Consider the following 60593-nt stretch of genomic DNA (forward strand, 5'->3'; position numbering starts at 1 on the left):
TCCATCCATCCATCCATCCATCTTTTTGATTGCTAGAAATAAAGCAATTTCCATCTGATTGTTTGCAGCTAGAAATAACAGTGAAAGAAGTTGCAACATTGAAAAAAGGTAACGGGGTCACTGCATCGATCTGCAATTCTTGTACTTTAAAGTAAGAAACACTTAAAATGAGCTTCTTTAGAGTAATCATCCCTCTAATGGGTAACTTAGAATAATAGTATAATAAATCATTGGATAAACCTCTTTTACTATTCTTCCCACCAACAATAAATCTAACACTCATTCAATAAGGCAGCACTTTTAATTCTTGTTTTATCACCTTTAAAAAATATAGAATTCATCTCTGTTTTCAGTCACTTTTTCTGTTCTACTGTGTTTTGTCCCGTGTCCTAATAATTTGTTGTATGGCCTCATATGATGACAATAAAGTTTCTCATCATTAACACAGCGGCCTAAAAGTAGGTTTTCAATTTTAATTTCTTTCATAAATTAGTCTATTTAATGAATCAATACAACATTTCTTGTAATTGTTCTTGTCTGGATGTTTAGTCACGTGCTGTGGGTTTTTGGCTAGTCAGCGCCCGTAGAGAGTTGCAGAGAGGAACGGTCACATCTTCAGGGAAGCTGTCTTGCACTTCCTCCAGCTCCTCTGGGGGGACCCCGAGGCGTTCCCAGGCCAGCCGACAGACATAGTCTCTCCAGTGTGTCCTGGGTCTTCCCCTTAATAACTACTTTTCATCTATTAAACTTTAAACAGGCTTGGTCTGTGTGTGATTTATGAATACATTACAATATTAATAGTCATATATAATCTTTGTCAACACATATTTAAATGAGTTTTCCTCATCTGAGCTGCAATCTGACTCAAAACTATGGCTGGATTGCTCGCCATTTTTTTTGCACCAGTAATGTACGATTGGGGGTGTGAGGGGACTTAAGTTAGCAGGAGAGCATGTAAACAGAGAGCTCTCAGCAACAGGGAGGGGAAGAGGCGCGGGGTTTCTCTGTGGCAACAGTCAGAGATGAATTTGTTTGAACTCTTGCCACTCTGCTGAAACTATGTCCTTGAAAACGATACAGATTTTTTAAAAATTTTGGGTAAAAATAGCATCTTCATAATGAAAGGACCACTAGGAACGCCTCCACAATACATAGATCAAAAGATGATCAGAGTAGAGCTTTAAAAGTAAAACAAGAAATATGAAACGCATTACAATTCTGAAACATTTAACATTGTGGGGGAAGGGATTATTATGAATCACAATAAGAAGGTATTTGTAATGTATTACACCTTGAAGGTAACTTGTAGTGTCTCCTCTCTCTTTCCCCTGGCTGTATTCAGTGATAACAGGCCAAACCACCTTTATGTAACCGGGGACGACTAAATGGACCAGCAGGAGGAAAACCAGCAAACCCAGAGAGGAAATGAAGGATGTGGTGTGGAGAGCAAACAGAGGAGAGCTCTCCCTTTGTGTGGCTTCTTTTTTACAGCTTCCTCCCATCTCAGCCACATAGCGTACCACATCTCATCTGCTGAAAAACACACAGTCTTAAAACAGGGTGAGAGCACGCCAGAACATTTTAAAGTGGCAAAAGCAATATGACGCAGTCATAAACTTTGCCAGAGAACCAGAGCCAGTTTACAGCAAAATGAAGGAAATCTACTGTAAACCACTACATCAAAATTAGTCACGGATCAATGTTTGTCCCTGATAGGTTTAACCACAGATGCTGGAAAGTTAGGATACCAATAAAAAAATGCATTTTACACAAATTATGACAAAGTTTGGGCAACGTTTTCACTCTACATTCATTAGACACTAAATCAAAACAGACAGAATAACATGTGACCCGAGTTAAACTGAACATATCACAGAAATATGCAGATATGTCGTAAAATTTGGAGAAAAGAAAATGGAGAAAAAATTAAGGAAATTTATGGCCTTTCTCTTTCTGGCAAATTTATGTTTACACAAAGTACGAGCAGCCTGCAAAACAGGCCTCCTAGAAATAAGTCAAACGTTTATAAAATAAAAATGAAAAAGTCTTTAAATGAGCTAGAAAAATCTGCCAAATTGGTTAATAAAATGGTCTTACCCATTAAGAAAAAAAAAACTAGTCACTAAGACGTGTTTTTCTTAACTAAAATTAGTTTGCTACTGAAAAACCTTCTCTATAAAATCTTTTTTGCAAGATAGAAAAAAAAGACTTTTTTTTTAACAAGATTCTTGTTACTTTTTTTAAGAGTCAGTATTTGACTAGCATGTTACAAGACTTCAGTTCCAAAGCCAGCATTGCTGATGCCATGGGTTTCATAGATGCACTAATTTTAGGCAACTTTCATTTTTTGGCAGCGCCTATAGATGCTTAAAGTTCTATAAAGCTTGTGCAGGAACAACTGGTCCCCACCAAGCAACTTCTAGTTCAGGGAAAGACAGTGCAACCCCCCATTCTGCAGCCATGTACCTGAATTTATCCTACTGATCATAACAAAACAAAAAAACAAAAAAATAAAGAAAGATGCCATGATGAACAAGCCACAGTCTAGCTGTTTTAATACCTGAGCTCAGCTTCAGAAGCTCCCATCTTATTGTTCTCAAATTCATAAAGTGCTTCAACTCTTTCAGATCATAGATTGTGAATAAACAATTACCTGATGTCACTAAAAAGGTCATTTTAAATCTTAGAAATACAGACTATATCCTCTGAATTTGTGCATCGTTTATTAACATAAAGTATAATGTAGTGCATTTCAGGCAATTTGTGCAGCTTGGTGTGGCTAATAAAGAAAGGCGCTTTAAAAGACTGAAAGAGACATTGTTAATAGTAAGGAAGCAGATACACAAAAAAACAACAGCTACCTGTCTGTACAGCTGGATGTAATTTAGTGATGACCAGAGATAAGACTAAAAACATGTTGGTAATAAATATGCACACACGCAGGCGCACAATAACACTAAGCAGAGCAGACATCCTGGTTAACCCACTGACCCTGGCTAAAGACCACCCATGACCTCATCTAGACTGACACACAAACTACATGGCTTGACTGTTCACCCAACTGTGCTTCACTTTTGACATGAACTTTACGCAGGCGTGGTCGTCCTTAAGTGAAAGGGTCGGGTGGTGTATCGCTTTCACTCCTCTGTTGTTCTCTGGAGGCTCGCAGATTCTGGAGGATCTGAGACTGATGGAGGAGACACTCCTTCATCCTGTCCTCAGTCAGGGTGAGACGCTCCTCCAGTACAGAAACGGTCTGTGCACAGAGAAGCAAACTCATCATAGTCATGTCATGGTTTAGGTTTCTTTGCCTTAGTTTTTTGCTTCCATTATGTTACCGTCATGATTTGAGTTCTGCTTCCTGTTTTATTTTGAAAGGTTTCCTGTTTTGTCATGCTTTTGAGTTTTACTACCCTGGTCCCAGTGCATAGAACACAAGGTGCTTGACACATAAGATATTTAAGGTCATAGGTTAAAACAATACAAAGTCATAAAAACACAATAGACTAAAAGCAAAACAATCAAAAAATAAACATTAAAAGGACGGAAACTCTGTGGTTAGTTGAGAATGGGCCATTTACATACATCTTCCGAGTAACACTTTATATTAAGATTCCTAAACGAGCTTTGTTAACGCATTAACAAGCATTATAATAGAATTTTTAGGGTGTTAGTAAGACATTTATTAGTACAATAGGTCTATTAAGGTTGTTTATAAATCTTATTAAGCTTATTAGCCCTGACAAATTTGTTAGGCATCTATAATGCCAATAAATGTATCATTAGCATCTTAAAAACATCCTAATAATAATGCTAGTAAATGTGTTAACTAAGTAATTTAATAAACCTTATTAGACTTATTGTACTAATAAATGTCTTACTAACACCCTAAAAATTCTATTACAATGCTTGTTAATGCGTTAACAAAGCTTGTTAAGGAATCTTATTATAAAGTGTTACCATCTTCCGAAACTATGTTACTGATAATGTGACTGTATGCTTTGAGTTGTATTTCTGAACTGACCAGCCACTCCAGTCTAATGTCAACAATAAGAACATAGCTATAGTTAAAGCTATTATCAATTTCATTTTAATGACGCCAATAGCATAAATGAATGACAAACAGTTGTAGTGAAGTATTTGGCTTCATTTTATTGTGATAGGAGATTACTTCACTGTAATCTAATAGCAATGATAACAAATAAGCTCTATATGTTATGCTGAATTGCTGGTTTATAACATCAAAACTCTTTTTTTCAATAAGGTGCATATCTTTTATACACATGATTTTACCAGGATCAATCCTCCTGACAGTTTAAACCGTCATTGAAATCTGAAATGGGGAATACTGTCACTCTATTGTTTTCTGTGATAACTGACCTGTGTGAGAATATCCAACTGTCGAACAATGTGCTGCAAGGTAGAGTCCAGACTCGATGCATGACTGGAGAAAACTTCCAGAGGGTGTGTCAGAACTGTCTCCTCTTCCTCCCTCCTTCCTTTTCCTGTACTGAAAGCCCCCGTCTGGTTCCCAGCAGCTGAACTGACCCAACTTCCACTTTTGTCGCCTTTTTGTGTCTCCACTCTGGAAGTGTCGACATGACGAGCCTGGAAATCACTTGACTGATAAGTGCTTGAGGAGGTGTGTGGAGGCTTCCAGCGTGTAAGACTGTTCATTACCTGGAAATGACAGCAGAAAACAGAGAATATTAAATACAGAAAATACTTCTTTTAAGCAGACCGTCTTACTTAGGTATGCTCTTGTTTTACCCCTGATAAATGCTTCATACTCCATAAGAAACCTATGTAAGAAACCTACTATGTAGTGAAAGTAACATTTATTATTATTATCAGGAAATGCTACTGGGGAAAAAAAGAAAAAGATTAGAGAATTGGCTCAAAATACAGCAAGAAACCGCTTTTCTGAAAGATGTTAAATTAGTCTGTAAGGATATCCTTGAGCTTCTCAGCACAGCTCTTTAAGACAGAGTGAGCTTTATGTTGGCTGGAGACAGACACGACTCAAAGGAAGAACTACTTTCTGTGCTAGTGTCTTATTCAGTGCCTCAAAGCGCCAAAAGAAAACAATGAGTTAGTTTAGTCGTGAAATATCATTTTTTAGGTTTGTTGAACAGTCTTGTAGTTACAAAAAGTTACAAAAGGTCCTGATATGTTCTTGCTGTTTAGATACATTTCTGAACAGATTCCACAGAACAGGTTGGCTTTGACCGTTTCTAGGTCTAGAGTTGCACTACACCTGAAGGATTTGTTCCAAGGAGCTTCCAGACCTCATGTTGTTGGTGATGGTTTTGGTGCAAATCACATTTTGGGATGTATGTAATGACTGTTTCTGAAAAAAGTAACAGCAGCCTGTCAGAAAATGTCCCAGTTGTTCATATTAGTATTAGTATATCAGGAAAGGGTCTGCTACATTAAACTCATTGTCATTGTCTCGGCAGAATTTATCCACGATGTAAATGGGGGAAAAAAGGACGGATAAGAAAGTCAGGCAGTAGTTTGTATATATATCCCAAGAAACGATATTTTGCAACTACTAATTTTCTGCACTGCCTCACCTGAAAAGAATTTGCGTCCCACATGCTTTTTATGTCTTTTAGTCATCTCTCTAAATGAAAAAAGGGTTTACATTGGAAAAAAAAACAGCATAGATTTTCTATGTCTCCATCATCCATGCATGTGGCTCCTGTTCTCTATACTTCTTCTAGCAGATGGTTTGGGGGTGGAATCTGTCACTGCAGATCCTTCGTTACAGGACTAAAGCCAGTTTTACCTTTGTGCAACCCACATGTCAGGTTTAGCATATACTGCGCGATTACAAATTTTGAGGCAATAAAAACGTGTTAGGTACATAATCTTGTTTTGATATTGAGGCCTGATGTCACGCGACCCTGCGGTTATAAGCTAATCCCTGTGGGACCCATTGCGAAAGATGAGGAAACACATTGTTATTTCTTTCATTGATTCAATAGAGCCCCTTTTGTATTTTTTTGAGTCTGTATGTGAAACAATAGTAGTGTGTGATGGGAAAGGTGCAAGTGGGCTAAGAGACTACAAGAAACAGAAGGGCAAAATGAACGAGGACTTAATCTGAGAAATGGAAGTTGAAGAAAGACAAGGGGGGAGTCACACATTCCTGCCTTAATGCGTGGAGCAATCGATTCTAGCTCACTTCCTGCAGACAACCCAAACTTCAAAGAGTGAAGATGAAGGAAGGAGTGCAAGACAGATGGAAAGAGTTGAAGTCTGTGTGTGTAAAAAAGAGGAGGTGGCTGGCGGAGCACACAATTATGTCCTGGGCCGAGGTGAACAAAGCTGTTAGTGTGTGGTTGGAAAACTGCCTCTGCTATCTGTGTCGGTTTCTTCCTCTTTTCCTTTCGGAGCCTTTCATGGCCGTCCTACCCCATTCCTCACCTCCTCTACCACATCTGGCCAACATCTGTTCTGCTCATTTACACGCAACAGATCCAGACCTCCAACCCTCTGTGTGCCCTCCCACTGCCAGGAAGTTTGGCTGTAATCAAACATTTAATAGGCAAGGCTCCCCAGCTGGCCAGCATGTCAATCAGTATGTGCCAACATGTAGACACACCGGAACACTTACAATAATGCAGACAAATAATAGCATTAAAGAAAATACCTTCTTAACCGTATTAAAATATCACATGCAAGATTAAACATTTCCAAAAAATGAATAAATCGTGAATACCCGGTAGATGCACAACTAACAGAATCATGATCCAAGCTCAGACTATATAAAAAGGTATTCCCCTAAACCAATAGAGCTAAAGCCTGACTTTTGAACAAAGCACACCTAGTTAGGACATTTAAGGAGACAAAATAATAGCTGCAAGGCTTTGTGAAAGCTAGTGGGTTTGCTGCAATAGTGGTCATTTGTTGCAGGAATGTGGGGACATTGTTCTGCTTGCTCTTGAAACAGTTTGTGGTTTAGGGGTTTGGTGGTGCAGGGCACAACACAGACTACACACTGAAAAAAAAGTGAACTGGCTGTAACAGTCTGCTACCAAAGCTTTAAAGTGTGGATGCCATGCTTTGAACAACTTTGTCAAATAAAAAAGCCCTTTAAACGCTGATTCTATTGATACCAATAGTTCGCGTCGAAAAAAATCCGAAGCATATGAATAATAGACATCTTTCGAAGGAATCAGAGATTTGGATCTGCCGCTAGAGCGCAGGCTGGAAGTGAACCCGATATGACCTGTGACGTCATGAAAGGCGTTGATTTTCGCAGTTCCGCTTCGGACAGCATGTAAACAAAACAGGTAGTCTTCGTTTCTCTCGTGTTTAAATCTGTTAATCATCAACATGCCAAGTCGTTGTGTGGCAGCTGGATGTAGCAATACATCTACTGAAAGTGTATCTGTGTATAAAATTCCCAAACAAGAAACGCTGCTGAAAAGGGGAAAGTTCAAGAAGGTGGACGGCGAAGGATTTTTCCCTCCAGATCTGCAGGAGAGAAGTCTGCGTTTTCGAAGGGACAAAAACCGGGACACAAATGAAGAATTTTGAACGGAGAGTTGGGAGGAGGATCTTGGCTTCTGAGTCGAGGAAAGGCGGGTGAGCTGGAAGCGAGCGAGCCGTTTTCTGGGTCGGAGAGGACGGCGCTGGAGTCGGGAGCGGAGGCTGCTAAGCTAGTGTGCATCACGATGGATCACATTGAGGCGAAGTAGTCGTGTTTTCTGTTGTCCTTGGATCCAACTGGAGTATTTCAACGCACTCAATGTTTTGCAAGAGAAGCAACAGGCCTGCAACGTTTTTTTTCTTTTGCTTTTGAGGTGCCGGTACCGTGAGTAAACTGAACTTTGTGTGTGTGTGTGTGAGCGCGTGCGCACGAGAAAAGGTTTCAAACGGGTTCAAACGGGTAAAACTGTTAATGTTCCACAGTTGTTAATGGTATACAGTGACTTTGTTAACTAAAGAGTAGTACCATCTGGGAAACTTTTATTTTGTGACATTTATTTTGTAAATTGGGTTGAAAACCAGTGTTTACCTTTGTTTAGATTAGGCCAAAAGGGGACATTTTGAGTATATTTTAGGGTAAGTGGAGTAATTTAATTTTATACATTTTTTAGACTTACTGGAGTCTAGCCGAATCTTCATGCTGGCTATCGTCATGATCGGCATGATCACTAGACCTACTACTTTCTGCTATATCCTCCTCACTTTCGCAAAAGGGTTCGAATCGATACGGTTGCAAAAGTGACTCATCATCATGATAATCTCCGCAACTTTCCTCTTCATCTTTCTGTTCATCTGATGATAAATCGCTAATAGAGACGGTAGCATCACTCTGTGCTTCGCTATCGGTGCTAGCCATGTTATCTTCCTTGTCTTCCTTTCGTTACGTCACAAACAGGGCGGCGCGAATTCGGCGGAATGCGTGAAGCCGGCGGCCGTCCTCGTTGTTTATATTGCGTTTTTCGCTATTTATTCTTTTTCGAAAAATATTAAAAACAATCGCAACATGAAATAGAAACTATTTACTATATTTTGGCTTATTAAAATAGGCCATGTCACCCACACTTTAATATCCCCAAAAAGTCAGGAATCCCCTGATATACACTCACTGGTGTTAGTCACACTTGCGCCACTTCTCGTTATCGCAAATGTCCAATCAGCCAATCTCATGGCAGCAACTCAGTCCATTTAGGAATGTAGACATGGTAGTAATAGTAATAAACGAGACTACAGGCACTTTGTCATCTTTCCGTTAGCCGTGAGCCTGACACCCATGAAGAACACGGGGCAGGAGGCTCCGCCTTTGTTTATACAGACACGTAACGTTGCGCTGCACAAACAAAACATGTAGTGATATTCATGGAAATCTAACAGTGCACGTTCATGTTTGGTGTTACTTAGTGAAGGAGAACAGTAATAAAAGGTTTCCCACATAAACCCCTTGAAGTCTGAACACAGGACTAGCAAAGTAAATTATCAGCAAAGATGAATGTTTTTTAATGTGTTTATTATAGTATCATCACACACCGTATGCAGAACTTTCCATAAAAAAATAAAATAAATAAAAATACTTCAAAAAAAAAGTGTGGTGATGCTGTTATCCCATCCCTGTTGTCCCATGATGCTTATATTACATGATGCTTGACATATATTCTGCATTATTATAATGGTCTGTGGGAACAACTGTCACAATAAATCCATATTTGGATTAAAGACTCCTGGCTTTTGTCTGCTGAATGCAAAATTTTTTTTATTTATTGAAGTCAGTCTAGCTCTTCTTTGCGAAATGAAACTTCACAAATATGCTTTTTGTCAACTTTGCTAACTTGGAGGTTCCAGTACAGCGGTTGGTGCAGCCGCCTAAAGAAAGTCGTGGATGGATTTTCAACACATGACAGAGCCACTTGACATGAATCAGAAATAACTCGGATGGTAGAGAATCCATCAGTTTTCTAAAAAAAAAAATTGCTTCAGAATCAGATTTTGAATTAAACTGAAAAAATGTAGGTTGTGTTCTTTTTTTTCTCTGCAGCTGTCCCAAGGACCAGTATTGGTGACCCATATCATTAAACAGACGTCCTCTCCATCCAGATTACTTATTTATAATTGTGCATAATAAACAAACAAAGGCATTTACAGGACTTACACTTAAACTAACCAACTCCCCTTTTCCATTGTTGTCACTGCATTAGGCTGTAAAAGGCAACCAAACACAAGCAACAAGATAAAAACTGTCCTGATATCAGAGGTACTGCTTTACACTGACTATAGGAAATTACTATATAGGGAGTGTAACTCCAATCAAGGAAATGTCATTCTTTCTATTCAGAATTGTTTTTAAATGCATTTTATTTTGCGATTATGCTAAATCATTGATCTGTGCCTTCTCACATTCTGCAGCAATTCAAACTCCATGAGTCCAGGACATAAGGTGAAAGGTGGTTTCAATAAATGCTAATCAGTGATTATCTGTTGATGAAATTAACTAAGGCACTTGAATTAATTTTAAGGCAATTTTTGACAATCTTAATATTTAATAGTTTCATTGTGTATGAACTATACACAAAAGAGATAATATGTTTATTTGTGATTATGAGTAAGAATTGGATTTAGTAGTGTATGTAGAAGTATGGGTATTTTCCAATCAATTTTATGGCCAACTTTGTTTGATATATCTTTGTATAGATACACATTTCTGTTGTTTGTCTTGCTTTGTGTAGTTTTTTTTTTTGGCTTTGATTTCTTCTAATTATTAAACCATTTCCAAATCCAGAATAATAGGTTTGTAACGAGTACTCGGATATTCGTGAGCCTTTCCCGAAAATATGAGAGCAAATATTTGTGATGTCGGAGATCGCTGATTCATGATGTTTATAAATCTAATGGAGTGTAGTGAAAATACACTTCAGGCTATGTAAATATCGCTCGAAAATAGAGAATAATATTAGATTTTGAATACCTAAACCTAAAGTCCATCCATACTTAAACTAAGCTAAACCGCATGTACTACTGTGACTGGAAGTAAATAAACCTTCAAATGGTAAATGGTCCATACTTGTGTAGCCCTTTTCTACCTTCCTCACAGGCACAAAGTGCTTTATAGTCACATTCCCACTCACACATTCACACGCTGATGGAGGCTCCGCTGCCAAACATTGAAGCCAAACCTTCTTCAGAGACAAAGTGGGGTTCAGTGTCTTGCCCAAGGACATTTCAATATATGAGAGGGCAAGGCAGGAATCGAACCTGCAATCGATTGGCGAGGTTCAATCTCTGCCCCCCTTCCTTCAGAAATTCGTGCAGCATCTTCCTCAGATGCAAAAGTCTCAAACAAGCGTCTTGAGTTGTCTGAGCTTTCGTGATGAACCGGAGGAGTCACATGACAGATTAAAAAAAACTGCAAATACTTCAAACCGCGAAGAATGAATCGGGATGAAGCGGGGAAACCTTGTATTTCAGATGTCTTTAATTTCTTTTATCTAAAACATGATGATAAAACTGGTGATCAATATATAAATCAGAATCAACAGATCCTAAAAAAAAAAAACTCCATTTTGTGTGATCTTGTAAAGTAGATCACAGATTTTTGAAACAAAAACATCAAACCTTGAAGTATCAGCCTTAGTTTTACAATCTCCTCTGTCAGGAAAACTCAGAGACTGTGACCCTTTCATAAAACGCAGTTTGATCTCATGTGAAGGGTCTTTCTGATGAAGTACTTTCCCCCGCTGCCTCTGTGGAGTCCCTCTGGGCACAAACACATCTTTAAATAAATGGAGCCCTGAAGTTCTTCAATGAATTTCCGTCTTAATTGGAACTGCAAATATTACGTGCCCACTGAACCGTATAACTGGTCCTGGTACCCCAACAGAAGTGTTCAGAAAATGTGACCAATAAATAAGTGTCAATAAAAATGTTATCTGGTCTTTTACTTTGAATGCTTACTCCATTGAAGAGCCATTTTGCCATAATCCATAGATGGTTAGTCATTGTAAAGCTCCATTTGTTTGCCTTCTTTATGTGCAGACATAGGTGCCTGCATTCAGTAAGTAGTAAAGTCCATCAGCTTTGCAGCTCATGAAATTTTGCTTCTATATTCCCTTTTTTGTTGTTAATTAAACAAAAAGTTCTTCTTTTCCCCAATTTAATTTTAAAATGATAGTCAGACATAATTTTTTATTGAAATGTACACACTAGTTGAATTTTTGGGAAGTGCTGGCTGGTTAATAGATATCCAACACGGGGCAGGATATTTTCCTTAAGTGTGGGTGGTTACCATGCGGATGTCCCAAGCAGACAGATAGCGGATAACAAAGGAGGGTGAGACCTCGAGTGGATGCATTCACTTCCTCAAAGCCTCATGAGCATTTCCTCCTCTTCCTGCCTGTCTTCCTGCTCTAACAATTTTAAGTCATTTTCCACTGACAGGAATAACTTTGGATTGAAATGCTATCACTGATGTTGCTGTGATATTTCTTTTGGCATATCAGCAAATATATAAATATGAATGTGAACGATTTCTTTGCCTTATTTGGTGGAAAACTGGAAGCTTTGTAAACAATTAGCGATGAATGATGAAAGTGACTTTTTTGTTGTGGTATTTTAGTAGAACAGACGGGAAATAGAAGCTTTAGATCTGCTGCCAGTTCTACCTGACTTCTGACTTCCACTCAAAAGCTTTCACAGAATAGATTAATGTTGTTTGACACGCAGCTTTTTAGCAAAGGTACTTTATGTAGGAGTAGCAAAAGATGTTTGATGATTTTCACAGTATGCTATAAAAAAATTTAACACCACTGGTGAACAATATTCAAAAAACAAGTCTTTCAACAATATATAAAAAAAACTATTTTTAAAAAGCTTGTGTGTGGTATCAACTACAGAAGATTTGCATTTTCTCTAAAATGTTTGCTGTTTTGCACAGTTGCACCAAAAGAGTTGCCGTTTGGCACAAAGCTGCTTCTCTCGTTTTACAATCTGTGGGCTCACATTTATTGAGTAAACAGTTGAAGAGTTATGGTAGTTCAAGAGGCTTGTGGTATTTTGGGTTGCTGGGGACAGTTCCAGAATTACTGCACAACATTTTAAGGTTGTAAATAGTTAGGTGAACCTGTCGAGTGAAAATCTAAGGCACTTTTTCTTTTTCTAAGAGCATGCTACGGGCACCAGGTTGTAGCGAAAACAACACATTAGGGTGACGTAAGTGAGACGCAGGGAAGTCGCAGAAATTTTTCATTATTTCACTCACCGAAACCCTGCAATCTGTGGAAGGAGAAGAAGAGTGCAGTTCAAGAGATAAGTGGACGCACCCTGGACGCCTCTTGAGGACCTGGTGCACACTTCCCGTTTGCAGTCTGAAAATGTACAATCAGGGCATAGTTTGTTTGTGCATCCTGTGGGCACTTGCATGTCACGTGCATACTTTGTGTGGTATTTGAATGCTGTCAGTAAGGGGCCAGTACTCCCATTTCACTAATGTCTAGCGTCTGACACTTTAAGACAGCATCACCAGTACACCATAAGTGCTACAAACGTACGATATCCTTACAAATCCTTCACGATACTCTTACAACACACACAACAATGGTACGTTCCATTTTTATGATGTCTCTTTTGGTGGCTGCACAAGCCTCAAGGGAAACAGAAAACACACCTTCGCTCCCTTTACGATACGGCAGGTCCTGTCTACGACCCTCCACGGGCCAACCCCATCGGGGGTCAACATGGATGCATGTGACTAAGCCATGACCAAGTTTGGAAGATGGATCTTTGCAAAAGATCTTTTTAAAGCCCCATTGGAAGTTTAGCATCGAACAGGAACAAAAAGGCTCCTGTGAGAACGTCCACTTATTTGCCTGCATAACGCTAAAATTGAACTGACCTGTCCAAGTTAAAAGGGCTACTTGCTGTAACATAAAAGTAGCAGTAAGTCTATTCTTAAAACCTGATTCACGGTGTAGGTGGGTAATGGAAAAAAGCAACAGTGGTATCAGCAGGGTTACAGGTTACTACTCATGCTAAAAGTGGATAAAAACATGCAGCTAAAAGGCTGCTAAGTGTTAATTATATTTAATGGGATGTTGCAATGTAGGTGTTGAATCAGAATTAAGTAGAATGAAAAATATGTTTTTTTTAATCAAGTGGCACTGCCAGCAGCTCAACATGATTTCTATTGCCAACCCCCTTTGATCTAAAAATAAAAAAAATTCATCCACACTCATTAAAAAAAGAATGGGTTAGTCAAGTACAAGTCCTGTTTTGGTTAAAATGCACTACTTATAACTACATATGCTGTTTCAAAATAACTGACCTTTGTCTGTAATAGAAAAGGGTTTAAACAAATATGTAGTCAGTGCAGCTGACTGGGGGAAAAAGAAAATTTCTTCCTGACAAACAGAATAGTTTTTACGGTGTTTTAGAGTGTGAGCATAGATGGATAAATAGTCCTGTTGTGGATGGCACACAATTCATTCTTCTTTAGGGAAGACATGATAAACAAAGACAACTGGATGGATCATAACATTTTGTGTATTTACTGCCCAAAGTTACAGATGAAGTCCAATGATCACATAAAAACAGCCTGGATAAGGTTGTCTGCAGCCAAATCTACTACATTCGAAGGGAAAAGCAGATTGAATGCTTTAATGCTAGGAGGCAAAAAAATCGAACTTGTTGAACTACATTCATTCATCTTCTAATCCGTTTGTTCCCTTTCGAGGTCACGGGGTTCTGGAGCCTATCCCGGCCACTTCAGGGCGAAGGCAGGGGACATCCTGGACAGGTCGCCAGTCTGTCGCAGTGCTGAGCTACAACTAGACCAATTACCAATGTGGTTATGTGTGTACATTGATGTACGTAAGGTCTTCTTCCTCTTTCGGCTTTTCCCATCAGGGGTCGCCACAGCGAACAAGTCGCATGGTAAACTTGGCAATGTTTTTACGCCGGATGCCCTTCCTGACGCAACCTTCTCAAAGCCACCGGGCTTGGTACTGGCACAGAGGTAGAGAAAGGAACAGGGAGCAGCCCGGATCCGAACCCTGGTTTCACGGACGGAAGGCGCCGCAAACCAGCACAAGCTAAACCGGCTCCCCTACATTGATGTACGTAAGGTAAATATGCCAAATGTCAGTAAAGCAGTCATACAGGGGCAGGAAGCCATTAACATAGTATTATCAGACCAGGAAATGAAATACTACCTCTGGAAGGTTATGTTCAAGGCCTCCCCCTAATGGTTGCTAATTGATTATCATGGCTTTCCACGGCTAATGTCTTTTGCGTTCGTTCTCCAATAGAACATCAGGTATTTTAGGTCTTATTTACTGGCAGAGAAGATCTCATTGAAGAATGAAATGCAATTTTATGCATAATTGCCAATGAAAATAAAAAAAATGACAAAGCTAAATTAATCTGTCAAAGACTGAGCTAGCAATGCAGTTGTATACAATAATATAGGTAATAAAAAGGGATTTGAAAAAAAAAACACATTTATAAAACACTACAATGAAATAGATGTTAAAAAATCATCAAAATAAGAAGAATATAATAATTATTTTATTCATAATAATAGAAGAAAATGTCAATTCTGGGGTCAAATAGAAAACTACACATTTCATGAATTGACATTTTAGAAATTTATTTTCAGAGTGACCAATGACATTGCCTCAAAAAGTTTTTGATTAAGTTTAATTGTATTTCATCTGGTCATTGGTCAAATTTGAAGAGTGCATTAACAAATCTGTCTAACCCAAATTTTCCATCCTAATTTTTTTTATAATTAACACCTTTTTCCACAAAATTAGTTTTTTGACTTATCTATAAGGCTTTCTTAAACTGTCAACTTTTCCTATTCTTTGTTATAATAAAAATAGTGTCCTTAAATTGAGCTTTTGATATGAAATATAGCTTCTTTTCGTACAAAGAAGAAGTCTAAGAACCTCTTAGACTTTCACTCATTCCTTCTTAGATTTGTATTCATTTCCTTTCCCACCAAATTCTCAAATTGAGCCCATTCTCTTCACAGCAAGGAAGTGAATGAGCGTCATTGTGGCTTTGTATTAGATTAGCCCAATTTAAAGCCCCTTAGAAAGATTTAGCCACATTATTCACATTTTAATAAACATTCCCACCAACACATAGGCATGCTGAGTAAATTCAAAATCCACAGCAATGAAATGAGAAAGTAAGAAGCTTAAACCAAGAAAAATCCACGACTAGATGGCTTACTAATTGCACCCGTTGTGCACACACAATGAGAGCGCTGAAACTGAGAAAACATCCAGGTTTGACATCTGTTTGGACCACTTAAGAAGAACATTTCGCTAAGTTACCTGCTGGGCCCCACACTCAACATTCAAAACTTTTGATCGACAGATTCACTCGAGCTTGCTTCCAACAAGCTCACTGGTGACTGACCAGAGGGGTTGTCATAGAAACGTTGACTCAGACCAACTCGAACAAATCACTGCGGACTGATGACTTCTGGTTCCAACATAAATTAAAAAATATGCCATGTATTGACCGTTAACTGTTGCACCCTATAATGCGGAAAATATGGTACAACACGGTTTATTAATGTGATTCCAATACTTAAAAGGAAAAACGTGTCGCATCACTCACAGACTATTTCAGTTTCGTACAAAGGACAATCTCTTTTGACATTGTTTTTTTACATTTTTACATAAGAAAAAACATTTAAATTTTCATCCAAGCAGGTTCTTCACTATTAGCTATTACTCATCTAAAACACTGAAGCATATTGTCTTACATGCTCTGGATTTGATTTTAGTGTAATGTGCCAATATTTCAATTTGCAGAAAGTTTAACTTAAGAAAATATTCTTTGTTTACAATTTTGTGCTATCTTTAGTACTGCTTTGTGCTTGTTCCCGAAGGTGGGTTTCTCAGTTTGGAACCAAGCACTCAAGGGTAAAATGAAAAATTTCTGTTGCTCTGGTAAAAAAAAAAAAATTCTAAAAATTCTTAAGATTTTCCAACTAAAAGTTGGATATGAAAGAAAGAAATTAATGAATAAAAGCAATCATTCATCAAGTTAGTTTTCCATGCTAATATAGATGGATGCATCAAGAAGTGTGTTGCCTCTAATTATCACCAGAATCCACTTAGCTAAAATGGCTGTAAATTAAATGAACAAACAGTGCAAATGAACATTATTTTTATGTAATTAGGCTAAAACATACACATTTACTCCCGAGCTAAATATGAACTCAACACCATCCTGAGAAATACTGATAGCACGGAGCTAAGGACCTGAAAGTTAGACCACCTGGTTATGGTAACGAACTTCTGAAAGTAGAAGCATCAAGTGCATCTATCACAGCCATCAATAAGCACCACTGTAAGGAATAAAGGATAAACTGTAAGGGTTAAGTACTTACAGAATCAAAATATTGGGACTTTACTTATTTGTGCATACTGGAGGGGTAGCATTAGCATCGTTTAGCTGCCCCCTGGAAAAGCACTACAGATATCTTAAAAATGTGGAGAGCAATTTCAAAAACTAAACCACTTGAAAGATGAAGCCAGGAGATATTAAGCCAAAAAAGTCCAGTTTACTTATATTTCCTGCTGGAATCAATGTTTGCTTAACTGCTGAACTCTATACCTGTTGGGTCAGTACAGCAACATACCGCATATTAGAACCTGTTTTTTTACAGTCAAGCTACACTACCAAAGAATGGAAGGCCACTGTGAGATCTTTAACATTTGAATTGCTGTTTATGCAACGCATCGCGTTGAAAATGAGCTTGAGTTTATACAACCTTAACATATTCTCATATTTCTGTCTGAGATGAAGTTCTGAGGAAAAACACGGATGACACAAAGTCTAGTCAAACAGAATCATCATTTGTGTGAAAGATAAACGTATGCTGGTAAACGACAAAGAATTCCTAAAAATTTTATAACACTCACACAATAGTGCATTATGTCAGTGGCAATGGACTTAATAAAGCAAAGTATGAGTCTACACTACGCAAAACACATGACACATTCTCACTTTGAAAACACAGTAGAGTTTCACAACACACAGGATGCAAAACGTTAACACAAAGAGACAAAATGCAAACTCTGTTCCAACACGGCACTCACCATAAACGCACAACTTGTCAAAGCGGTAGACACTTGCCTCAAGATCCGGACCTGCACTAAGACCCGAACCCTCACCTAGACCCAGACCTGCACCAAAACACAGGGCCACACCAAGACTAAGAACTGTACCAAGACCTGGACCGGCACCAAGATCAGAACCTGTACCAAAAACCAGACCTACACCACGATTGAAACCTGCACCAATAGCTAGACCACATACCTGTACTCACCAAGACCAGAACCTGTACCAAAAACAACACCCGCACTAAGACTGGAACCTGTACCAAGACCATGACCAGCACCAAAACCCAAACCTGCACCAAGAACCAGATCTGCACCAAGACCTAGACCCACACCAAGACCGGAACCCACACCAAGACTAAGAACTGCACCAATGCCTGGACCCACACAATGATCCACAAAATCACCAAGACCAGAACCCATATAAAGAGCCAGACCTGCACCAAGAACCAGAACCTTTCCTAGACATATCCATGCAAAGACCCAGACCCCTACCAAGACCCAGATCCACGCCAAAACCCAAACCCATACCAAGATCCAGACCATGACAAAGAGTAAGACACACAAAGACCCAGGTTTATTTATTTTTTTTCTTTATGATTTACACCTTTTAAGGTTGGGGCAGAATGATGTTTTTTTTGCTAGCTACTCATAATGCATTGTGTTGAAATCCTGTATTTCAGTTTGTTTGCTTCCACTCTGTGGTCTTCATTGAACGTCCATGGGAGCATTTATACTCAAGTGAAGTGCTCCAGTCTACTTAGAGGAGAGTTCAGGTGAGCATTCCACATTTCCCAAATATAATCATGAAAAAGACTTCTGTAGTGAATCAAACCTGCATTTGTTAATGCACCCTAAACTGCTACATTTTTTCCTATACCAAACTTTTACATTAAAGCTGGTGCTCAAATTCAGGTGCTTCATCCTAGATTACCCTGGTGTACAAGAATAAAGCAAAAGAGAACATTCAAACTATCATTTAACGTTGTAAGCCTCTTCCTCTCTTTGACATGCCATGTTTTCGTAAATTGAACTATCTTTGAAATGTTACTGTTTTTTTAATTATTTATTTTTACCACTTAATACAAATTGCTTTAACTGAATCTCACCTATGTCCCAGTGAACACCAAAGCTTAGGGCTTTGAGTGAAACAAACTAATCACATACAAGCAATGACACCACCTTGTAGAGTTATAAATAAAATAAAAAAGATCAAGTTATACAAAGTGTAGGAGTAGCATTGGCCAAGTTGTGGCAGTGCCACATAAAATAAGGATTGTCATTTTCTGTTGGGATAATAGACAGTAAATGCATTCCATTCTAAAGCCACCAGTATTAATGGCCCAGTATTTCATTTTCTTTATCATGTGAGCACACTATGGTTTGCTTTTTATGTATTTGTGTTTTGACTGTTTATGTTGTAAATGAGTGTTTTTGGAACTACAAATGTGGCGGCCAAGAGACTTCCTCCCGGTGACTTCCTGTCTCTCAGGTGTGTGGCTGATTCCAGGTAATTAGAGCAGAAGGAGGGAATGAAAACCAAGAGGAGAAGGAAGGAGAAACAAACTGGCTGGGGTGACGCTTGACTGCCGCATGAAGGATGGATTAAAGCAATGGGTGGTTCTATGGGTAAAAAGCTGAGGAAAGGAATACACCGGAACTTTCTGCCACCCTTCCTAAGGTCTTCCTTCACCGGAAAGTCTCACGATTTCCATCACAGCTGATCCGGTAAGAAGCCGCTAACCATCAGAACGCGGACGGAGCGTCACAGGCCCAATCATCTTTGAGACTGCTTTGTCCAGAGGGACAAAAAACGCCAAAGAAACTTTAAAGTACTGTTTAAATTTGAAAAGGACTGGGTGTATTTGGGTGGTGGTTTCAACTAATGGTAAGGTTTTTTTGTATATATGTATATTTCAAAATAACAACGTACCTGGGAAACATCATTGTGTCTTGATGGAGTTGTTTGCTGTAAATAGAAGAAAAAGAAACAAACAATTACAGTTAAGTAAGAAAGTAGAACCCTGATTAATTTTTGTAAATACTCTCATTTAATGCTGAACAAAGTTTCTTCAAATCAAATCAAACTCTATTTATATAGCCCTTTTCCTATGAAGGCATGACACAAAGTCCTTTACATTAAAACAAAACAAAATAAATAATATAGAAATGAGCACGAAATTAAAAGAGCCCTCTTCCCATGCCATATTCAGGTTTATTTTAAGTCAATAAAACCAGAAAGTTGAACAACTCATGAAGCCAACAAAATACTTCAGTTACTCTGTTCACTGTGTAGTGGGTTTGTTCACAACACTTCATTGTTTTAATTATTTAGAAAATCTATGTAATTCTACATTTATTATAGATACTCTTATTGGGGAAAAAAATGGACAAATATCAAATTGCATTATAAATCCTTAAACTTATATTTTCTAGGTGGCATTTGTGTAAATTGCTCACCACTAGGTGGTGGAGCTGTGGATCCAACAATCCTGGATGAGATGCTCAACGTTTGATGAGCTGAGTGATGCTGTGGGACCAAGGTAGTCAGTTCCTACCAAGAAGCGCTTTGTCATCACTATCTACAAACTGGCCACCTGTGGTCACGTGACTCATTTCATTCAACATTGTAAAGTTTCCATTACAGTTTTGTGAAATATGTCCATTTTAATACGCCTCAAAAACCACCACCTCAAAGCGCAAACTTTTTTTTTAAATTAAATGTGAGTTTTTTTCAAAATTGTTGTGTTTCTGTTAGGTTAATTTAATATCGCAAATCCAATTTGCCCAATCTCCGTGTCCCTATAACCAAGGTGTAACAACAAGACCAATGATTGGCCGCAAAGGTAAGTGCATTACGCGAAGCAGCCAGCTTAATATGATATTTTTCAGATTTTCATCGAGACAATAACAGATCGACCATTCTTGCTTTTATTTTTACCCCTATTGAATGCTCACAGAGACACGGAAGTAGCGGCAGGAAGCGGCTTTTGCAGCAAGATGACGGAGGGCGTACCAGATGTGAATGAACGTGAGGGAACGGGATAGTATTTCGAGGGAACGGAATAGTATTTCGAGGGAACGCAATAGTATCTTGTGGGAACGGAATAGTATCTTGTGGGAACGGAATAGTATTTCGTACGAACGAGATATTAATCTGAGGGAACAAGATATATTTTAATATCTTAATGTCAGGACAAGGGCTCCGTAGCCTTGTAATTCATGTTGTACATATTTTTTGTATTGAGAAAGCCTCAACATTTGCGTAAAAGAAAAAAAAAACCTCAAAGTGACGGCAGAGACACTATACACATCTTTTAGAACAAGAGGAAACATTTGAACAGTCCAGCCATTCTTGTGAATGTCATTAGATTACCTCCACAAAGGTCAGAGGTTAAGGTAAAACAAGCCACAGCTTTAAAAAAGAAGAATGAGCAGTTTTAAGTGCTTCCTCGTCAGCATTTCCAACAGGAACCCCATTGTGCTGCAATAGGAGGTAGAAACAGGTGACAAAAGGACATCACCAAATTTGCAAGTGTGAAGATCAGCAGATGCAGTTAAAGAAAAATGCGACAAATAAAGGTAATTGCAAAAGCCTTTTGCTGTGAAAAGATTGCATAATATATCCAAGAACAACATAGCACGTCATCCACCTTCAGCTAGTTACAAAGATTTGCCTGTTCAAAAGCCAGAGCTAATTGTGCTGCATAAACACAAAACTTTCAAGCAGAACACCCATTTTTTGTGTGCCACCATTGAGAGTAACACCAAAAAGCAAAAGCAGTGGGTTCATAGCCAAAAACGTCAGTTTTCAGCCTTATCAGATTAACATTCAGAGTTCAGCATTGTGCTACGTACCCAAACACAGCTTTACATACTGAGCAACAGAGAACCTCAGAATATGTATGTTTACAAATCTAAGAAAATATGTGGCACAATAACAACTTAAAATACAATAATTCGACTTTAATTCACGTGAATTCTATTAAACTCAGATATCCCTCGTTTATGAGTCGCTAATTTCCGTCACATGAACCATTCCCAACAGAGATCCTGTTTTGTGTCACAAGATTTTGTTCTCAATGAGAGCCGCAGATGTCAGATGTGCCCAGGCCTTTGAAGTGCTGCAGCAAATTCATTGAATCTGCATTGGGACTGTCTAAGAATAACTAGCAAAATGGGTGACTTCCTTTTATTTAACTCCCTTGAGTATTACAGGCAGTCACGTGCCAGCACAAAAGGTGGAATATTGAAGTAGTCAGTAAGAGTGATATTTTAAGCTGGCATTTCCTGCAATTCAGCATTAGTTAGTATTTTCAGTTTTTGTTTTCAGGCAAGGTTGATGATTTTATGAAAGAATTAGAAAATTTAGAGAAACTCACAAAGATGTGGGGTTTTTTTGTATATGGAATTTATTGTTTTTCTTTTTTTTGTGTGTGTGTGTCTACCTTGGCTCAGTAAACTTGTGAACAAACTTCATATCCACTGCTAGAAAATTCTGGTTTGTCAGAATTCTCTCCGAAGCAAAATGATGAAGTGGAACCTTTAAAAGAGATTTTAACATGAAAAAATGAAAAATGTCCAACAGCGTCATGAAAAAAAAAACATACAAAAAAGTGATTTGTTGTATTTATGTGACCATCCAGTGTGCCAGAAAGTTCTAAGAATGTTCCCTTTGGATGTGGAAAAACAACAGTGGGCTGAACTTCAGGAAACTAAAATGTGAATGGATTTGACATTCATTCTAGTTTACTTGTTTGTTTGGACACATATTTAATAGGGCTGGGTTGATAATTGATCTGAATCGATCCAAGCTTAATAAATCAATAATCGATCCATAAAAGTAGAGATTGATCTTTTATGTCTTCCTGATCTAACAGCAGCAAAGCCAAAGTCTGCTAGCTTGATGTTAAATTATAATGGTATTTCCCATAGGATGGCTAACGCTAATTCTGGTTCAACCTAAACATACACTGCTGACTACCGTAAACGAACAGCTTTATATCATCACTGGCATTAGTTTTCCAAGCTCTTTTTAGGAAACATATTCTTTAAAGTAACCATTTGTGGTCTAAAGCACCATTTTTTGCTGAATCTTCTGGAATGAAGTGTAATGCTATAACACCAGCTCCACCTAGTGGCCAAACGGAAACGCCCTCCAGGAGGGGGAGAACAGAATGATCTGCACATTGTTGTTGGAGCTTCTACTTTTTACAATTTTACAGTATGTGAACTGTATCAGATAATGGAAATACCTTTAAAAAAAATATAGATTGTTGTTGTATTTATACACAAATATATCTAAATGTGTACACTGTGTAAATTTAAAATCGAACTGAATCGAGTGGATCGTAACAAAGAAAATTGTAAATCGAATCGATCTGGGCTCTGGTGAATCGAATTGAATCAAATCTGGAAGTTATTGGTGATACATTTAATTTACACTTGATTATCTTGCAAGATATACAGCGAATCTAGAAAACCTCACCTGCACTGTATCATTACACAGTTCTTAACTTCTTATCAGTTCTTTATATTGTAGTAATTTTGAACGATAATGATAATTTGGGTAATGAAAATAAAAAAATTAAAAGCTTTGTAAAGAAAAACAGGAGTAAATGATTGTCTACCCCCACTAACTTTCAAAGAATTATTGAAACTCATTTTGACAAACTTAGTATTTAATATTCTCATGTGTCATATCCTGTATGCACAAGAGTTAATATATTTCCGTTTATGATTAAGATTAACAATTGAATTATTTACAAGTGTATAGAAATGTATATGTATTTACCAATCAATATCACGACTAATTATCCTAAGGTTGTTCCATTTGTTTATAGATGTATTTTTCTCCTGTTTAGTTGGCTTAGTTTTATTTTTGCTTGATTGCTTGAAATAAACCATTTCCAAATCCAGATCCAAAACAAATTTTGATTATGAATCATATCTGCAACCACAAATTATGATCTAAATCAAATAAAATGGTTGTTAAAATGAATTGTCATACCCCTGCAACAAAGACCAGCGACTTCAGGTTGTCCAAACTAAGTAAAACTTGGTTGCTCACCATGCCCAAGCTGTCATCTTATTTATGTTCCCTTCAGTGCTGTGTTTTGATTTCTTTTACTCATTTATAAGTTTAGTAAATTTACACTTGATTATAATTATCTAAAATATGTAATTAAGAATCATTTCCAAAATAAGAAGGAGCAAATAAAATAGTGATTTATGAAGAGAGCACCATTTAGAAACCAGCCAGTTGTCACACCGTCCATTCACAAGTTGTACTGTTTTCTGAATGACAGCAGAAGGATTTTCTATAACATGCCACATAAACCTTTTATCAACACAATTTAGATTTTTTTTTGTCATAGATTTCAGACAAAAAAAAATTGGGGATTATCCAACATGTAAACATCTTAAAAAAAAAAGATGGCAGGGTAGCAATGGCGAGGATAAACAACACGTGTAAGACTGAGGCTAAAGCAGAATGTCATTTCATTCATTAAAAACAAAACCATTTACGACTATTAAAGCCCACCCAATGTAAGAAGATTGCCAAAACCGGTGGTTGTACATGGAAAGATTAAACTGAATCACATTGCCACAGTCAGCTGCTAATAAGCTTTAGCACTAAGGCTAATACCAAAAGGACTGCTAAGAATCTGTGGGAAACTCCTTCGATAACAATGCCATTGGTCATTGCCAATAGGCCCATTGTATGACGATTCCAGCTCTCAAGAGTGCTAATCAAACCCAAACCTGTTCCCAGACATACCAGACTCAAAGCCACAATAAAACGCTTAATCACCTTTATCCACCTTACTTTTGAACCTTGAAGAACAATCAATATTCCATCAAAACCTAATTGTGCTAACAATCGAACAACACACGGCCTGCCACGGGAATAACATTCATGCACGACCTCAGGCATAAAAGTCATCATGGGCCAGATTCATACCCAAATGAAAACAAAACTTCAGACTAACAGGTATTAACGCATTTCCCAAAAGAGACAAATAATCTGATATAAGCTGCCAAATGTCTTCACAATTGTTTTAGAAAGCAAAACGCAGGACCAAATAGTGATCAAGGCGAATTAAAATGACACGTTCAGTCTGTGCTCTTCATCAATGTTGTGAGAGATGTTTGCGAATATCTTTAGGATGTTTAACAGCAGCTGTTGTGTTGTTGTGGCACACTTGATATGAGTTGTTCATCCATAGTCATGATGCTAAACACATTTTAACAAGGTTGGATTTATGCTTTTGATTCAAATAATGATCTGAACATAATGATCTGCACATTGTTGTTGGAGCTTCTACTTTTTGTGAACTGTATCCGATTAATGTGAATATCTTCAAAACAAATATAGATTATTATGGAATTTCTATATAAATATGTCTAAATGTGGAAACTGTGTGAATTTAAAATCGAACTGAATCGAGTGGATCGTAAGAATAAAAAAATTGTGAATCGAGTCGATCTAGGCTCTGGTGAATCGAATTGAACCGATTCTGAAAATTATTGGTGATACTCAGCCCTAACAAATGAGGTTGGGTTCATGCTTTTTATTCCTTCATTCATTTTCTAACCCTACTTAATCCCTTTTCGGATCACAGGGTTGCTAGAGCCAGACCGGGTTAACCCTGGACAGCCTGGTTAATATTAATGTAATTTAATTTATGTCAGAAAGCATTTGTAAGTCATTGAATGTGCTTTGTACAGATCACACAAACTCACAAATGAATGCAAAAATAAGAGAGAATGCCTTCTGGTTCATGATCTTCCATACAATCTAAATGTATAAGATTTTTTTTACAGAGTATTGTAATGTGTAGGAAACATTTGCTACATCTGCATCCTATGTGAGGATAATTGAGCTAAATGTGCACAGGAGGTGAGTGCATCAGATTGTGAAGAGGTATTTAAAGGCTCAGTTTGCAGCAAACAGAATGATCACTATGCTTGGAAGGTTGGGGTTCAAGTTGGACCTGGTTTCATACTGGATGACTGGTTCTGGAAGAGACAGAAACCTGGATTTCTTAGCCATTAAGACAAAAGCTTGTCCTAAAAGCTTGTTTACAAGTTCTTGTCTCTCTGAGTCCTAAAGAGGACATTGCATTCAAATAAGAGTTTATTGAAAGGCTGCAAGGTTTCATCCAGGACACCCTAGAAGAAAATTGGTAACTGTGCCAAAGATCGGCAATGTCTAATCTAGCGTCAAACTCAAAATTCCCTTAGAATAAATCATTAACGAAAAAGAACAGTCGATTCTTTGCCGTTAGTGCTGATTTATTCATCTGAATAGGATGAATAAAAACACATTGGGAACTGTTTAGGGAAAAATGAATAGCTTGTTTTTCTGCAAACCTAAATGAGACGTACAGAAATAAACCCGGCCAGCAGCACAACCATGAGCTGTCTGATCTGCCTACGCAGATCAACAGGCCACATCCTTTCTGCCTCCACTGAGGGAGAAAATAGCATCAGCCAGCGAAGCTGCCAGACGTTAAGGTAACCTGTTATTTTCACATGAAGTGCATTCACACTGATTCGGTATCAGTCCCTTCACAACAATCATCCAGTTTCATTAGAGAATGTTTTTCTTTGACCGTATTCAGACATGTTCTCTGTCTTTACAAATTACTTTTTAACCAGTTGTATTAACATCTGTGACGGTATGAGTTTATTGCAGTGCAAACATGGTGTTTATTACAAGACAAAAGAAACTTTCATAGAAAATTCAGATATTAGAGGATTTACTTGTCCAAAAGTCTTAAACAATAAAAGCTACATTGACCAGATATGATTTGAAATGACATTAAAACTAACAATGAGGACTTTCCTTTCTATGTTCTTGGCAAAATACCTCCCAGTTTCCAGATTTAAAAAGATTGACGTTCTTGAACGTCAAATAAGGTCCCTTCTATAGGAAATGGGCTTTCTGATGATTGAAAATGGTCCAGAGACTGTGGAGAGGTTGGAAAAGCAATGATTGCAGAAAAAACTCTAAAATTATTGGTGAATAAAGTTGGCCCTGGAGAGCGTCCTAATGGATCATCAAAACTCTAAATACAGAAGTTCTCCCGTGAGGAACAGCTGTCTGCACATTGTATTTAACTATGCTATCCTTCAACACATTATTTTGTCTAGGAAGACCAAATTGAGTATACAGGGGTCCCTAGTTTATTGTTCCCTTTATTGTTTATTGGTAAGATTTATTTTGTTTTGGTAAGCTGAAGGAACTCTGTACAGGATACATGGCACGAAGGAGACTGGTGGACAGTCAATATGCCCAAGACACAGTACACTATAAAAAAGAGTAGCTTACAAAATTGCACTGAACAAAATGTGAGATACAGCAAGACCACGAAAGATAAATGGCGATATAGTGAAGGAACACCTAATAACATTTTTGAATCAGAAGAATAACAATGAATGTTGGGTGTAAATCCTCATCCTCACACTATTGAGTAGTAAGATTAAAAGCAGAAAAGAATAAATTCTTAGCTCAATTACATATTTTATTTCATTGAAAGAAAAATCTTCTATTGTAATAGAAGATCTCTACCAAACCACCAATTCGCACAGGTGGTTTGGTAGAGACTTTTACACCGGATGCCCTTCCTGGCACAACCCTGTTTTTTATCCGGGCTGGGGACTGGCACAGGGGGAATCAGACTTGGGCCCCCTTGTGGCTATATAGTTATAACTGAGCCATCCAGCTCCTTCTTAACTAAATACAATAAAAATATATACACTCAAAAAATTGAACTATGGCTGTTTACTTTTAATTACTGAGCATTTTGTTATGTTTCAGTTAACTCTTGATTTTTCACATACTTTTAAAATGCCTGCGTAAATATTACTTTATACATTTAGTATTTTGCATTACTCAACTTTTTAGGCAAGGGATTACGCAACACTCTTGAGTAGAATACTATAATATAAGACAAATAAGTATGAGAGGGATAACATAACATAAGCTTCAGACAAAAAAATAGAAATGACTTTGCTCTCTGAAGCCCACAAGCATCACTTCCCTATTTAGGACACAACTCCTGTCTGTGTTTGTGCACAGGTGTGTGATTGAAGACTGTGTGAAAGACATAAGATAAAGGAGGAAAAGCCAGTCAGACCATAGGTGAAACAGTTCTGGGGAGGAGATAAAGGATGGATAGGATTCTGCCACTAGAGCTGGAAATGCAGCTTGCCTTTCTTTAGCACATGAGGCTAAAGTTTTTTTTTTTGCAAGCACTTGAACAATAAGTCACTGAGGCGAGTCTCTAAGCCAAACATGGCGAGTGTCTTGAGATGACCTTCCTCTATGTTGATGTTATGCTGCTGACAGTTTTGCAGCAGACCAAGGCCATCCATTCTAACTGATTATGGTTGTTTTTGCTCACAAACAGGAGTAACAGCAGTGTCTTTCTTTCCCAGTTTATAATATTTGTATGCAGTCTCTACTCAGCTGCACATCCGTTTTCCATAGCAGCAGTTTTAAGTTGCTTGCCTCCGGACGAATACAGAAGGAGAAGACGTTGTAGAGAAACTGAAGACAGTTGGACTTGGCTGGGAGTGTTGTTGCAGGAACACATTTGTGAGTAGGAAACTGGGGGGTGGGGTGGGGGTGGGGGGGGTAGACTCAGGCCTGAGATCAATCCCCCTTCCAGTTGTTATTGTCCCACTGTCCGTAACACTTTCCCACTGGGATTTTTCATCCCGTCAGTTCAAAGTGTCATGCTTTTATTTAACTTTTTTTTTTTGAAGAGTTCACAATATATGGTACAAAATTCACATGCTAAAATATTTTATTGGGCATATGTGAACAACGTCATAAATAATAAGCATTAAAAAGGAGGAAAGTGCAAATGGGGAAAGTGTATACATTAAGGTGTCATTTATATAATTTTTCTTTATTAGTTTATCCCTTGTGCTATCTTAGATGACCCCCCCCCCCCCCTTCCATTGACGTGTTCTCCCTACCATGACAAAGGTGGATAAAGGTGGAAAGATTTCATGTAATCCATGGACACCAGTGAAGATCACAAATCATTGAAGAAAAAAGGTTCAGAGCACTGTCTAGTGGGTCTAGATGACCCAACTCCCAACGTTAAAGTGCCTAGGATAGCACAAGGGTTAAGAATAGTTGCCAAATCTTGCTAAACAGTGCTTGGCTGGCATCCAACCATTGATTGACTGTCTATGCATCCAACCTCCCAGCAGGCCATTATTGCAGGTGCCCAGAATGCTGAGACTAGGATCATCAGTGTTATTTTACTCCTCTTCAATCTGGAAAACAGCACCAAAACCCTTTCTTGACCTGCTTGCCTTGTATAACAGACCACAATGAGTTTTACCACAACGACCACCAGAAATGTACAGAAATTCAAACTGAACGCCCATGTGCATATGCCCCAAAAACACTCACAGGTCCTCCACAGAAGGAGACCTCATCTGCTCAACCTGGTCTCACTGCAGCTGTCCTTAAAGACACGCAAGATGCTCTAAAACATCAACCTTTGTGCAAAGCAAAGCTTCTGGAACATTGACTGTATAGGAAAACTGGACTGAGGGATTCCTCCTCCCTTCCTGTTCTAAACAGGAAGTACCTGCTGGCTCCAAGAAGCCAAACTCCCATAGACTTCTATAGAAAATTAAACAGCTGTTACTCAGTCATGCTATTGGTCAGAGGAACCATTCTTGCTCCGATACCTTTTCTAAATGTTCCGACTTGCATCAGTCACTGCTTATTGGGATCATCTGGTTCCAACATGGCGGCGTCCACGTCGCAAAAAAAAAAAAAAAGATAACTTAATTGACTAAATTCTGTTGGACCCAGAAGTAAGCCATTTTCTATTACATCACAGTCAGCACAGACTATGGTCCGGCAGGCAATTTTATGAAATAAAGAATTAAATAAAAAAGCACAGTCAAACAAAAATAGTTTGAAAAACGAGAGGATAAAACGGGAAGAAAAAAAACATTTTAAAAAGTGTAAAAAACATGACACCATAGAAAGTTAAATATAACGTTTTTTTTTTCCAGTAAAATGTCTTCAGCTTTAACATTACTTCTATTTGATTTGAAGTAGAGATCATGGTTGAAAGTACATTTCTCATTTTTTATGTTCTCTACACTTGTGTTTCTGCAGAAAGGAACAATCGTTAGGAAGTAAACAAAACTTTCCCATCTGCTGCTTTTCACAGGAATAAATACATTAGCAACTTCCTAATACACTGTACTCAACAGTTCCTGTGCTTCCTCAAAGCTGAATCATGCGAAAATGTGAAGAAAAGAAAAAACTGACTGACTGTAAATGAGCCGCTTCAGGGAAAGTCGGGGGATTTTTTGTGATGGTAAAATGCACACTAAAGTAATTTATCACATTGAAAAAAAGACACAAAAACACACTTTTAAAGAACACAGATGGCAAGAGGAACATCCTGATCCCACATCCACACCTCAGGCCTTTTGCCCCCCTCCCCAATCCATGTGTGTGTCTGTGTGTGTGTGTGTGGGAGTGGGTTGGTGTGTGCGTGTGTGTGTGTGTGTGTCTGCCATGCTTTTCATTTGCCGTTCAGGCTCCCACATCCCTTATCTCCGTGTTTCCGCTGAGGCATGAACCCATTAGGGTGATGGAGGGAAAGCACGGATGCAGAGCGGAAGGGAAAGCCCTCTAAGTGCATGCACATCAGCGGCGGCGGCGCGGCGAGGGGCGGGGCGGGGCAGCGGGGAAGACGAGGTTTTTCAATGATGGGAGTCAGCTGATGAGAGCTGACAGGAGAGGCAGCACACGCTGAATCAACTTCCTCCCACGCACTCGCACCACAACTCCTAGTGACTTAGGTGTAACCCCCACCTCCTCCCCCACCTCCCTTACTCACACTAACGGTCCAAGTCACGGGAGAACAAACAGCTTTTAGACTTTTCTGAGAGCTGGTTTAGGCTTGACACAAGATCAGTTCACCCAAACAGACATTAAAAACGCACATAGCAGCTCATTGAGCTGGTTTCCATGCACACTAAATACGCATCATGATCTAGTTTATTCAATTATATGATGTTTGATGAGACCATATACAACAGGGCAATCCACCTCTATTGTTCAAGAAAAGCAGGTAAAGTGAAACATGACCAAAAAGTTTCACATTTTCATGTTCATCTTGTTTATTTTGTGGTTTTACTTTTTTATTTTTTTGGTTTACTCACACGTGTAAATAACAAGCAAGCAACGGTAGATGCAGAACAGCTTCTGTAACCGCCTGCCAAGAACTGACCTCCCAAAGGTTTGATAGTAGGGGGGAGTTTAAACCGTTACAGATACATTTTAGATAACCCCCCCCCCAAAAAAAAACAAAAAACAAAACAAAACAAAAAAAACAGATGACTTGCAAACTGATATATTTTTTAAATGTTTCCATTTTTAAAGTTGTTTTGCCATCAATCAATCTCCTGAATCCCTTTCAGAGTCACAAGGTTGCTGGAGCCTATCCCAGCAAAGGCAGGATTCACCATGAACAAGTTGGCAGTATGCATGGCCACACACACACACACACACACACACACAAAGACAATTTTAAACCTACGCAGAATGTTTTTGGAAGCCGGAGTGTCTGGAGAAAAATCACACATGCATGAGGGGAACACGCAAACTCCACACAGAAGAACCCAGCCGGGATTCGAACCTGGACCGTCTCACTGTGAGGTAAGCCTGCTAACCACTAAGCCCGCTCACTGGAACAGGAACAGGATCGACAAACTGGTGCAGAGATCCGGCTCTGTTCTGGATTGTTCTCTAGAGTCTTTGACTGTGAGGGCTGAGAGGAAGAGGAGGTTATGGAAATTGGACAGTCCTCCTCATCGTCATCTTCTGCTCCTTCAGTCAGAGACTAACACCTCAATCCCAGATCTTTCTTTCTGTCAAACATTAGAATCTACAAGGCCTCATAGACACTGGACAATAATTATTATTGTAATTCATTTTTAGGTCTATTTTTAGTGTTATTTATGCTGCTGTTTTTAATAGATTTATGGTAACAAGGTGTGACCAGTGAAATTCTATTCTATTCTACTGAATACCAAACGCATAATGAGACAGTTAAGAGTAAAATTATAATTTCAACATTTTTCATTTATCTGATTCTCTGTTCATCTGCAAATCCAAACTATCAATGTAGATTTTTAATTGCGGCATTTTTCTAATAAATACATTTTTCTTTCACTTTTTGTTTTTCACTTCGGCCCGACAAAGTGTCTATCAGATGGCAGGATGGTGGGATTATAGGACCTGATTTAATGAATCATTGGAACAACCTGCCACACTTGTGCCAAAAACAGCTGATCGGGAGTTGGAGACTGCATGTGAACATGGTCGCCAGATGACACGGGTCAGCCATCACAAAACCCAGCAGCCATGACGGACCACGACACGCTCTCTGCATGGAAAAGGCCTTCTACAGACGGGCATGGCCTGACCAGTTGCACTGGGTTCCAAGAGAGTGAGCCGCTTTCCAAAGAATCATTAGACCTTTACATTATGAATGGGAAAAATAATCAGTGCAGGAGGTTCAAGCCATTTATCAGAAGCAGCACGATTAGAGTAAACGGATACGACTAAGACTAATGCAGCGCTTTAGCTTCCAAAGCACAGAGAACTTTCCACAGACATTCCAATTATTTTTTTATCGCTCAGAGAAACACAAAAAGACCAAAAAAAGGAAACTTTTTGAAAACTATTCAATTAAATAATAAAAAAAATAAACAAATGATCAATGAAAAGCTAGTGGTCTATTAGAAAGATGCACGGGCTAAATATTAGTACATATACTAATAATAGTACAAACGAATAAAAGTTTTAAAAAGATTTGACACTATAGAGAAGACTAAACATAGGGCTTCACTGCCACCTGGTGGTGAGCAAGGGAACAAATTCTTTCTTACAAATTGGGGATTTCTCAGAGAAATATTCAGAGAAATCTATAATCGAACGAATGATTAAAAGAGACTTTGCTCTTTTTGTGAACACTGAAATAAAGACTGGGGGGGGGAAACATTTGAGCATTCTTCATCCAGTTTGTCATGGTTGTGGAGATTCCACTCTCTGCATCATCTTACCGTGTTGTTGTGAGTGGGCTGACCCAGCTCTACAACCTGTGGGTCAGCGGAGCGTGTGTCGGCCACTGCTGGATGGATCTGTGAACAAACCCATGACGTGAAACCACTGAACATCGCAAACGCTCTCATTTCCTGTAACCGCACCGAGATGTTAAGGACCTGGACAGCAGAATCCTGAGGGTGGTGCAGGTGGGGGCTCCTGGGATAGATGTCTGACAGGTGGGGAGGCGGATCTGGGGTGGCTCGCCGACCGTGTTTCTGCAGGACGTCCTGATAAGAGTTACTGTCAAAGTTCGTCCTCCATAGAAGGATCTGAAACACAGGCACCACTTTGTTCAGCAAAACCATTTTGAAGAACAAATACATGAAAAGATTCAGGACTAAACTGAAGTAAAGAAGACATGACCTCATAAGCTAACAGTTGATTCATCTATCAGCATTACTGAAGGGAACAGAGCATGTTTCTGACTGACTTCTTTTTTAAGTAGGCCTACACAACAAATGTATCAATTTCACAATATCAAGCTGTGCAATACACATAAAGAATTGGTGGAAATCGCTGTAAATAGTTACCTTAAATGGGCTAAACCAATCTCATGACCAGCTGAAGGAATAAAGAATCAAATGTGTCCCTTTAGGAATTTGACCAATCGGATGGACGCCTTTCATTGTAGATGTTTGCCTCCCATGTAGACGAGGGTCATTCGGAGTATAATTTACGTTATTTTGACTCTACCGTAAACTGTTTCTGTGAAATGGAAATGATCTTTATGGTTGTTTTGCTATTTCTTCATCTATCGCAAGTTAGAACGTCACCGCAATATTGATCACTAATATCGCACATGGCGAGCTGTCCTCATGTCGTGACAGTCCTACTTTTAAGCTTCCGACTGCACGTCTGAGTATTCCGTTACACACATTTTTGTGGATCAGGAGCAGATGAAAAAATGATGGTTGAAAAATATTGCAAGTCTCCCTGCTCCTGCATTCTGATCATCCACTGTCAGACAAATGGATTCATGAACATCTTTGTTTTCCTCGTCTGAGCTGGAATCTGGATCTAAACTGGACGGCTGGTTCGCTCTGATATCACTCACCATTTTGGTTGCACCTGTAATGCTAGGTTGGGGCTGTAAGCTAGTGGGAGAGAGTGTAAACAACATGACGATGGCAGCAGGCTCGGGCTTACTACACGCCAACAAGGGGGTATTCCAAAAAGCAGGTTATGTGAGTTACCATGGTAACTTTGAGGCTAAGGAAGTTGATAACCTCAGCTTTCGCGTTATCTTACAAGTTAAAAAAAAAAAAACGCCATTCTCACCCTCCGCGGGTGGTTTCTCCTCCAAGCTCGGGTCCTCTACCAGAGGCCTGAGAGCTTGAGGGTCCTGCAGTATCTTAGCTGTTCCTAGCACTGCACTTTTCTGGACTGAGAGGTCTGAGGTCTTTCCAGGTATCTGTTGTAGCCACTCCTCCAGATTGGGGGTTACTGCCCCGAGTGCTCCAATTACCACAGTCACCACTGTCACCTTCACTTTCCAGGCTTTCTCCAGTTCTTCTCTGAGTCCCTGGTATTTCTCCAGTTTCTCATGTTCCTTCTTCCTGATGTTCCCATCGCTTGGCACTGCCACATCCACCACAACGGCTTTCCTCTGTTCTTTATCCACCACTACAATGTCTGGTTGGTTCTCCATTACCATCCTATCAGTCTGGATCTGGAAGTCCCACAGGATCTTTGCCCTCTCATTCTCTACCACCTTTGGAGGTGTTTCCCATTTTGACCTTGGGGTTTCCAGTTCATATTCTGCACACATGTTCCTGTATATTATTCCAGCCACTTGATTGTGGCGCTCCATGTATGCTTTACCTGCCAGCATCTTACATCCTGCAGTTATGGGCTGGATTGTTTCTTTGCACAGCCTACACCTTGGGTCTTGTCTGGTGTGGTAGATCTGCAGCCAGGTGCGGTAGATTATATATATATATATATATATATATACACACACACATATATATATACATATATATGCGTCACAATGAAAATGGAAATAAGATCAGAAACTTGTGCGTTTACTTTGTCCGTTCTTTTTCTCTAAGCAGAAACTCTCTTTTGATGATGCAGCCGTGTTACTTTTTTGATGGACGTATAATCTTCATACGCCGTCATTAAAATCTCAGACTCCGTCTCACGTATATACGTAAGTATAGCGCTCTTATGTTCTCCACACGTTTCCATGGTGACTCCGGAAATCTGCGATCTATTGAGAATGTCTTTATGTACCTGCTGTGCACGTGTATTAATTAATTAACCCAGGATTACCAAGTCGAGTGTAATTACGCCAACTCATATCTGGTCTTTTGGAACCGACATACCCAGAGTAAGCAAGTTCAGGGGGATTTCAGCCAGAGTTCAGGATTAAAGTCAGGGTAGCTTAAACATGCTTCCTGGAATACCCCCCTGGTCAGAGGTGAATTTCTGATGAACTCCTGCCGCTCTGCAGAAACTACATCATAGAAAACCACATAGGTTTTATTGTTTTGCCTAAATCATAATCATAACAGTAAGATATTACTGCAAACGATAGAATATTGATGTTGCAGAAAACATTTTGACTTTAAAAGGCAGCAGCAAAGCTTTGGATAACGGCTATCTACAGCAATAACAGTTGAGATTTGAACACAACAAAGTTGCAAAGTGCTCACCTGACGGTCACCTCCTCCAGATGCAAAGAGATCTCCAGCCTGAGAAAAGGCTACCGAAGTCACAGCACCCTGAATAACAGCAATTTCAAAATAAATGTCACCATGATGGTAAATCTGTCCATCTTAACATTCACAGCCTCATTCCCTCATACTCATTCACCAACGGATGGTACTAACCAGACCTCTACACACAACACATGAGAGCAGGAACCAATGAACTTTGTTTCAGGTCGGCAGCACAACTTTACTGACTTCGTCAGACTCCTTGCTGCAGCAGCGTCACCTTGTGTCCATGGAGGGTATAGATGAGGCGTCCCTCCAGCAGATCCAGGACCTTCACAGTGTGATCGCTGGAGCCAGTGATTAGGAAGTTGTTTGATGGGTGAAAAGAAAAGCTGTTGATTCCTTCACTGTGGACTAAAAAGCAAATAAATCAAGCCTATTTAAAATAACGTGAAGTCTTGCATAACTGACCTAAATCAGGGGTCCCAACCCCCTAAGGCTGTCCCACCCCCTGATGACTAACTGTTACTTAGGTGACGATCCAATTTGATTCACAATCAAAGTTCAATGCTTCACAGAACAAGCCATGTTTCCTGCTATATATATTCCATTTGAATGGTAGCTAAATGGTTGTGTGTCCTTTTACTAGATGTATGAACATTAAAACAATAAGTATTTATCCAGCATCATTTCTACCTTTATTTAGAACACAAGATCAGAATCAACAAAACATTTTTCATTGACATTGATCACTTTGAACACATTTACACATTTCTCTGGTTAACTTCAGCAGTAAACAAAACCTAAACATCACTGCAGCTTTGGATCCTTTTAGAACCAATCTGGAAAATGTTCTCCACACAGATTTTCTTTTTTAGTAGAACGACAAGAAGATAAATGAAGACACAATAAAACCTCAATAAAAATAGAAAAAATTAAAAACAGTTCCTTTGATGTAAACTGATTACAGTGTTTCCATGTTTTACAAACCAACTCTTTTTTGAGGAAATACCCCCAAAAAAACAAAATAAACTCCAAAGACTTCAGATGAACATCAAGCAGACGGGTTCTGGTACGGATTCTCCACCACACCAGCAGACTGTCACATGACGTCACATACAGCGGGGAAAATAAGTATTGAACACGCCAACATTTCTCTCAAAAAACACAATTCTAATCGAGCTATTGACATGAAATTTTCACCAGATGTCGGCATCAACCCAAGTAATGCACACATAGAAAGAAATCCAAACAGTTATGTCCATTAATGAAGTTATGTGTAATAAAGTGAAATGGCACAGGGAATAAGTATTGAACACATGAAGAAAAGGAGGGGTAAAAAGGTTTGGCAAGCCAAGAAAGCAGCTGGAGTTTGTCAGTATTCAGAAGGTTAACCTGCCCCCCATCAGTGCAAAGTAATATCAGCTGGTATAGTCCTGATTGATGCCTTTTAATAAGGTCTCTCACCAGCAAGGTTTTAGACAAGAAGCATTGCATGATGGGTAAAAGCAAAGAGCTGTCCAAAGACCTACGCAACCTTATTGTTGCAAAACACACTGAAGGCATTGGTTACAGGCACATTTCTAAACTTCTGAAAGTTCCAGTGAGTACCATTGGGGCCATCATCCGGAAGTGGAAAGAACACGGCATTACCATAAACCTGCCACGGCCAGGTGCTCCTCGCAAGATTTCAGACAGAGGAGTCAGAACAATCATCAGAAGGGTTCTCCAGCAGCCCAGGACCACTCGTGGAGAGCTTCAGAAAGACCTGGAATCAGCAGGTACCGTTGTTTCAAAGAAAACAATAAGTAATGCACTCAACCGCCATGGCCTCCATGCATGCACACCACGCAAGACTCCATTTTTGAAGAAGAAGCATGTTGAATCTCGTTTTGAGTTTGTGACACAACATTTGGATAAACCCATGACATTCTGGGAGAAGATACTCTGGTCAGATGAGACCCAAATTGAACTCTTCGGATGTCATAAGACACAACATGTTTGGAGGAAAAATGGCACAGCACATCACCCCCAAAACACCATACCAACAGTCAAGTTTGGAAGTGGGAGCATCATGGCGTGGGGCTGTTTTTGAGCATGTGGTACTGGTAGACTTCATATCATTGAAGGAATAATGACTGGAGAAAAGTATGGAGACATTCTTGATCAGAATCTGCTGTCATCTGCCAGGCTGCTGAAGATGAAAAGAGGGTGGATCTTTCAGCAAGACAACCATCCCAAGCACACACCAAGGTGACACTCAACTGGTTGAAGAAAAAGAAAATAAAGCTGCTAGAATGGCCCAGTCAATCACCAGACTTGAATCCAATTGAAAATCTTTGGAAAGAACTGAAGATCCGGGTTCACAGAGGAGACCCCCGGAACCTTGAAGATTTGAGGGCAGTTTGTGTGGATGAATGGGCCAAAATCCCACCTGAGCAATGTATTCCACTGGTTTCTCCATACAGGAGGCGTCTTGAGGCTGGAATCACCAACAAAGGTTTTTGCACTAAGTATTAAATAAATTTCAGTAAGCGTGTTCAATACTTATTCCCTGTGCCATTTCACTTTATTACACATAACTTCATTTATGGACATAAATGTTTGAATTTCTTTCTATGTGTGCATTACTTGGGTTGATGCCGACATCTGGTGAAAATTTCATGTCAATAGCTCGATTAGAAATGTTTTTTGATCGAAATGTTGACGTGTTCAACACTTATTTTCCCCCGCTGTATATTAGCCTGCTATCAAAATGACTAAGTTGCTACAAACACATAATGAGCATTAACGATTAAATGTTTATTTGCCCTGCAATGCATTCTGCGGAAAACGACGCGTCACGTGACTGCTCTGTTGTGAAAGTTTAAACTCATTACAATATTGTAACGACCCAGCCGGGACGTCACTTTAATAAACTGTTAGCGTAGCGGCGTCATTGTACAGTCTGTCCGTGCCTATATACCGCACGACCCAGGACGGTTTCGAGATGTGGTGACTCGGAGGCTCACCGAAATTCCTTCACAAGATGAAAGCCCGTTCATTTAAGCATGCATGAACAGCCAAAACGGCATGGACCTGACTTCAATTCACAACACTCTCACTTAAGGTTTTACCTCAAAACTCCCCACTTCCCTAAAGAAATCCGATTTTTGATATTTTTATTTTTTAAGGATTCGAACAAAAGAATGCTCCCCTGGCATATCTGAAGTTTAATTTGTGTTTTGTATTGTACTTTTGTTTTGTACAATAAAGTTTAAAAAAAAGTAATATTGTCGTGGCGGTCATGCGCATTTTAGGTCTGCTAGCAGCAGGGCGTTGTGGGACGCTGTCTCCTGATCTAATTAGGGCTCAGCATGAGCGTTTCTTTTCATATGGCAGTTTTGTTGTTCCACCTTAGTTTATTCTTCCTGTTATGTTTGTTTCTTTTTGTTTGACCATAAGTGTGGAAGGGGGAGAGGTTGATGACTCCAGTGCAATGTTCAATGTGGTGCATCTGTTAAACCAAGGGCCTGCGACGCCTGAAAGGAGACTATTCGCTCTCAGCTAATCTTTGTGCCTGCTCCTGTCTGAAATTGTTCGCAGACGTGCATTATCTGGGGCGCGGGCATTTCTCCGGTGCAGCCAAGTGATTGACAGCTCGACTTCCAGACAGTTAGGCTCCCGTTTTGCCCCTGCAAGTGACGTGACTGTTTTGCGTTACAAAGGTTTTTTTTCTACGCATTCTTACAGCATTGAAAAACGTTAATGTTTGTGTCTTGTTTTTACTCCTACAGAAACCATATTAAAACAAAAAATATATTTCTATCCCCCATCTTGTTACATTTTTGAACATGCTCCAGGGAGCCACTAGGGCAGCGCTAAAGAGCCGCATGCGGCTCCTGAGCCGCGGGTTGCCGACCCCCGGTATAGACCGTACCTTTATAATGTTGAATGAGCTTGTTGGTCCGAATATCCCAGATATTGAGGGAGCTGTCGGCTCCTGAAGATCCGATGCAGGTGCCGTTAGAGTTAAAATCGACAAATGTTGAGGATCTGAAGAAACAAAAGCGATCATTCACAGCAGAGGCTTAGACAAAAACACCATGCAGAGCTCAGATTCCAGAACATTGTGCTGTTCCAGCATTTGAATTCTATCCAAAACTTTTTAGGGCCCACTTAGAACAGCTTTATTTTTCTTGTAGTTTTTTTTTCATTTCACTTCTTTAAAATTGAATTTCTGAAGCTAAGGATGCAGACTTCAGCTTAAAAACGTAGGAGCGTTTACCCGCAGCAGTCGGAGAAACAGTTCAGACAGTGTTTAGTGGACGTGTCCCAAAGACGGACAGTTCGGTCGTCTCCACAGGAAACTATGAGCCTTCCATCTGGGGAGAATCTGAAAAGAGGAAAACACGTGGAATGGAAACAAAAACAGACTGAGATTTAGCCTTAAACAAAACACTTTTAACTGCATGTCATCCATCAGAACAAAAAACAAACACCTTTTTTTTTACTTTAAAAGGTCTTAAATTGAAGTTGCTTTGAAAGAACTGAACAGGCCGAAAAGAAGGTTTATCCAAAATGTGAACAGCTAATGGAAACAAAAGAACAGCCTGTGACTGATCAGCTTTCAGATCCACATGGAGGTACTTGTTTTCCAAAATTAGTCTTCCCTGTCATGGTGGAAGAAATGTCCTTTATAGATTTGCTTTAAGTCGAAAAGGTTTAATATATGAGACAATTCTTTGTTTTTTTACCATGACTGAGTCACTGGAACACATTTGTTCTTTAGTTTTTTCTCTTACATTAAGTTTCTGCAAGATCCTAAAACATCTGTTTCTTTTTCTTTGGTTTTTCTTTAAACCCCTCTAAAAACGTCTCTTAAATCAAACAGTGACCCACTTTCAGAATAAAAGTAGCCTAAGCAGTTTGAGTCCTGATCAGACAGCAGCGCAGAAGCAGAGCTGCATTCATTAAAGTTACGTATGGCCTGATTGTTTCAGACTGCAGTTCAGTGCAGTTCAGTCCTGTTGGACCTCGGCACTGACTTTGACATCACAGACCTGTTTACAAAAGCAACGACTTGGATTTGGAAATGCTTGAACAGTCAGCAGAGATCAAAGGATGCAGTTGTGAAGTAGATTAAGCCGTGATGATCAGATTCCCTGCATGCATACATATTAGGATATAAATGAATGGCGTTACGAAGCTGCAGGTCAATGTAAAAGACATAAATGATCAAATGTCCCGCATTTCCTTTGGCCTTAAAATTCAGCTGGGATCAGATTCTGCTATGAGCACCATTGGAGTTGTAGTCAAGACAACCGTCTCTATGGGCTGCCGTGCTGCAGTACACTCTAAAAAGCAAAAAGTTGATCCAACTTAATTGAATAACTTCAATTGGTAACACCTAATTGAATTACGTTTATTCAACTAAAATTTTTATGGCTAATTCAATTTGATAAGTTGATCTAACTTCAAAAAAATGTTTTAAAATTTTGTTTATAAAATTTAAATTGACACCTTTTTTTAAAGTTTCAACCAATGGGCCTTGTGATTTTATATCAAAGACATGAACGACCCAGCAGTATCTTGCATGGGGTATCTTGGGACAAGATACCCCGCACAAGGGGGTTGGTCATCATCCTCTACCAAATTCTAACTCATCGTGCAGAAAGAATTAAACTTAACATTTTAAATTACTAGTTCAAACAGAGAAAAACAGTTAGACAACAAAACCCATGGACAAAAACTCACACTTAAACCCCAATCTGCCCAGACAGGCAAAGAAAATGGTATCCCATAATTCCTTCCGCTGCCTTTCGTTCTGACGTCATGACGCATTGACAGCTTCACACCAAAGTTACACCAACTTAATTGAATTAAGTTGACTGAAGGTAAAATAACTATGTCAGACAACTACTTGTTATTTTTAAGTTAAATTAACTAAAAAAATGATTTATTTTCACCAAACTAAATGATTAAGTAAGATCAATAATCAAGATCAATAAAAAAGTGTATCCCTCCAACTACAACCCAAATTCTCTTTTTAGAGTGTAGAGTGGTCGACCTCTGACCGGAATATCTTTGACACATGGGTGGGTAAGACACCCATGTGTCCTTGGGCGAAACACTCAACCCCACATTTCTTTTGGTGCTTAGAAGTTAGCAGCAGTGTAAAGCTACGTTCACACCGTCCTCGCCAACACGTGTTCAAGGGACCACTTCCAATGAAAAGTCTGTGTGAACACGCGTTTAGGGGCATTTCAGGCTCTACGTACAAAAGGCGCAGCCATAGAACGGACACTGATTAGTTAGAGGACTAACTCTAAGCTATTTCACTGGAAGAAAATTTGTTAAGCTAGAAGAATTTACATCTGATCCTAAAAAGAGATAATTTGTGGTAGACCTGCACAATAAATCGCAGATTTATCGTTTTCGCAATATCAAGCTGTGCAAGACGCATATCGCAAAAGACGGCGAACATTGCAGTAAATGGTTACTTTAAATGTGCGTTAACAATCTTATGGCAGCTTGAAGTATTTAACGAATAAAATAAATCCCTTGATGCATTTGACCAATCGGATGGACACCTTCACGTTGTTGACCAATCAGATGGACCCTTTGCTTGTTAAATGTCCGCTTCCGTAGACAAGGGTTATTTGGAATATAATTTCAATTATTTTGACTCTTATTTAAATTTATCTGTTGCAGTGAAATAGAAAAATTATGCTTTTGGTTGTTTTGCTATTTGTTTATGTATCGCAAGTTACATCGTCGTCGCAATATTGATCACTAATATCGCAAATAGCGAGTTTTCCTCATTTCATGCAGCCCTAGTTTATGGGGTCCCGCAGAGATAAATGTGGGGCCATTACTCATTAACACTTGTGTAAATGATATATTCAATTTTTCATTATTTGCTGACAACACCAGTGTATTTTAATCAACAGAAAATTACAAAGAATTTACCAATGTGGTGAATGCAGAGCTAATTAAAACCAAAACAATGGATGCGTGATAGTAAATTATCTTTAAACTTAACAAAAGCATTGAATTAATATCCTAAATAGATTTTATATTTCAAATTATTTTTATTGTCTTTTTACTATGTTTTATTGCTAAAAATTGTGTGAAAAAGAACAAAATTAATCAATTAATCAAAGACTTTCACTGTTTTAAATTAAAATTTTCCTGAAATGCAGTGTTCAGTTTTAAAATGTGTACTTTCCAAGCTGCAAATGACAATAATAAATGTTTGCTGTCATAATCTCTCTTTTATTTAACAATAAAATAAACATTTTCATTTGTGACCTTCATAAACCTGGTTTATATTGGGTTCTTTCACACAACTGTTTTCAGACACATTCTCCTGAAACTGAATCCAGGCAGGGAGACTCCTGATTGGATGGAATCCAGACCAATCAGTGTGAACCCTCATGTGATGATTGGCTGGTTTGGTGGCACACTTGTAAAGCAAAAGACAAAGTTGAGAACATGAAGGTCAAGGCTATGTCCAAGATCCTTCACTAGTCACTACTTAGTTTACTATATAGGGTGTTGACTGCTTAGTTGAGGTGTACAAATCTACAATTCCAAATTCCAGTGCCCTGGAAATTCCCCAGAAGTCTCTGCTAAAAGCCAGTGTGCACCGATGCTTGCTAGATTGGCAAATATAGACCATAATGCATAGCGTTTGAATAATTTGTCTTTGATTTAAAAGGTTTTAAATTTAGTCCTTGTGCTGTCTTAGATGACCCCACCCTTGCATTGATGTGTTCTCCCTACCATGACAAAAGTGGATAAAGGTGGAAAGATTTCATGTAATCCATGGACACCAGTGAAGATCACAAATCATTGAAGGAAAAAGGTTCAGAGCTCTGTCTAGTGGGTCTAGATGACCCAACTCCCACTGGTAAAGTGCCTAGGATAGCACAAGGGTTAATTTTTACAAACGGTCTAAGTTTTCATCCTCAGAATGGAGTGGGATCATAAAATGTTTATATTTATTGGGTTTTTACTTCAACGACAACTTTCAAAGTAGTGAGGAAAGGACTGTTGCATAAAAATCCAGGGCACTGGATAGTCCTGCCTATTGAGTATTTTAGGGGTTACGGAGTAGAAAGGGACTTCGGACATAGCCTGAGAGAAAGCACGATTGGAGAAAATGCATCATCATACTTGATCCACTCTGATGACAATGGTGTTTTGGGATGTTTTTAACATGTTCTTGTAGCATTTTTCTGTTGGAGGACATTTATAAAGACAATACTTGTTGTGAATCAATAGCAGATGAAAGAATGTTGACTGGAAAAAGAGCTTATTTGTGACAGAAATAGACTGTATAGGCCTCAAGCTCCCTGCTCTGCTTCATTCTGATTCATCCACCGTCAGACAATTAGATCCATGAACGTCTTTGTTTTCCTCTTCTGAGCTGGAATCTGGATCTAAAACTTTACGGGTGGATAGCTGGAATGTTGCTCGTCATTTTTTTCACTAATGTTATGTTGGGGTTAGGGTGACAGATGGATGATAGGAAGTGGGGGCAGGCTTACTCTGTGCCATCAGTCCCGGCCACAACTCAGAGGTGAATTTCTACTGACCTCTGCAGAAATTAAGTCCTAGAGAACGACACAGGTTTTTTATTTTAGTTAAAAACAGCATATTCATAGATAAAAGACTACTGGGAAGGCTTTGAAAATAGACCAACAGATGATTAGAGTGGGACTTTAAGCCGGTTCCAAACATATTTTGTAACCACAGAAAGAGATTTTCAAAACACAGATGGGATTTTTTTACAAACATTTAATTTTTTAATTTGTTACTCAGCAAGTTGTATTTTTTTTAGAAATGAACTTTTTTTGCAATCAACGACATTTTGGTTTCAAACTGTGACTTTTGTTCTCATTTGCGGTGGGGGGCATTGCTTCATAATCATAGACGTACACTTCCCCCAGCTGCAGGGTACCTGGCACAGCGAACCCAGTTGGTGTGCTGGTTGAGGGAGTAGATGAAGCTCTGCCGGTCCACACTCCACACCTTCACCGACTTGTCATCAGACGCCGTCACCAGTCTGAGGCCGTCAGCAGAGAAAGCCACACTGCGCACAGCAGCTGTGTGGGCTCGGAACACCGCACACTCCCCCTTCCTGTTGTCCACAAACGCAACATCACATTTAAGCATCAGACCATTTATCCTACCCTCTGATTTCGCTTCAGAGTGACGGATGGATGCGTACATGGAAGGAGTCCACAATCGGACGGTCCTGTCTTTGGAGGAAGAAGCCACCCGCTTGCCGGATGGAGAGAACTGCACCCCTGTGACGGCATCCTGGTGGCCAAAAAAACGAAGAGCCCTCCCCTTAGGAGCCAGATTCCAGATCATCACGGTTTTATCTGCTGATCCTGATGCTGGGGGGTCAATAAAAAGTGCTGTTTAGATATAGATGGACAGGCAGCAGTCAGGAGATGACTAAACTACATGAAATGTTTTCTAAAATGTACATTAATAATTCAAGATGTTTCCGTTTAGGATCACTGGCAAATAAGGTTTAAACATTTTGAAAAGATTTGGTAAATTAAAAAAAGGAAACATTTTAAGTGTCTAAACTGTTTAAGAAATAATGAAACCTTTGATTCAGAGAACAGAGAATGAAAAGAACATCACATCCCAAGGAGAGGATTTGATTTATGGAATAGTTTAAATAAAGTCAGAAAAAAACAATGAAAAAAATACATACAGACAAATAAATGGCCGTGAAACAAACACAACAGAAGAGACCTTAACCTCTTCATCATTGTATGATGTGTACATCCTAACCCGGGGGGGGGGGGGGGGGGGGCAAACTACGGCCCGGGGGCCAAATGCGACTTAATCTGACCCGCCACACTGGAATAGATAATCCTTTTATTTTCCCTGTAATTCTGGAGCCGCTCATAAATGGTGCTCTGCAAATGATGGGACCTTTGCTAAGATGTAAAGAGTTATTCAACGTTCATGTGAAAGAAAACAACACATTTTCCAATGATTCTGATCATTCCAACTGCACATGAATGCAGCATTTCTCTAGTTTTGTGTTTTCCTAGAGTGAGATCAACCCATTGGTGCGATCGGCTCTAAAACCAGAACAAAATCCTAAATGTTGGCTTTTAAAATATATACATCAATTTTTAATTCAGTTCAAGCGTGTTTTCATCCAGATTCCATGTGATTTCCTTCTCTGATGAGGTGGACTAACAAAACACTCCACACATCAGCTCCTGGTCCAACCCTTCTGTCAAATTTTAGAACCCTCTGTGGCCCATGAGTCAAAAGGTTTGCCCACCGCTGTCCTAACCCCTAGCCAGACCCTTTAGCCCCCTGTGGGCATCCTCAGGGCCTAAGGCCTAAGCCTAACCAGGGGACACTTGGAACATTTTGGGTTCCTGCAACTCAGACCCCCTCTTATTTACAAAGCCACGACTGGTAACCTTTTAAAGATCCACTCTGATGAAAATCATGTTTTTGGTGTTTTTGAAACATGTCCTTGTAGCATTTTTCTGGTGATGGAGGAGATTCATGAAAAAAAATAAAGCCTAACAATTTATGAGTTCGACTGGATAGCTCCAACACTGCTCGCCATTTGTTTGCATCACAAATGTTTGCTTGGAGGTGTGAGGGGCTATAAGCTAGCAGGAGAGAGTGTAAACAGAGAGCTCTCAGCAACTGAATGGGGGTGGCGTTGCCCCACGCCAACAGTACCGCCCACAACTCAGAGATTAAGTTCTGATGAATTCCTGCTTCTATGTAGAAACTATTTTCAAGAAAATGACACAGGTTGTTTGATTTAAACATGGCATAATATGAACAATATGGATATACAATATAATATGGATGGATGGATGGATGGATGGATGGATGGATGGATGGATGGATGGATGGATGGATGGATGGATGGATGGATGGATGGATGGATGGATGGATGGATGGATGTGCCTTTATAGATAGATAGATGTGCCTTTATTGTCACTGTCCACTTGGACAATGACATTGAAGTCATCACCATTTGCAGTGCAAAGACAAAACTAACAAAATAGAATACATAAAAACTACCGGTATATGGTATGTAACTGTGCTTAACAGGAGCCAGAGCAGCAGAGACATTAGCTGGAACGATCAGGAGAAGCTTTCTGCAGAGCTACATGTGAACTAGTCTGACCGACACCGTTTAGATCAGGGGTCGGGAACCTTTTTGGCCAAGAGAGCCATAAATGCCACATATTTTGAAATGTAATTTCGAAAGAGCCATACAATAATGTAGTGTCCCTTCCCCACACTGAGGCACGGAGACTTAACCTCTTTTAAAGTTCTTTATTCCGATTACTGCAGACCGCAACAAACGCCGTACAATTAATTCAGCAACTCCTGAATCTCTCCCGCCGACACGAGAGCGCGTCTCCCAACTTTATATTCCCCTGCTCCCGCTCCAGCCCCTCCCATTTCCCTTATTCGGCCCATAGCTGAACCCCATTGGTCCAAACTACCTAACAACAGGCTGAGCGACAGAACTGAGGGCCAATCAGATCTCTGCTTGACGCGTTCAATGAACTCCAGAACTTTTAACGCGGCCCAACAGCCATCCAACTCAGTCCGCGACAATTTGTTTAAAACTAAATATACAAATGAATGTGTGCATTTGATTTAATTTCAACATTTTTAAAGTACAATAAGTCTGTGGATTCTTTTTAATAACATTGTTATTCTGTTGCTAATAAATGATGAGTATTTCTCGTGGTAGTTTTGCTGATGTTCTAGTCTGGTTGATACGTGGTGAGTTTCTGCTTCGTTCAGGCGTTGAGACTTTAAACGTGATCGTAGGTCTGAATGTTCTGTAGATGTGAGACAGACTGATCACATGCAGACGGGGAGCCAAACACACACTCACACGCTGCAGTGAGTGACGGGAAGCGGGTTTTACGTTTTTACAATCCCTGCGCGATTCACCTGCTGCCTGTCCCCACAACCCCTCAGCCCCACCCTCTGCTTTCTCCCTCACACATCCCGTCCCCGCATCTGCGCGCTCTTTCTCAGAGACGGGAGCGCGCAGTTTTAGGCACGTCAATTCACAGGTTTCCAGCTGGTACAAACTCTGTGAAATAATAGATAATTGTAAACTGATAGCGCTGGCGCAGATTTCTCTCTCTAAGCACTGCTACTACTGCGCGCCTCTGGCATCGCGCCTGAGAAGGACTGGTCTAATGAAAAAAAAAAGTATAATTAAAGATTTGTCTGCGAGCCACATGTGACCATCAAAAGAGCCATATATGGCTCGAGAGCCATAGGTTCCCGACCCCTGGTTTAGAGCATTCAGAGAAAACAAACTATTTGTTGCATAAAACTAATTCCTGAGAGAATTTTGAAAAAAAAGTATGAGTTTGTGTTCTTTTCAGCAGCAAACTTACCCAGTTGTTTGTTGTTGGGATTGAAGTGGACACAGGTGACGGCGTTTTTGTGGCCCTTAAAGTGCCTCTCCAGGGCGGGATCCTCCTACAACAACAATACACAATCAGAAAATCAAACTTTGTCAATGCCTCCCTTGTAACAAATGATATTGAAACCTACAAACATTTTTTTAAGATTGACACTTGGTGAATAGGATTTGTATCAGGATTTATACAACTGGCTTTCTACAAAACAATACAACTACATCTAAAAACTTTCAATTTGGTTTTATATTAGTAGATGGGATGTTTGTATCGGGGCTTTGAGGTGTGTACTGAGCAGCGGAAGGGGCGTTTCCTCAATGCATGTATCAAGGCTTGCTTCATTTAGGGGAGGAGCTGAAGATGATGGCGTCCAAAGGCTCGTCACTCAGCTGTACCACATGACTGGTTCAGGATGTGGTTCAGATTGTGCCGCGAGTTTTGACAGCGATATGAATCCTTCAGGTGACGTTTAAAATGTGGGCGTTTGATGGAGAGTTCCTGTCAGTGATAGTTTGAAGACTTCAGAGAAACTGTTGTTCTCCCGATCGTCACATAAGCACAGCTGTAAAGTAACACAAGCACAAAGACATTACATCCTCATCGATGATGTGTTCCTAGTTTTTCTTTGAACCCAGTAATTGTATCATGAAAACCGACTTCGTGTTAATAAAGTCATAATTCACATTGATATGACAAACATTTACGTATTTAATCATTCATTTGTTCAATATAAATCTTTCCTCCAGAGCCACAATGATCATGATTGGTCTCATCACTCGGCCTGTTATACTTTTTTGATCCACTTGATGGCAGCATGGAGCAAATTAAGCTTCAGAGCTTCATGGGGCTTCATCTCACCATCACTTTTGCACATACAAAGACAAACGATTCCTAGTTAACAATTCACAAATCATTTTAGGATTTTATTAAATAAATGTTGTTTTTTTAAACAAAGCCCAAACGTTTTTTTTTTTTTATTGAAATAAACCTATTCTGCAATGCCCTTCAAAAATTGGAAACTAGGAAAGCTATAAAATTCTTAAATTATTTATCTGTTTATGTATGTAATGCTTTTTTCCCCCTTTTACATTTTTTTTCCTTAATTGTATTACTTTGGAATTTTTATTTTTATTTTTTGGCTAGAGTAGCCGAGTACGCTCACCATCCACTTTATACCCCATTTTGCCTTCAGAATTGCCTAAATCCTTGGTGGCACAGATTCAACAAAGTACTGGAAACATTCCTCAGAGAGTTTGGTCCACATTGACATGATGGCATCACAGCTGCTGCAGATTTCTCGGCTGAACATCCATGATGCAGATCTTCCGTTCCACCACATCCCAAAGGTTCTCTATTGGGTTGAGATCTGGTGACTCTGGAGACCGTTTGAGTCCAGGGAAGTCATTGTCATGTCCAAGAAAGCAGTCTGAGATGATTCCAGCTTTATGACATGCCGCCTTATCCTGCTGGAAGTAGCCATCAGAAGATGTTACACTGTGGTCATAAAGGGATGGACATGATCAGCAACATTACTCTGGTAGACTGTGGCGTTGGAACCATGCTCAATTGGTACTAAGGGGTCTAAAGTGTGCCAAGAAAATATTCCCCACACCATGACACCACCACCACCAGTCTGAACTGTTGATGCAAGGCCCTACCATCTGAATATGGCATCAGAATGGAGACTCATCAGACCAGAGGGCCACGTTTTTCCATCTTCTATTGTCCAGTTTTGGTGAGTCTGTGTGAATTGTAGCTTCAGTTTCCTGTTCTTAGCTGACAGCAGTGGTACTTGGTGTGGTCTTCTGCTGCTGCAGTCCATCTGCCTCCAGGTTGGATGTGTTGTGCGTTCAGAGATGCTCTTCTGCAGAGAAGAGGATACTGCATCCTCTTCGGCTGTATCCAGTGGTTCTTGGAATTCCTGTTGTCTTTCTTTCAGCAGAAACCAGACTAAACAGTTGGACAGGTGACCAGTAGGCTGTCATGTTGGATGACAATATATCTTCTGTAATTTTGGATGTGTCAGTAAAGGGAAAACAAGCCCTCTGCCAACGACTTCAGCTGCAGGTGGATTTGCAGCAGGTGCCTGAACGAACGTTATTACTGATCGGAAAGGAAGCCTCGTGTGTAAAAGTGATTATGTTTTTAAAAATCAGTAAATCCTCTCTTAGCCAAGACGAGAGAGAGCTGCTAGCAAAGTTACCGACTGATCAGCGACAGCCGCTTATCGATTAAAGGATTTACCCACAATAACAAAAACTCGTTCAAAAAAGTCCTTCTTACCAGAACTGACGCCATCAAGGAAATGTGATCAAACAATCAACTTATTTTGTTGAAGGTTTGAACAAACCCGCTCCTCTTCGTCTTCATGACAATCGTCTTCTACAAACTCCTCAGTCAGCCCCGATCAGTCGAGCACCGAGGCCAGGATCGACTTTTTGAAACGCGAGGAAAAGTAGATCATATTTTATATATAAATTCATTTAGAAATCTTTATGACACGAAAAAGACAGAACACAGGAGGTCATTGTTCTGTTCGGTTTAGGTTGTTGTTGTTAAATTTTCCCTTTTTCAACTACTAAGACTGCTGCGTTCAAAGTAAAAAAGGAAAGTCGTATATTACATTCTCTCAAACAGAAAACCTCTCAAATAAATATCTAAAATTTTAGAGAATACAATAGTTATGTGTCTATGATATAACAGACATAGAATTTCACCCAGCATCAATGAGTTTTATACATATAAAAATTTTCTATATAAAATATTGCGTTATAACTTATTTTAGCCAAACCCATGTGAGCAATGTCGTTTGTCCGTGCAACAAAGTTAGCGTATATTTTTACGAAATATCCAGAAGTATTTTGTTTACGTTTTTACTTTGTTTACTTTAAAATGGAATGGAAAATTTCACATTACTAACTTAAAAGGCAAAGGTCAACTTCACAACAAACTTTCACTCAAACGTTTCCAAGCTGGAGCGTCTTTCGCTGCTAAGCAACAGTTGTTCAAAACATGTCCTGGGCGTTCTATGGATGACGTCACAGCATCTGCTTCTTTCTTTGGATGTTCTGAAACACGACAGCCAATCAGCAGACACGTTGTTGAAATGTGAAGAAATGTTAGCAAGTCAGTTAAAAGACATGTCTCTGAATCGCGGAGTCGGCAACCAAGAGGTAAAGTTGGATAAAATAAACCCAATTACGTACTTTTTACTCCCTAGTTAGTAAAACATAGAGTGCGATAGCTTTTACATTTTGTGTATCCGAATAAAATTAGCTTGTCAGGCTAATTTAGCTAACCTAGTCGGTAAGTTAAAGCAGCAACGTCAACGGCAGTAGATATTATGGACGATATCTTTTAAATTTATGGTAAAATGTAAGTATTTAATGGCTAATAAAATCAAAAACAGTCATTTTCTGTCCTTCTTTCAGTACATGAAAAAGAAGATTCCAAAAAATGCCAAGTATGACTACGTCAAAACAAAGCTGGACACAGGTCAGGTGACTTACAAGCAAGGGGGCACATCTCTGTATGGTTGAATCCCCAGAAATGAGGTTCATGATGTGTTTTTGCTCTGCGTGTTGCTCTGACCACATCCAGGATGCAGCATGACAAAATACATGGAACGACTGGAGGAAATCAGAAAAAGTGAGTCCCAAAATGTTTGCTGTAATGTGTGGATCATGGAGTTGTTCAGCTCAGCTTATAACTCTCAATCTGATCCACTTTGATTATAAATATGACTTTAAAGACCCAATCCACTGAAACATTTCTTAGTATTCCTTTATGTGAATCAGGAGCAGATGGAAAAGCTTGTCAGTGTGACGTACAAGTTACTACGGCAAGCCACAAGCTCCCTCCTCTGCTCCATTCTGCTGCATCCACTTACAGACAAATGGGGGTGTGTGTGTCTGTTAACAGCTGGATGATGGGAAGAGGTTAGACTTACTCCACGCCAATAGTCCCACCCACAAGTCAGAGGTGAACTCCTGCTGCTCTGCAGAAACTATGTCCTAGGAAACGACACATTTTGGGGGGCTTTTGGCTAAAAACAGCATATACGTAATTAAAAAACCACTGGGAACACTGAAAATAGATCAAAAGAAGATTGGAGTGGGCCTTTAAAGGAGGTTTTTCCTACAATACATGTGAAAAAGTTTTCCTTTTTCAGATAAGTGTGTCAAATCTGTCTGTAAACTAAGGTCATTAATGCAGTTTAGAAACCCTGACGTGAGTTAAGTTAAAGACCCACTGCAAAGATGTTCATGGGTCTATTTGTCTACAGGTGGATGCATCAGAATAGAGCGGAGCCGGGAGTTTGTGGCCCACCCAGCGGCTTTTCTACGTCTAACATGTTAAAAACAGCAAAAACACCATTTTCATCAGAATGGCTCCTTAATAGAGACGTTTGTGGGACATTGCCAGCCTCTGGCTTATGACCGCATCCATTGCCCAAATTGTTTGTTTGGCGCCAAAATAATTGCTCAATTTAAAATGTATCTGGTGGGGGAAATGTCAGTTCAGTGGAAAATTATGAAGACACTCATTGATGCTGCAATTTTCTCTGTTGAGGGATCCATGTGTTCACCTTTAATGAATGCAGCAACCGTGCTTTTAAGCAAGCATGTTTTGAAGTCTACTAATAGATCTGCTAACCTATTAGTTACAATCATTGACTGTATTTGATGAACTCAAAAACACTTAATGTTTATAATTACTAGTTTGTATGTTTTATTCATGGCATTCATGTCCGCCAGAGAGAATAAAGTAAATCTGAGTCTGAGTCTGAACTTTGCAGCAGTTAAATAACTAATCTCACGACTCCCAGGTTAAATGACTGCTAAATCATTACTTTTTACTTACAAATTGTTCTTTTTTTTGTTTGTTTTTAGATTATCGTTATCGAAAAGATGAAATCTTCAAAAGAATAAAACTCACAACACTTGCACAGCTGGTAAGCACAAATGCAACCTTCATGTTTAAGATGTTAAAGCAAACATTAGATTCCAATTTTATTTTCAAATGTAAGGGTGTTTAACAAACAAATGCCAGTTTATTAATTATTCTAAATGAATCCACATTCGTTTCTGATTTGAGAATAACAGCTTTGTCTCAGAGTATCTCCGTGGAGAACAGTTTTTCTCACGTTTTGTTTTGTGTTTTTCACATTAGGTGCTACAGGTAGCCTCTGTAGCCGACTCCAATGGAAGTGAGATTGATGATGGGTCACAAGATCCTGAAGGTAACGCTTCAGCCTGCTTTTGTGGAGTCAGAACCAGTCCCTGTGCTACATTCTGTTCATCTCCCATTTGCAGACAGCCTGTTTGCAGGGTCTGATGCAGACCTAGAGAGTCACACTGACATCTCCCCTCAGGCCTCATCCCCATCAGGAGAATCCAATCATTCCTGCCACACTGCCAGGTCAACGCTTCTAAGGTATTTTTCACTGCAGTTTCCTTCAAAGACAACTTCAGTTCTTTTAATTGTATCAAATCATACTGCTCCTGGGTTTTTCTAGTCATTGTTTGTGAGTAATTTGGAAAATCTGCATCAGTTAGACTGTCATTGGAGCTCATGCATTAGAGCAGGGGTGGCTAACCCTGGTCCTCAAGAGCCTCAACCCTGCCTGGTTTCCAGCTCTCCCTCACCAGCTTGCTGTTGATCAGCTGAATCAAGTGATTTAACATCCTGATTGACTGAACACACCTGATTTAGGTTATCAGCATCAAGCAGTCAAGGGGGGGATGGAAAACAGACTCTTGAGGCTCTTGAGCACCAGGGTTTGCCACCCCTGCATTTAGTTTGTGCGAGTGGGAGGAGTTAATCAGAAATTCACCTCTGAATTATGGATAGGACTGTTGGTGTGGAGCAACCCTACCCCCTTTTAGTTGCTGAGAGCTCTCTGTTTACAATCTGTCCTGCTGGCTCACAGCCCCAAGCTAACATAACCGGTGCAACATCAATGGTGAGCAGTGTCACAGTTATCCAGCCGTCCAGTTTAGATCCAGATTCCAGCTCAGACGAGGAAACAAAGACGTTCGTGGATCTATTCGTCTGACAGTGGATGATCAGAATGGAGCAGAGCAGGTAGACTGTGGGCCGCCCATTTACTGTACAATAGAACTGGACTGAACACGTGTGACGTCAACAATAGAAAACAGTTGGTACTTCCTGATCCAGCAAAATGAAGCCAAATCAGTTGTCATTGATCAGCTCTACAGATGTCGCCATGTTGGAGCCAGAAGACAGTGATTGGTCCGAGTCAACGTTTCTATGGCAACACTGTTGCCAGTCAGGACTAAACTTGTTCAAAATCCACACTCCTTCCACTAAAAGTGGGCTCGGAAAAATCTATCCAACATCTCGAACGATCAAGGTGGGGCCAGCAGGAACCACATGCTTTCAGCAAGGCAGCTGATTGGTCAGTTTATAGCCTGAATAGCCTGCAGGACAGAAAACATATCATGAAAAGAAATTAAGATTAGCAAGAAGATTTAAAAAAAGGCAGAATGGTTCTTCTGACCAATAGAATGACTGAGTAACAGCTGTTTATTTCTCTATAGACGACAATAGGATTTTGGCTTCTTGGAGACAGCAGGTACTTCCTGTTTGGAACGCCAGGGGGGGAGGAGTCACTCAGTCCAGTTCTCATATACAGTTTAAATTCTTGTTTAGAGAAGTTCTTACCTCAAACAACTTCATCAATGTCATCAAATATTGTGTCGTTTTTCCAGTCAAAACTTTTTCTTAGATTTCCTAAGATGAAGAACCTTCAGTGTTGTTACGACCCTCGGTCTTGCCTGCATGGTTTGTGTGTGTATGTGCACACACACAAAACCTTGGTGTTTTGTTGGTTAGTTTCCTTGGTTTTCATGTTGTATCACCCAAATAAACGGCGGTGTGTAATAAACCCCGCCCCCGCATTTTTTTTTTTTTTGTTTCCTGTTTTCCCCCTCTTCCCTAAAGAGGGACGTAACAAACATAGTTGTTTATGGTATCACTATATCTCGGATAAGATATGGACTTTGTGGGACCCTTGATAGCAAAAATAAGATTTGGAATTGTGACTTTTTCAACACTTTAAAACAAAACAGAAAAGTCATTGTTCTTCAATGCACGGATGAGTCACTCTGATGGAAACAGTATTTTTAAGATGTTCCTGGGGAATTTCTCTGATGATGGAGGACGTATATTAAGAAAATGAAGCTCCAAGTGGCATTGCTGAGGATTTCTTGATCCAAATTGTTGTGAATCAGGAGCAAATGAAAAAAATGTTGTTTTCGATTTTATTTGTGACAAAAAATACTCCGAGATCTCAGCAGTGGGGAGGGGAAGGGATGTGGGTTTGCTGTCCGCCAGCGGTCCCACCCATAGGTCCCACCCATAACTCAGAGGGTGAGTCTCTGATCAACCGCTCTGCAGAAACTATGTCCTAGAAAATGACAGGTTTTATGATTTGGGCTAAAGATGAAATAATCATAATTAAAGGCCACTGGGTTTGCTTTTACAATAGATCAGAAGATGATTACAGTGAGACCGTAATAACTATTTCTTAAGCATTTCTGTCTCTCCCTTTCAGTGTCATCAGCGGCATTGGTGAGCTGAACGTGGACAATAATGACCACAGAGTAGAAGACCACCTGCTGCCTGACGCTGTGTGTGCTGACAGGCCCTACCCCGACTGCCCCTACCTGCTGCTGGACGTGCGGGAGCGCGAGCAGTACGACCTCTGTCACATCATCAGCGGTGGGCGACTACGACCATGAAACTCTTTCATCAAACCAAAGACGAAACAAAAACGAGTCGTCTGTCTGTCCTTTAGCCCACAGCTTCCCCATCGGCATGCTGTCGCGGACGATGAATCCCTACACCAAAGAAGTGCTGGAATACGTATCCTTCAGCACAAACACACCAGTTCTCCCATTTTAAACAGAAGCAGTGTAAATACTTTCCTATCACAGTTTTTTATCAAGACACTTAACTGTAATAATTGATAGAAAAATGCTCCAGGGAAGATCATCATTGTGTACGATGAAGATGAGAGGATAGCCAGCCAGGCTGCTACGGCCATGTGTGAGCGAGGGTTCGAAAACCTCTTCATGCTCTGTGGAGGTAAGCCCTGGAGTGTCTGGAGCCCAGTCAGGAGGAGTTTATGACTTTATGACCGGCACTGCCTTTAAATCCTTTCCATTTGACTGAAATGAGATGCTTCAGTGGGAGCAAGTGTGTAAATACACACCTGCATTCCTTTGCAAACATTTGCAACTGAATCATGCCTGAGATATTTTCCACACCAGGATTTGAGATCTTTGATGACATAAAAACCCCACAAAATATCACACAACGTACAGTGACCTGACTCACACACAGAAATGACAGCATATTTGTTTGCTGTGTTCATTTTTATCACCACTTAAGTAATTCATCTATAGGTTAAAACGGGAATGACCATGTTTTCCTTGAGTACATGGGCCATAATCTGTTGTATATAATTGCTGTCAATGAGCTTAAAGGCAGACAGAGAGGAATCTGAAGAGGTGGCGTTTGTGTTGGATCACACCAGTGAGAACCAGCGGTAGAAATGAAAGCATGACGCTTTTGGTTTCTGTCACACAGCAGCAGCTTTTGACTTCATATATCATCTATCCATCCATCTAAGCCGGCTTAGTCCCTTTTGGGATCACGGGCTGCTGGAGCCTATCCCAGCTGCTGTTGAGTGAAGGGGTACACCCTGAACAGGTCGCCAGTCCGTCGCTTTAGCATCATGAGACAAGCAGCCATTTTCAATGAAAAGTCTATGTAAATGCGCATGTATGCATGTTTCAGGCTTCCACATTCAAAATTGTCACATTCACGGATCGCTACTAAAGTTTCTATGACCGTTTTCACACGTCCATTGAACGCGCATTGAAAGATAAACCAGTTGAACTTTGACCAATCTGGGACTCCGATTTGGTGGTGACACATGGGAAGCGTTTCTTTCAAAACATGGAATTGCCAAATAAAAATTCATCGTGGAGGAGAAATTTGGCTAACCAAAACTGTGTTTAAATGTGCGCATTTATATTTCTCATAACATGAAACAGCTTCCAGGCTGCGTAAAAGCAAATGCTGCACAATTTCAATAATCTAAAATGTGTTTTGCGTTTTCTGTTAGGCTGTAGGCCATGTTTTTGCTGAAACTCCAAGACATTTATTCATATGCTTTTGCCAGTTTGAAAGACTGAAGTCATGAAAGGCATGAACTTTTTCCTCTTCCAGGTCTAAAGGTAATCGCACAAAAGTTTCCTAGAGGGATGACAACAGGCTGCATCCCAGCCTCATGCCTTTCACCCCATAATGCATCGTCGAAAGGGAGAAAAAGCTCGGGGCTGCAGCAGCCAGCAGACCAGAGGTGGACGTTTACACCAGAAGAGCTGGCAGAGATCCAGGATCAGCTGGAAGAGGTTCTACTTCCCACCAACACAAACAGTAAGAGAGCACTAACCACCGGCCCATTGAAACTGATGACACTTTTTGCAACGTTCACACTGAGCATGTGACGCATGTTCTTGAACGTGCTTTTAGCACGCTCTTGAATGCATGCCCGCGCTAGGGTGTTCACACTGGACAAGCAGGGAGGGGCTTCTTACAGTTTACTAGCGCATGTCTGCCACCTGGGGTTAGAAGAGGCTTGGTGTGAAATGTCTCGTGAATCTTGCTCAAAGCATTTTCTCCTCCAAGATCAAGTTTCGAACAGTTGGCACTTCCTTGAGTTACAAGGGACATCGTCCACATGTCATTACCAAATCAGAGTCTCTGATTGGTCAAAGTTTGTCCTGGTTTAACTTTCAACAATACAGGTTGCAGGTTTTGTGGAGCCCAATAACGGTCTCAAAAATGTTGGTGGCAATGCATGAATGTGAGATTTTTTGAACACGGAAGCCTGAAACACACATTGATGTGTTTTTACACAGACTTTTCATTCAAACTGGCTGCTTTAACATGCATGCGCTGCCTGGGGGGTTGTGAACGTAGCTGTAGTGGATGCAGCTCAATGCTAGGTTCACACTGGGCTGGGAAATGCGTATTCCAGCGTCTGCTTTATACACATGTACGTTTCTAAAGACTGGATTTGTGCTAACGTGTTAACGTTTGCCCTGCAGGTGGCCTGTCCAGCCGCCTGTCCTCTGGGAGTGGCCATTCCAAAGGCTCCAGTCGTGTCTGCTCCTCCACAGCCAGGGGGGGCAACTCCAGGGTTCAAAGCAGCAGGCCCTGGAAATAGTTTCAATAGTTGTGTGCTGCAGTTCACAATATGTTGTCAAAGAAAAAAAACTCTAATTCTAAGTGTGGTTTCATTTAGACTGTAGTGACGGGAAAACTTTGACAGATTTCTTGCACTTGCCTCCCTCCAAACGTGAAAAATTCCACACAATTACAGTTACAACCAGTATCTACTTTCCATTCAGTTCAATGGGCAGCTAAACCATGTAGTGAGTGGTGTTTGATGATGCATTTCCAATAAAAAGTGTGTTTTTTTGACTTTTTGCACAGCACATTTGTGAATCTTGGACACATGTATATTTCTCGTTTGCATATGGATGAGTAATGAATTGACATTTTTGCTTGTGTTTCACTTCTATGTTGCTGTTTTCTCATGTCACACTGAGGCTGGACCTGATGGTGTCAACAGGTTTAGGGGAACATGAATATTCATTTCACAGCTGAGCAGGACCTCATGTATTGCCTCTGTGAAACTCCTTAAACCTTGTTTTCCGGTTGATGTTTCTGTAAATGAAGTCTTCTCTGCCACTGTCCGTACGGGGAAAGGATTCTGGAGCAATCCGCAGTCCTGTTTTCACCTTTTCCCCGAACATTAGGGAAATGTCAAAACTGATTAGTCTCTGAAGTGCAATGTGTGAGAATATAAAGTTTGTTTTGAAAGAATGCGTGCGCAGCATCAGTCTAAACTTGCATTATTTTGTTTTGAAATAATGTCTCAACAGTGCTAACATTGCATTAGAGTATGTAATTGTTTAAATAAAAGGGAAACGTTCTTTAAGTTTGTTTCCTATTTTCTATTGATTTTTTTTTGGGGGGGGCTTTAAGAAATCTGGATTTAATGAGGCTAGAAAAAAACAGCATTTATGTCAATGATCCTCTTTTTAAAAATTAAAAATAAAAGGCACAGGTAATGGTGTTGGTGAGCGTTGGTCACATGCACCTCTACGGTTGCATACGGTGCTGTAGGTTTTTGGATTGTCCCGTCCACGGGTCGTAGACAGGTGCGGTTACATCTAAAGGGGAGTTCAGGTGTGTCTTTCAGTGTTCTTGAGGCTTGTAAGGCCACCTCAAGGGGCGTCATGAAAATGGAAGATGCCATTGTGAAGTATTTGGAAGTATAATGCAAGTTCTGACATACGGGTGATGGAGTCCCCTTACGCCACACTAGTTAGTACGGTGCTAAGGTGCATGCACTGGCTCCTGACTGAACGTTGGCAAATGTCACACGCACGAGATGTGCAGGTAAAATGAAAGCGCCCAGAGGCACTTGAACAGTCCTAACAGGCTCCTTGTGTAGTGTGCCTGATTTGAGGGGGGGTTTAAAAGCTGAAAAATCTGTCCGACATGCCTGTGTCTGACCTACTTCACCCTTACTTATCTTTTTGTGTTGTGTGTGCAGCATGCCCATGGAAAATGTGGACGAAGGTTTGGTCTACAGTGTTAACATTTCTTGTACAGCTTTGGCCATCATTCCCCGTATCCACCCATAAGGGCAATTGTGACCAAGGTGGGACAAGTCGAGCTGGAAATGTATCCCCCTGCTGGCATTGCTGCAAAACAGATGGAGCTCAAACTATTCAAGCTGGTAACCCTTGTGCTATCCTAGGCACTGTGACATTGGGAGTTGGGTCATCTAGACCCACTAGACAGTGCTCTGAACCTTTTTTCTTCAATGATTTGTGATCTTCACTGGTGTCCATGGATTACATGAAATCTTTCCACCTTTATCCACCTTTGTCATGGTAGGGAGAAACACCTCAATGGAAGGGGGGGGGGGTCATCTAAGACAGCACAAGGGTTAACTGGAATAATTTGCTTTCAAAACTTTTTCCATTTCATTGTTTTCTAAGAACCTGTAGTCTAGAGGCTCATATTCCTGGATCAAATGTCACTGCCTCACTATTTTCAGGGTTTTAGCTAAAAACTATATTCAGACTGATAACGTTTGGTATTCGTTAACGGTATTGTAGTCATTGAATCTTGCTGAGGGAAATTTATTTTTCCACATTCCATTTGTGTGTTTTTATTTTATGCACAAACAATTCAGAATAAAAGCCAAGCTGTATTTTAGAATGATAAGTTTTTAGTGTTCCTCTTGTTTCATGTTAGAAAAATTGCAGTTCAAGCCAACAGCAGAAGCCTGGCAGGAGAAGGACAGCGTTTAAGAAAGAGGACCAATCACACGAGACCAATTTCCAGTAGCTGGCATTTTCAAAGTCCAACTTTGCATCATTCAGAAAGTTATACTACGTCTGGTTTCAATACAGAAGTCTTATCTTCATTTTTAATTAGCTGTTTTGTTTTATTATAACTTAAATACCACATGTATCATATGTCAAGTTTGTTTTTGTTTCAGATTAATAAATGTGTAGATTTACAGGTGGACTAAACAAAACTTTCACTTTATATGTCTTGTGCATTTGACCTTTTCTTGTCA

General features: G+C 39.8%; 2 protein-coding genes and 1 long non-coding RNA gene across 27 annotated transcripts; 2 read left to right on the forward strand and 1 right to left on the reverse strand.

Moving 5' to 3' along the window:
- Positions 1-2706: 2706 nt before the first annotated feature.
- On the reverse strand, positions 2707-50924 carry poc1b (POC1 centriolar protein B). 23 transcript variants are annotated; one of them, XR_013656277.1, is made up of 17 exons: positions 50814-50924; positions 50177-50327; positions 48185-48455; positions 47870-47954; positions 44668-44839; positions 44398-44577; positions 39718-39825; positions 39370-39485; positions 35731-35864; positions 35448-35516; positions 32907-33059; positions 32748-32825; positions 22073-22167; positions 19558-19593; positions 5258-5350; positions 4381-4608; positions 2707-3256 (listed from the first exon to the last, which is right to left on the reverse strand). XR_013656277.1 is itself a non-coding variant. In XM_020701522.3 (17 exons), the coding sequence occupies exons 3-17, from the start codon at positions 48233-48235 to the stop codon at positions 3107-3109; spliced, it is 1833 nt and encodes a 610-aa protein (XP_020557181.1). In that variant the 5' UTR covers positions 48236-48455; positions 50177-50327; positions 50814-50924; the 3' UTR covers positions 2707-3106. The 23 variants fall into 23 exon arrangements, 18 of the variants coding, with proteins under 18 accessions (XP_020557181.1, XP_078804360.1, XP_078804361.1 ...); XM_020701522.3 differs by lacking the exon at positions 5258-5350 and adding an exon at positions 12746-12851 and having other exon boundaries at positions 4381-4680; XM_078948234.1 differs by lacking the exon at positions 5258-5350 and adding an exon at positions 12746-12851 and having other exon boundaries at positions 4381-4680; positions 50845-50860.
- LOC144992384 (uncharacterized) lies at positions 12858-19549 on the forward strand. Of its 2 annotated transcripts, none has more exons than XR_013656280.1 (3): positions 12858-14606; positions 18308-18400; positions 19117-19549. It is a non-coding gene; the product is annotated as an uncharacterized LOC144992384 (long non-coding RNA). The 2 variants fall into 2 exon arrangements; XR_013656281.1 differs by having other exon boundaries at positions 12858-14597.
- On the forward strand, positions 50920-58934 carry cep41 (centrosomal protein 41). Of its 2 annotated transcripts, none has more exons than XM_004086234.4 (11): positions 50920-51066; positions 51325-51388; positions 51494-51541; positions 52786-52847; positions 53066-53135; positions 53209-53329; positions 55473-55639; positions 55716-55783; positions 55891-56005; positions 57155-57364; positions 58039-58934. In XM_004086234.4, the coding sequence occupies exons 1-11, from the start codon at positions 50926-50928 to the stop codon at positions 58155-58157; spliced, it is 1185 nt and encodes a 394-aa protein (XP_004086282.2). In that variant the 5' UTR covers positions 50920-50925; the 3' UTR covers positions 58158-58934. The 2 variants fall into 2 exon arrangements, with proteins under 2 accessions (XP_004086282.2, XP_078804374.1); XM_078948248.1 differs by lacking the exon at positions 50920-51066 and adding an exon at positions 51181-51199.
- Positions 58935-60593: the final 1659 nt, after the last annotated feature.

This window comes from Oryzias latipes, chromosome 6 (genome assembly GCF_053564925.1).
Source record: "Oryzias latipes strain Hd-rR chromosome 6, Olatipes_Hd-rR_3.1".
NCBI classification, from domain to species: Eukaryota; Metazoa; Chordata; class Actinopteri; order Beloniformes; family Adrianichthyidae; genus Oryzias; species Oryzias latipes.

Coding starts and splice junctions, on each gene's coding strand:
- poc1b (XM_020701522.3), bottom strand. CDS start 48,235: ATGAAGCAAGCCTTGATACATGCATTGAGGAAACGCCCCTTCCGCTGC. Junction 19,594..22,072: donor CACAAGTTTACTGAGCCAAG/GTAGACACACAC, acceptor TTCTATTTACAG/CAAACAACTCCATCAAGACA. Junction 4,681..12,745: donor CCACAGATTGCAGGGTTTCG/GTGAGTGAAATA, acceptor TGTCATTTCCAG/GTAATGAACAGTCTTACACG.
- cep41 (XM_004086234.4), top strand. CDS start 50,926: ATGACGTCACAGCATCTGCTTCTTTCTTTGGATGTTCTGAAACACGAC. Junction 51,542..52,785: donor ACTGGAGGAAATCAGAAAAA/GTGAGTCCCAAA, acceptor GTTTGTTTTTAG/ATTATCGTTATCGAAAAGAT. Junction 57,365..58,038: donor ACTTCCCACCAACACAAACA/GTAAGAGAGCAC, acceptor TTTGCCCTGCAG/GTGGCCTGTCCAGCCGCCTG.